Genomic DNA, 60,948 nt, shown 5'->3' with positions numbered 1-60,948 from the left:
ATAAGAGGACCATGGCTGCACATTATTAATGAACACAACGACTTCGGTGAGCTACTCCAGCTATATATTTTCCCTGTATCTTGTTTCAGACTGAACTCGATGTTTCTGTGCTAAGCGGTGCAGATAATGGATGGAATGGAGTGTCTATTTTTAAATTCAACTCAATTCCAAGTGTTTATTGTCATATGCACAGTCAAGTTGCACACGAAAAAGAAAATAGAAACTAAGGAATGGTTGGCATTTTTTGAATCCCAAGACTTTAACCTTCTGAATGATGGAACGATGCATTTGAGTGACATGGTACGTATTTGCGTCTTTGCAAGCTTTGGGAATGTTAAGGGGGTAAGAAGTTGGACTGAACCATCTGACTCTTTTGTCCACGTTCCCATTGTAGCGCCTTATAATCCGGTGCGTCTTATGTATGTCAAATATAGGACCAAAAACTATTTTTTCAGGGTGCGCCCTATAACCCGGTGCGCCTTGTAGTGCGGAAAATACGATAGTTGTATTGGACCTTCAGACTGAAGATCTTTGCTGTTCTTCAAGCTTTGCTTTACCTTTCGCTTTCTTCGTCTCCGGAGCGCATGTTGGTTTGAATCCGATATGGCTTTCTTTCAGGAAGTTCCCGTCGCTCGACAGGAAGTCGGGAACTTTTGTTCACCGGGTGTTGCAGTGACCCTGATTTCGCTGATTTTCTTTTCTCTTCAGTCGGTTGGCGTGACATTGACAAAGTCACGCAAGTGAGAAAAGTCACGGAGCTACGTCGTCCATAACAATATGAATTTAAAAAACAACAACAACAACGTAGTACTCCAAATTTGCAAGGTTAGAAGAAACAGTGTATGACGGTACCGTATTTTCCGCACTATAAGGCGCACCTAAAAGCTTTTATATTTTTCAAAAGCTGACCATGCGCCTTATAATACAGTGCGCCTTATATATGGATCTATATTAAATCGCAACTTACGCAACAGCCGCCGACTCGATTTTCCCCCGAACGCGGAGTAGTCCGCGGTGTATGCTGGGATTTATATACCGGCGTTTCATTGGCTAACCAATGTGTCAATCATCATTTGACTCGATCGCTATTGGCTAAAGTTATTCGGAGCCTCGGATTGGCTAGAGGGCCGAAACAAACCCTGCAATTGGCCAAAAAAGATGTGTCAATCATCAGTCAAATCGATCGTTATTGGCTGTAGTTATTCGGAGCCTCGGATTGGCTAGCGTGCCGAAACAAACCCTGCAATTGGCCGAAAAAGATGTGTCAATCATCCGTTAAATGGATCGCTATTGGCTGAAGTTATTCGGAACCTCGGATTGGCCAGAGGGCCAAAACAGACCCTGCAATTGGCCGAAAAAGATGTGTCAATCATCAGTCAAATCGATCGCTATTGGCTGAAGTTATTCGGAACCTCGGATTGGCCAGAGGGCCAAAACAGACCCTGCAATTGGCCGAAAAAGATGTGTCAATCATCAGTCAAATCGATCGCTATTGGCTGAAGTTATTCGGAGACTCGGATTGGCTAGAGGGCCGAAACAAACCCTGCAATTGGCCGAAAAAGATGTGACTTCATTGTTTTCATGACTTTCAGCTCTCCTAGAAGAACCCATCTCCTAAATTCCATTGACAGCCCATTTAGGCAGCAGTGTCTTGTGGTGGGAGCAGTGAGATGTATTTTCCTTCAGCGCAGTAGTAAATATGTGCTGGTCTTCGTCATCGCTTTCTGGCTCTTGAACGGTCACGTGATCGGAAAAACACATGACTTAGACAAATTGGAGTAGAGCTGAGAACAGCGTCTGTTGTTCGGGGAAGGTGCCAGAAGTGTTCTGCAGCCAATATTTTATTTATTTGACTATAAGGGATTTTTTTACAATCAAATACAAATGACATTTTAATACAAAAGATATTCACTGGCTGAGCTGTGGGGCGAGGTCATTGTAGCCTAGACAAGAATGATGTTTACAGAAAAACAGCAAGAACGGGGACAGGGGCTGACGCCTGTGACGCGGGACAGGAGACATTGTTTGGCTGATAAGCTTTCTTGTTGTGAGTTTTGTAGACGTGGCAGTGTCTTTCGGCGAGGAGGTGGTGAAGCTGGCACCGACCGGCCCCATGGGGGGGCCTGCGTGACGCACCGGTCAGACGAGGTGGGGGCCACGGGGGGTGGCCGATGCCCCGAAGTGTGAAAAGACGGAAGAGAGACGGGAGGTAGGAGATCCTGAGAGGGAGGCTCGACGAAGACGAATTCAACTAATTCGAGAACAATTTGGCTAAATTCGGTGGAATTCACTTAGTCAAATACTTTAAGAAAATAAATCTGCCCCCGTGTGAAAATGCCGGCTATCTACGTTCATTTTCCCATTAAGAAATGAGCATGCATTGTTAGGAGAATGAAGTTTGTGTTTGGTTAATGGAGTCAGATAACTAAATCGAACAATTTGGTAAACCCTTTGTAATCAAGTTTTTTTCCCTAGCAGCACCCATTGAATAATTGACAAATACATGGTTTCAAGTCACAATTAATAATGAGACTCAAGTACAACTTAACTGCAGGAAAAATCCCCCTCCCTCCTCCCAAGTCCTCACTAATAACGTATGAACATTCGGGTTTGCTTCATGGTCAGTCCCATAAGTGAAATGGTCCAGCTTTGGCTGGCTTGGGTTTTTAAACCTGCAAGCCCGGGTGGGGTCGGGCTGGATTTCTTTAGGCCCGGTTCTACCTGTCACGGTTGCCACGGCGTCCAATTGGCCCCGCCCATGGACACCAGCTAAAACGCGTTGACAGATTGCTCCCTGACTACTTAAACGCTGTCTTGTGAGTCGCCTTTTGTCGGAGCGTCTGTAAAAGCTCTGTAAATTCCCGTTTTTACCTGTGTCTTTGCTCTTGTTTTGCCAAGCCCTGTGAATCTCTGTTTTTGCCCGTGTTTTGCTCCTGTTTTGCCCTCGCCCCGATCTGTTTGATTTTGACCACTTCCTCGTTCCGATCGATCTACTTCCGCGACCGACGATCCCCGGATCGAGTGTGCGCTCGTTCCTCTTCTCCCCAATAAACTGTGAGTAACGTTACGCGAGTGGGTTCTGCTTCCTGTTTCCTGTCCTGGTCCTGACACTACCTCTACGTGTCAAACTCGAAATAAGACACAGGAGGCTGATTTTTCGTGTTTAACCATTTACTGGATGCCAGACGGATTGAATACACAGTCGTGGAGCCTTTTTCAGCATAACCCTGAAAAAAAATCCACTTTTTCTAAGATATTCTGCCTTAGCTGCTCACCCACATAGCATAGACGTTTGAGCCGATCTGACAATAAATTCTCTTACCTGATTCAATCTGGATATATTGTACAAGAGTGCTTTTAGACCTGAATTTTCCAAGCGAGGAAGGTCACAGCAAACTAGCGGGTCCGCTCAAGTCTTGAAGGATTTTATCCATTTGACTGTAAAGGATTTTATACGATTGAATACAAGTTACATTTATTGAGTTTTTCACCGAGGAGGCTTAAGTTCAATGAGCAGTGAAAGTTCAGTTGATCTCAGACTGTTAAGAATCGTGGTTCGAAAATTGACCTCAGATTTCAGTATTTTTACCTGTCCTAATATAAGGACAATTGCTCCTCCACTACACTAGGGGGCAGTGGCCTTCTCACTCTAGAGAGGGTTTCTTCTTCCTAAGGGTGGCATGACAAAAAAATAATTGAGAAACACTGGTTTATATGGTGAAGGATTTTATACATTTTACTATAAAGGATTTTATACGATTAAATACAAGTTACATTTATCGAGTGCAATGAAGATTTTCACCGAGTAGGCTTAAGTTCAATGAGCAGTGAAAGTTCAGGGAGGAAGGCAGGCGTTGTTTTGATAAACGCTCTGTTGTTTTGGTCAATTCCAGACATCGAGGCACTTTTCTCTGAGATGGTGGAGCCCAGGGGGCTTCATTGGCACGCCCATGGGAGGAGTCGGCACACCGTCTTGCGGAAAGTCGTGGGTCGAGAGAAAAAAGCGAGAGGAAAAGGCTCCCCAGAGACTTCGGCCATTTTTGATGGAGTACACTTAGTTAAATTGTTAAAGAAATTATATGAAATTATATCGGCAGTAGCTCAGGAGGTAGAGCGCTCGTCTTGGGATCAAGAGATCGCAGTTCGAATCCCGGCTCCTCCGTGTTACATGTCGAAGTGTCCTTGGGTAAGACACTGAACCCCTAATACCCCCAATAAGCAGGTTAGCGCCTTACAGGGCTGCACGGCCGCTATTGGGAAATGTGGAGCACATTGTAAAGCACTTTGGGAGGTCATTGACTTGAAAAGCGCTTTCATTTCATTTCATTTCAAATCTGCCCCTGTGAGAAATGTCGGCTACTGTTGTCCATCTTTTCCATCAAGAAAGGAGCCCGCATTGTTGGGTGAACGTAGGTTGTGTTTGGTTAATGGACTCAGATAACTCATTCGAACGATTTGGGAAACGATACATTTTAATATTTAAAACCCACCAGAAGAAGTCACCATTTAGCCGTTAGCATCACTTTTTAGCATGTATCCATTAGCATAACTAATCAACATGTATTCATTAGCATAATTTGTAAATATAAAGTCGTTAGCATGTAGCCATTAGCAAATTTTTTTTGCATGAAGCGGTTACCATTTAGCCGTTAGCATTACTTTTTAGCATGTATCCATTAGCATTACTCATTAACATACGTTCATGAGCATAATTTGTAAATGTAAAGTCGTTAGCATGTACCCATTAGCATATTTTTTTAGCATGAAGCAGTTACCATTTAGCCGTTAGCATCACTTTTTAGCATGTATCCATTAGCATAACTCATTAACATATATTCATTTGCATAATTTGTAAATATAAACTCGTTAGCATGTATCCATTAGCATAATTGTTAATAAAGTAGCAGTTAGCATGTAGTTGTTAGCATAATTTGTTAGCATGAAGCAGTTGGCGTGTAGCAGTTACTATGAAGCTATAACAATTAGACATTATGATAGTTTTTCAGTATGTAGCTGTTAGCATAAATTGTCAATATTTAACTGTTACCAAGTCGCCCTTAGTAGCCAAAATTTGTAAGCAAGAAGCAATTAGCATTGACCAATCAGTGTTTACAGCTAGCATGAGTAAGCATAGCATCATTCAATCCCAGTTATCGTGCGCCATGGTGTACGACCATGGATTGACGCCTGGAAAGTGAGGTTAAACATTTTCAACTCTTTCACAATGTCTAAAAATTGATACATTTGAAGTCGCCCTTAGTAGCCATAATTTGTAAGCAAGAAGCAGTTAGCATTGACCAATCAGTGTTTACAGCTAGCATGAGTAAGCATAGCATCATTCAATCCCAGTTATCGTGCGCCATGGTGTACGACCATGGATTGACGTCTGGAAAGTGAGGTTAAACATTTTCAACTCTTTCACAATGTCTAAAAATGGATACATTTTAATATGAATTCCTGACAGTCTTCTATCAAACATTTAAGATTCCTAATCTAACAATCCGGCTATTCGAGTCGCCTTAAGGGTCACTCCACTATTAAGCTTTCGATTTAAAGTCGCACACTAAATACACCGCAAATAACCACGGCGTCAATGCCCCGAGCAGTCCTCATTTGGTCTGGTCCCGACCAGGTTGTCCCCCTACACGAGCCTGGTCCACTGCATCCAGCAGGTTCTTGGAGTCCAGGGCCAGGGTATGCGCCGCAGCTAGCATCTGCCGTTGACACTCTCCCTTCAGAGTTGTCACCGAGTTCTGCTGGGCCAGTCTCATTTTCTTGATCAACTCGGCTAAATCCTTGTTCAGCAATTTCTTGGTGCCGAGGATCTGGGCGGGGTCCGAAACCCAAAAAATGAATCATCTGAAACATGCGCTCATGGCAAAAATTATAGCCCAGGGAGAAAGGAACAATACCTCGCTTGTAAGCGAGCTCTCCAAGGATTGCATGACTTCATCGAGGTTTCGAACGAGGCTTCGTAAAGTCCCGCCGACGGCCTGTAAAATAAGAACCCGGGGAGGGGCCGGTAAAACGGCTCAACTCTCGTTCGAAAATAGCCCGGGGCGCTTACTTGGACGGCGTGCGGGTACTCGGAGGGATCCATCTTGTCGACATCGTTCTTCAGCTGTACGACCTGTCGGACGACGGCCATGACGGAGGAGTAGACCTGGTCGTCCGATCGGTCTAATTCGGCTGTCGGACTAGACTAAAAACAAAAACTGTTAAGTTTCGAATGCCTGGATACTCGTCACAATTAAGGACACTTGATCTTTTCACCGTTACCGTTACTGACGGCCAAAATTGGTGCGTTACTTTTGTAAGGGAATTTATAGTTTGATTATAGTTTGTATGTGCCTTTGTTTGATTTTATCCTAAAAGGTACCACAGCCAAGCCGAAGATTATATCCAGGTGTCTTTTGTTACAGTAGATAGATAGATAGATAGATAGATAGATAGATAGATAGATAGATAGATAGATAGATAGATACCATGGATACTATAGATGGATAGATAGATATATACCATGGATACTATAGATGGATAGATAGATAGATAGATAGATAGATAGATAGATAGATAGATAGATAGATAGATAGATAGATAGATAGATAGATAGATAGATAGATAGATAGATAGATAGATAGATAGATAGATACCATAGATACTATAGATGGATAGATAGATACCATAGATAGATAGATAGATAGATGTCTAGATAGATAGATAGATGTCTAGATAGATGTCTAGATAGATGTCTAGATAGATGTCTAGATAGATAGATAGATAGATAGATAGATAGATAGATAGATAGATAGATAGATAGATAGATGTCTAGATAGATAGATGTCTAGATAGATAGATAGATAGATAGATAGATAGATAGATAGATAGATAGATAGATAGATAGATAGATAGATAGATAGATAGATAGATAGATAGATAGATAGATAGATACATGTCCAGATAGATAGATGTCTAGATAGATGTCTAGATAGATGTCTAGATAGAGGTCTAGATAGAAAGATAGATGTCTAGATAAATAGATAGATGTCTAGATAGATAGATAGATGTCTAGATAGATGTCTAGATAGATGTCTAGATAGATAGATAGATAGATAGATAGATAGATAGATAGATAGATAGATAGATAGAGATGTCTAGATAGATAGATAGATAGATAGATAGATAGATAGATAGATAGATAGATAGATAGATAGATAGATAGATAGATAGATAGATAGATAGATAGATAGATACCATAGATACTATAGATGGATAGATAGATACCATAGATAGATAGATAGATAGATGTCTAGATAGATGTCTAGATAGATGTCTAGATAGATAGATAGATAGATAGATAGATAGATAGATAGATAGATAGATAGATAGATAGATAGATAGATAGATAGATAGATAGATAGATAGAGATGTCTAGATAGATAGATGTCTAGATAGATAGATGTCTAGATAGATAGATAGATAGATAGATAGATAGATAGATAGATAGATAGATAGATAGATAGATAGATAGATAGATAGATAGATAGATAGATAGATAGATAGATAGATAGATAGATACATGTCCAGATAGATAGATGTCTAGATAGATGTCTAGATAGATGTCTAGATAGAGGTCTAGATAGAAAGATAGATGTCTAGATAAATAGATAGATGTCTAGATAGATAGATAGATAGATAGATAGATAGATAGATAGATAGATGTCTAGATAGATAGATGTCTAGATAGATAGATAGATACATGTCCAGATAGACAGATGTCTAGATAGATGTCTAGATAGATGTTTGGATAGATCTATCTATCTATGTATCTATCCGGAATGCATGGGGCCCATTCATTTCAATGGGGTAGCCATGGTAACCGGGGAGTTTCCAGAGGTGGCTTGAGGGGGCCCGACCCACATTAAATTGAACCATAGGTAAATAGTCAATTCCAAAGAGTGGATGCTAGCGAGTGAATGCTAACAGCTATGTACGCTGCTAGCAAAGTGTCAGTGATGAGTTGGGCTGGCATAGCCAGCACAAGTATTTGCTGGGATTGAATGATGCTATGCTTACTCATGCTAGCTGTAAACACTGATTGGTCAATGCTAACCGCTTCTTGCTTACAAATTATGGCTACCAAGGGCTACTTGCTAACAGTTAAATATTGACAATTTATGCTAACAGCTACATACTGAAAAACTATCATAATGTTTAATTGTTATAGCTTCATACTAACTGCAACACGCCAACTGCTTCATGCTAACAAATTATGCTAACAACTACATGCTAACTGCTACTTTCTTAAAAAAATATGCTAATGGATACATGCTAACGACTTTATATTTACAAATTATGCAAATGAATATATGTTAATGAGTTATAATAATGGATACATGCTAAAAAGTGATGCTAACGGCTAAATGGTAACTGCTTCATGCTAAAAAAATATGCTAATGGATACATGCTAACGACTTTATATTTACAAATTATGCTTATGAATGTATGTTAATGAGTTATGCTAATGGGTGCATGCTAAAAAGTAATGCTAACGGCTAAGTGGTAACTGCTTCATGCTAAAAAATATATGCTAATGGCTACATGCTAACGACTTTATATTTACAAATTATGCAAATGAATACATGTTAATGAGTTATGCTAATGACTACATGATAAAAAGTGATGCTAACGGCTAAATGGTAACTGCTTCATGCTAAAAAAATATGCTAATGGATACATGCTAACAACTTTATATTTACAAATTATGCTTATGAATGTATGTTAATGAGTTATGTTAATGGATACATGCTAAAAAGTAATGCTAACGGCTAAATGGTAACTGCTTCATGCTAAAAAAATATGATAATGGTTACATGCTAACGACTTTATATTTACAAATTATGCAAATGAATACATGTTAATGAGTTATGCTAATGACTACATGATAAAAAGTGATGCTAACGGCAAAATGGTAACTGCTTCATGCTAAAAAAATATGCTAATGGATACATGCTAACGACTTTAAATTTACAAATTATGCTAATGGTTACAAGCTAAAAAGTGATGCTAACGACCAAATGCTAACTGCTTCATGCTAAAAAATTATGCTAATGGATACATGCTAACAACTTTATATTTACAAATTATGCAAATGAATACATGTTAATGAGTTATGCTAATGACTACATGATAAAAAGTGATGCTAATGGCAAAATGGTAACTGCTTCATACTAAAAAAATATGCTAATGGATACATGCTAACGACTTTAAATTTACAAATTATGCTAATGGTTACAAGCTAAAAAGTGATTGCTTCATGCTAAAAAATATGCTAATGGCTACATACTAACGACTTTATATTTACAAATTATGCTAATGAATGCATGTTAATGAGTTATACTAATAGTTACATGCTAAAAAGTGATGCTAACGGCAAAATGGTAACCGATTCATGCTAAAGAAATATGCTACTGGATACATGCTAACGACTTTATATTTAAAAATGATGCTAATGAATACATGTTAATGAGTTATGCTAATGGATACATGCTAAAAAGTGATGCTAACGGCCAAATGCTAACTGCTTCATGCTAAAAAAATATGCTAATGGATACATGCTAACGACTTTATATTTACAAATTATGCTAATGAATCCATGTTAATGAGTTATGCTAATGGATACATGCTAAAAAGTGATGCTAACGGCTAAATGCCAACTGCTTCATGCTAAAAAAATCATGCTAATGCTAACATGTTAACGACTCAGCAAATTGAATGGGCTCAACGCATTCCGGATGTGCCAATACAAATAGAATCACCCATATCTTTTGAATGGGCCCATTCAAAATGTTATTAAAGTGTAGTAACAGTGTTATTACAATGTTATTACCATGAATGTGATTTTTTTTGCGAGCCTAAGTTAACACTAGGCATATCCTTGTCGCTAACGATTATGGGCCCCCTAAAGAACCAAGTTAAAAATTACAAATACATCTCTCTGAGTTAATAACTTTATGCTAACTCACAATGCAAACAACTCAACGCTATTGGTTCTCTACCATCATCTGCCAGATCCATCCCAACTCTCACAATTACCGCGGGAATCGTCTACTTGTACTGTACAGTTGTTTTTGGTTGAAATATGTTGTTGCTCCCTTGAATTATTTGAGCAGTGTGGTAGAAAAAAAGCCAGAAAGAAATAGAAATGCCAGGGTTTTACCAGTGTGATGTGCGGAGGTGCCGGAGAACTTGGTGGAGAACCTTAAACATGGCTTTCTATTAGCTCCACACTCAAACCCATCCAGAAGGTACCATCAACATCAACTTACCGTCCACTGTATTGGTCCTTGGAAGCTGCACAATAGAACAAAGGTCAGGTCAGGATGTTAACTTAGTTAAACGAGACTCATCAGCAGTGTTCCCTCTAAGCTGCACATTCTCAGCGCACAAAAAATCGAGCCAGCGCACAAAAATCAGGGTTCGAAATTACTCATTAAGAAGCGACTTAAGTCAAAGTTACAGTGCATGAAGGTCAAAATACACGGGTTCCCCCGACGTTGTGTCCTAAATGCGGTATTTTAAAGTCGAGTCGAAGTAGAACGAAGTGGAGTAAAGTTAGTAGAGTTTGTCGAGAACCGGCTTCTTCGGCTCAGCTCACTAAAAAGGAACCGGCTCTTTCGGGTCCTAAACGGCTCTTCCGGTTGTTTTTGATTCTTTCATCCCTATACGACCAAATATTATGTAAAACTATTCACAAAATGACTTAAAGGAAGGGGGGAATAGAACAAAAAAGAAAAAAAATACCAAAATGAAAAAGTAGTAGAAGCTGAGAAAAAAAGAAACAAAAGGAAGAGAAAAAAAAGGAAACGTTTAGAAAAAAGCCAGTTAAAAAAAGAAAAATGTAGGAAAAAAAGTAAATAGAGAACAAAAAAAAAAAGTAACAGCTCGGAAAAAATAAAGGAATTTAAAAAAAAAGGAGAAAAAAAACACTGAAAAAAGAAGAAAAAGTTTGTGTTTCATTCAAATAATTTCCAACGATATCAAGTCAATCTTGTTGCCAACATTGTACTTCCACTCAAAAATGTCATTAAATACAGTTGTGTATCGTGCAACCGACTCAATGATCCCCCAAAAATGTTAATATCATACGACAAAATATATCAGGAAAAAAAAAGAAATGGATATCTTATGAAAGAATTGTAAAAACAAATGACGTTTGTGAGCCTGCAGCCTTTGCAATCGTACATGAGTCAATTCATTCAAAAGAGAAAAATCATTTTGCATTGCCGGAAACTCAGCAAAATGTCAAGTTTTGGACATGTTTGATCATGACTTAGTTTCCGCACTTGGGATTGCCGTTGCTCACTGTCGTTTCAAGCGCTGCTCGCCCACTTTGTGTGAACGCTCAGACCCGTAAGGAAAATTCCAGGGAACATTGCTCATCAGTACAAATTTGTACTAGTACTTATAGGAATACTAATGTCATATGCAAATATTTCAACAGGAGCAAATATTCCACCTTGGTGCTGGAGGCTAGTCTCACTGCAGGATCCTGTGAGGAAAAAACACACCGGGTATGCGGTTTTCGGTGTTAAAGGGCCAGTGAGGTTATGTAAGCTAACGAGCAGGGCTCTCAAAATGGCGGCCCCTGGGCCATTTGCGGACGATAGTTTGACACCTGTGCGTCAATATGAAGGTTTAACCCCCTCACGTTCGGGTAAAGGCGGCCCGAAATTCCAATCTCTCAAAGTCATTTGAACTCGGGGGCCACACGATAAAACAAACATTCTGTCGGGGGCCGGACGAGTAGATTCAAGAGAAAGAAAAATAGAGATAAAGGAATAAGAGAAAGAGGGAGGGAAAAGGAGAGAGGACAAAAGAAGAGAGAAAGGGAGAGAGCATGAGAAACAAAAGAGATAAAAAAAGAAATTGAAAGACAGAAGGAGAGAAAAGAGAAAAGAAAGCACAGAGGGTAGGAAGAGAGAAAGAGAAAAGAGAGAAAGGGATAAAAGGAAGTTAGAGCAAAAGAAGTTAAAAAGACACAGAGACAGAGAGAGACACAGAGAGACACAGAGAGAGAGACAGAGAGATGAATAAAGTATCTATCTATCTATCTATCTATCTATCAAGTCGACATATTTCAACCTGTGGCTCGTTTTTCTCTTGCGCTTCTCTGAGTGCCGGATTCAATCCCTTAGCGGGCCTGATCTGGCCCGCGGGCCGTCTGTTTGAGACCTGTGCCTTAAACCTTTACACCTTTCTATTTTGCTTTGGCTAACTTATTAGACATTTTGAAAGAGTTGTAAATGTTTGACTTCTGAAGTTAAAAAGACACAGAGACAGAGAGAGACAAAGAGAGACAGAGAGAGAGAGAGAGAGAGACAGAGAGAGAAATACAAGTACAGTGTCTTTGTTCGAGGCACCTTTCTTTGGCAACATCAAGTCGACATATTTCAACCTGCGGCCTGTTTTTCTCTTGCGCTTCTCTGAGTGCCGGATTCAATCCCTTAGCATGCCTGATCTGGCCCGCGGGCTGCCTGTTTGACACCTGTGCCTTAAACCTTTACACCTTTCTATTTTGCTTTGGCTAACTTATTAGACATTTTGAAAGAGTTGTAAATGTTTGACTTCTGAGGTTAAAAAGACAAAGAGACAGAGAGAGACACAGAGAGAGAGAGAGAGAGAGAGAGAGACAGAGAGAGAAATACAAGTACAGTGTCTTTGTTCGAGTTACCTTTCTTGGGCAACATCAAGTCGACATATTTCAACCTGCAGCTTGTTTTTCTCTTGCGCTTCTCTGATTGCCGGATTCAATCCCTTAGAGGGCCTGATCTGGCCCGCGGGCCGCCGGTTGGACACCTGTGCCTTAAACCTTTACACATTCTATTTTGCTTTGGCCAACTTATTAGACATTTTGAAAGAGTTGTAAATGTTTGACTTCTGAAGTTAAAAAGACACAGAGACAGAGAGAGACAAAGAGAGAGAGAGAGAGAGAGAGAGAGAGAGAGAGAGAGAGAGAGAGAGAGAGAGAGAGAGAGAGAGAGAGAGAGAGAGAGAGACAGAGAGAGAAATACAAGTACAGTGTCTTTGTTCGAGTTACCTTTCTTTGGCAACATCAAGTCGGCATATTTCAACCTGCAGCTTGTTTTTCTCTTGCGCTTCTCTGATTGCCGGATTCAATCCCTTAGAGGGCCTGATCTGGCCCGCGGGCCGCCGGTTGGACACCTGTGCCTTAAACCTTTACACATTCTATTTTGCTTTGGCCAACTTATTAGACATTTTGAAAGAGTTGTAAATGTTTGACTTCTGAAGTTAAAAAGACACAGAGACAGAGAGAGACAAAGAGAGACAGAGAGAGACAGAGAGAGAGAGACAGAGAGAGAAATACAAGTACAGTGTCTTTGTTCGAGCTACCTTTCTTTGGCAACATCAAGTCGACATATTTCAACCTGCGGCTTGTTTTTCTCTTGTGCTTCTCTGAGTGCCGGAGTCAATCCCTTAGCGGGCTTGATCTGGCCCGCGGGCCGCCTGTTTGACACCTGTGCTTTAAACCTTTACACCTTTGTATTTTACTTTGGCTAACTTATTAGACATTTTGAAAGAGTTGTAAATGTTTGACTTCTCTTCAATCTATAATTGCACACATTTGTGTGTTATAATTGTGGGCATAAATAAATCACGAGTGGTTTACTTTGGGGTCTAATTTGAATACGCAGTGTATTGTTCCTTTCCAATTTCATTGGCTAAGCAATGTGTCAATCACCATTTGATTGGGTTACTACATGCAAAAGAGGTTCAAAGTTAAAGGGACGATGTCTGATTTATCAGGCCTTTTACAACCTATTGCGGGCTTTGGACCGTGAAAAACAGCCTGCTATTGGCTAAGAATGGTGTCAGTCAAAAGGTCAGAGGCGAACAGCCACATTGGAAATCATCTGACGAGTCGGTTTAGTTGTAAACTGAAATTATGTGGCGAAACAGACGAATTGCAACAAACAATGTCTGACGATGCAGACATGCTTTTAGGCGGATTTTTTTTCTGGGCATGATGGTTTGTTTTTTATGATGGGCATGATAAGCTATCTTGGCTTTATGCCTTCGGAGTCTCCCGTTTCAGACTGATGGTTGTGTTTCTCTGATGAGGTCTCTGCTCCCATTGGAAGCAGGAGACAGAGAGACAGACAGATTGACAGAGACGGAGGGATCCAGACCAAAAGAAACTGAGAGACAGAGAAAGAGACAGACACATAGAGAGCAGGAGTCTGAGAACGATGGAGAGAGACAGTGGGAAATATAGAGACAAAGCAAGACGGACAAAGGGAGAGAAATATACAGAGAAAGACACAGAGGGAGAGACTGGAGGAAGAGAGGAGACAGAGAAGGACAGGGAGAGACAGAGAGACAATGCATGACAGACAAAGGGAAAGAGAGAAACAGAGAAAGAGAGGCACAAAGACACAAAGACTCAAAGAGAGAGTGGGAGAGAGAGAGGGAGAAGGAAAGATTGAGAGGGAGAGAATGAGAGAGACAAAGACAGACAGAGAGAGGGGGATATACACAGAGAGACAGACGGATTGACTGAGACTGAGGGGTCGAAACCAGAAGAAACTGCGAGACAGAGAAAGAGACAGACACATAGAAAGCAAAAGACTGAGAATGACAGAGAGAGAGACAGGCAGAGAGAGTGGGAGATATAGAGACAAAGCAAGACAGACAAAGGGAGAGAAATATACAGCGAAAAACACAGAGAGAGAGAGACTGGATAAAGAGGGAAAGAGACAGAGAGACAGACAAAGGGAAAGAGAGAAACAGGGAAACACACAAAGACACAAAGAAAGAGTGGGAGAGAGAGAAAAGAGAGAGAGAGAGAGAGAGAGAGAGCAAGAGAGAAAGAGAGATCCTGAATAAGAAATAAAGAGAAAGGATAGAAAGTAAAGGAGAAAGCAAGCAAGAGAAAGAAGGGAAGATCCAGAGCAAAGGGAGATAAAGAGGGAAAGAGACAGAGAAGGACAGAGAGAGACAGAAAGACAATGCATGACAGACAAAGGAAAAGAGAGAAACAGAGAGAGAGAGACACACACACAGACACAAAAAGAGAGAGAGAGAGAGAGAGAGAGAGAGAGAGAGAATGAGAGAGAGTGAGAAACAAAGATAGAAAGAGAGAGAGAGAGAGAGAGAGAGAGAGAGAGAGAGAGAGAGAGAGAGAGAGAGAGAGAGAGAGAGAGAGAGAGAGAGAGAGAGAGAGAGAGAGAGAGAGAGAGAGAGAGGGAGACAGAGACAGAAACAGAGACAGAGAGAGAGACAGAGAGAGAGAGAAAGCAATCCAGACAAAGGGAGACAAAAATACAAAGAAACACTGAGAAAGAGAGAGAAACAGAGAAAGAAAGACACAAAGACACAAAGACACAAAGAGAGAGAGTGAGAGAGAGAGAGAGAGAGAGAAACAGGACGAGAGAGACAGAAAGACGGAGAGACAGAAAGCAAGAGGAAGGGAGATACAGTGAGACAGACACGAGGAAAAAGAAAAAGACAAATACAGGGAGGCAAGGGAGAGAGAGACACAGATAGAAAGCGAAAGACAGGGAAAGAAACAGGGAGAGACAGCAGACGGAAACGAGAAACATACATGAGGAGACAGACAAAGACAGAGAGACTGACATAGTCTGAGAGAGAAGGTCGGAGTCCCCCACTGCCGCCAGTTTGAGAGCCCTCTAGTGGAATGAAGCGTCCGGCTTACCAGTTGTTGCTCCTCCTTCTCTAGCCACTCTCCGTCCATCAGCATTTGCCTTTTTTGTCTCTGGAGCGTTTCGTCCACTTGCACCGCATCCCAACACGCTCCCTGAACACACCCGCCAACAAACAAACGCAGTGGATTTTCCCGTGACCCGACCCGAACGCACCAGTGCTTCTCAAATGGTGGGGTGGGGGCACTAGGGGGAACTTTTCTTATGTGTAACTTTCCCGGGATAAAGTGCAATTGCACCTCCTCTACACTAGGGCGCAGCGGCGTGAATTTAGTGTGGAGACCAAATGGAACGGACTGAAGGATTTTATACATTTCACTATAAAGGATGTTATACATTTGAAAACAAGTTACATGTATTGAGTTGAGCCAGACATCAAGACACTCGTCTATGAGATTGTGGAAGCCACCGTTGGGCTTTCTTGGCACGCCCATGGGAGGAGCTGGCACACCATTATGTGGGGAGAAGATGGCCAATAGGGGAAAGCTAAAGGACTTCAAAAAAAGGCTTCTCAGAGACTTCAACGTCTATCTATCTATCTCTCTAGACATCTATCTATCTATCCATCTATTGCACTAGAGTGTCTATTAAGTGTAGTCGCGTAGTATCGCAGACCCTCAAGTGACCCCGTGAAAAAATATTTAACGCAGATGTGGGGACAGGCGAAGAGAGACGGGGTCAGGAGATAAACAAAAAACAAAAACGGTTCTTTGGTTTGTTTTTTGTTCCCTCGTCTCTACGTGACCAAATACTGTGTTGCGTTATGCGCGGTATGACTGGAAATAAAGACCAAAAAAGTCATGATAACAGATTTGAATCACCTGTGCCCGCCCTTTTGGCTCCCTGTCCCTATTTAAACCCACTCCTGTGTGTCCCCTTTGGTCAGTCCGTCTGCGAGCCTCAGTTAACACTAGGCAAGCCTTTTTCGACCCTAACTTATGTCCCGTTTTTGCTTACGTCTGTCTCCCGCTACGACCTGTTTTTGCTCCTGACCACGTCTGCTCACCCGTCCCGACTTACGACCTCTTTTTGTCCCCCGACTATGTCTACTCTCCCGTTCTGGCTTAGGTCTTGCTTTCGACCCTAACCACGCCTTGCTCTCCCAGTCCCGGCTAAAGACCTCTTTTTGTCCCCGACCACGTCTTCTCTCCTATTTTGGCTTACGACGCACTTCCGACCCTGACCACCTTGTTGCTCTCCTGTCCCGGCTACCGAACTGTTTTTTCCGTCCCTGACACCGCCATCGCATCTACGGGAGATCCACTTCCGCGTTCGGAGCACAATTCGAGTACGAGAGTTTTATTTCCTCCAATAAAACTTGTGAGAAACGTAACGCAATTGGGTCCTGTCAAAAAATACAAAAATATAAAAAAGAAACAAAAGGAAAAAGGGAGATAAAATAAGAACTGTACATTTCATATAAACACACTAACGCTGAAAAACACAGGAAATGGAATTACAATATTTATGACTCTGTACAAAAGACGGAAAAAAGGCGTCTCGGAGGCTTTTGATTGGTGGGGAGTGTTGTGGAATGTGGATAATAACTAATGATAAGTATGTAGGCATCTGGTGAAGGTCGCGGGATGACCTGGTTGCCGGGGCGGACGACCTTCACGAGATATCTAAACTTTATTTGAGAAAACTATAAAAGCCAATGTTGAACATCTGACACTTTAAATGTGTTCCGAATACAATAAAGGGCGTTCCCTTTTTGTCATATCTCCTCTCTGCGTATATTTTGGGACGGCGCCCAACGACGATCTCTCCAAAAGGAGCCGGCTCCCTTCTGTTCACTTCTGAGAGCCGGCTCCTTGAACCGTTTCGTCCGCCAACGACACGTGACAGGGTGCCTTCAAAACCGTATCCGTCATGTCGATCTAACTATATGCTAGTAGCTATTTTGAACGGTGACGTGATACGAAAAGACGTGACCTAAACAACTCGGGGGAGAGTGGAGAACTCGACGCTGTGTTACGTAAAGCAGTGTCTGAAATAAGGTCTTGCATCGTTTACGTCGGGCGTACGACTTTCAAAACGTCTCCGCCCGGGTGGCTGACAACTTCTTCTTCTTCAAAAAAAAAAAAAGCAAAAGGTTTTTTTTTCAAATCAAACGTTTGCTTTATTCCGATTTGTAAATCTTCGTTCGGTTTGGAAATTTCGGAATTTCGGTTCCTTTCCCAATTTGCATACTCTGCAGCCAATCAGAAGCCAGCATCGAATAACTCCGAACTTTCCCGAGCGTTATAAGGTCGTGCATTTGCATAAAGACGCACCAAGAACACAAGAAAGATGGAAAAGTGGTTAGGAATCAGGCCAAAACCTCAGCCCCAGAAGAAAGATTCAAAAGAAGCAAAACAAAATTGATGACGCTCCAAAACGTAAACGTACATCAAAAGCATGGTGGAAAGAAGAGTTCTTGTGGCTTGCAGCGGACGACGCAACACAAACACAAGAAAAATGGAGAAGTGGTTAGGAATCAAGGCAAAGAAGAAAGATTCAAAAGAAGCAAAACAAAATTGATGACGCTACAAAACGTAAACATACATTAAAAGCACGGTGGAAAGAGGAGTTCACGTGACTTGTAGCAGACCACGCAACGCAAACATTGCGTGAATAAAGAGTAGTAAATACAGGTACATACTGATGGTTGGGAACCAAGCCAAAAACCTCAGCCCCAGAAGAAAGATTCAAAAGAAGCAAAACAAAATTGATGACGCTACAAATCGTAAACGTACATTAAAAGCATCACGGAAAGAGGAGTTCACGTGACTTGTAGCAGACGACGCAACGCAAACATTGCGTGAATAAAGAGTAGTCAATAGAGGTACATACTGATGGTTAGGAACCAATCCAAAACCTCAGCCCCAGAAGAAAGATTCAAAAGAAGCAAAACAAAATTGATGACGCTGCAAAACGTAAACATACATTAAAAGCATCACGGAAAGAGGAGTTCACGTGACTTGTAGCAGACGACGCAACGCAAACATTGCGTGAATAAAGAGTAGTCAATAGAGGTACATACTGATGGTTAGGAACCAAGCCAAAACCTCAGCCCCAGAAGAAAGATTCAAAAGAAGCAAAACAAAATTGATGACGCTACAAAAGGTAAACGTACATTAAAACATGGTGGAAAGAGGAGTTCATGTGACTTGTAGCAGACGACGCAACGCAAACATTGCATGAATGAAGAGAGAGAGGATTTCTTCTTCCGAGGGGGAGCGTGACACAAAACGATTGAGAAGCACCGGCATGCGCAATATACCCCAGCAACGCTCACCTGCAAGACGCGGGGACAGGTGCTCCCTCCTCTGGAAGGCTGAAGATATATCACAAGAAATGACGTGCTCAAAACATTCCAAGACTTGCAAAAGTATTCACCCCCTTCTCGATTTCCCAGTTTTTCTATCACTCACAAAATTTTCCGATCATCGAAGACATTTCAACGTCGCACAGATGACACAAGGAAATACCAAACTATTATAAGCCTGTCGGTATTTAAACTCTGTCTTGTCAGTCCCCTTTTGTCGGTGTGTCTGCGAATCTCTGTTTTTACACGGCAAGCCCTTTTTCGCCTGTCCTGTTTTTTGCTCCTGTTTGTCTCCCGCTACGACCTGTTTTGATCTCGACCACGTCTGTTCTCCCGTCCCGAATAACGGTCCGTCTTTGATCTCGACCACATCTCCCCTCACTGGCTTTCGACTTGTTTCCGATCCCGACCACGTTTTTGCTCTTCCATTCCGGATACTGACCCGTTTTTTCCCGTTCCCGACACCGCCATCGCCCACGTCCGCGTTCAGAGCGACCTGCTTCCCGCGTCCAGCAATCTCCGGATCGTGGGCGCAACCCACTCCCTTTCTTCTCATAAAACTTTCTAAAATGTACACTTTCTTCTTGTATTTTGTACTTTCTTTGTTGTTGCACTCAAATTCAATATGTTCAATTGTCATGATTATGGATTTGAATCAGCTGTGCCAACCGCCGCGGGTTCTGATTGGCTCCCTGTCAGTATTTGAACCCAGTCCTGTCAATCCCCTGTTGTCAGTCCGTCTGCGAACTAGGCAAGCCTTTTTTTGACCGTGACTCACGCTTGTCCCGTTTTTGCTCCCGTCTGTCTCCAGCTACGACCTGTTTTGATCCTGACCCTGTCTGCTCTCCCATCCCGGCTTACGACCTTTTTTGTCCCCGACTATGTCTACTGTCTTGTTCCGGATTACAACTCGTTTCCGTCCCCAACCACGCTTTGCTCTCCCAGTCCCGGCTACCGACCAATTTTTCCGTCCCTGACACTGCCATCGCTTGCTATGATAGATCTACTTCTGTCTTTGGATCACAATCTGAATACGAGAGCGACTTGCTTCCTGCACCTAGCAAACACGGGATCGTGGGCGCAGCCCTTCCTCTTTCCTCCAATAAAACTTGAGAAACGTAACGCAATTGGGTCCTGTTTCCATTCTGGTCCTGACAAAAGATCCATTATTTGGCCAAATGATAATGCATTTTTCTATTCCCTCGGGTTGTCTCTGTGTGGTATTCAAATGTCTTTGATGAGTGCTAAACAGGCACAAAACACAGAAATCATACAAATCTATTCGTGACACTACCTTTGGGGGAGGTTCTGTGTCTTCATAGTCCATTTGCGAGCCTTGAGGGTTGCAGGGTCCTGTACTTGTTTCTTCTGTTCTGAGAATATCCCTTTAAGCAAAACACATGACTGTCAATACAGAGTCATTCTTTATGATTCAAATCGAGTAAGGAGGGTCCAAATCCGGTCTTTGATGGCCTGGATGGGGGAGCAAAAACAGAAACAGGTACAGAGAAGAGGTCGGCAACAGGAATCAGGCAGGAAACAGGGCAAAACAGGTCGATGGCCGGGACGGAGGAGCAAAAGCAGAAACGGGTCCAGAAAAGAGGTCGGCAACAGGTATCAGGCAGGAAAAGGGGAAAAACAGGTCGATGGCCGGGACGGAGGAGCAAACGCAGAAACGGGTCCAGAAACAGGTCGGCAACAGGTATCAGGCAGGAAACAGGGCAAAACAGGTCGATGGCCGGGACGGAGGAGCAAAAGCAGAAACGGGTCCAGAAAAGAGGTCGGCAACAGGTATCAGGCAAGAAACAGGGCAAAACAGGTCGATGGCCGGGACGGAGGAGCAAAAGCAGGATCGGGTCCAGAAACAGGTCGGCAACAGGGATCAGGCAGGAAAAGGGGAAAAACAGGTTGATGGCCGGGACGGAGGAGCAAAAGCAGAAACGGGTCCAGAAACAGGTCGGCAACAGGTATCAGGCAGGAAACAGGGCAAAATGGGTCGATGGCCAGAAAGGAGGAGCAAGGGTAGTAACGAGTCCAGAAAAGAGGTCAGTAACAGGTATCAGGCAGGAAACAGGGCAAAACAGGTCGATGGCCGGGACGGAAGAGCAGGGCAGAAACGGGTCCAGAAACGAGTCGGCAACAGGTATCAGGCAGGAGAAAACAGGGCAGGGATTGTCAGAAGGTACAGAGCTTGCCTAGCTGAAAGCGTAGGTTCGCAGGATAGTCTGACGCTGGTAACAAGGAGCCGGGGGGGGGGGGGTTTCAAAAGTGGCAGTGATAATAACAACAATAGCAATAATACAGTTATGATATAATAATAGTAACAATAACAACTAGGTTAAACATAGTGGTAGACGCACTATTCCCAATCTCTCGTATTACTCTTACCTCATTTTCTTCATCTCTGTATACCGCCATGTTTTTTTTTGTTTTTTTTTAATTTGAACAAGTGAATCGTTGGACATTGTTTGATCACGTTTTGTCAATTATTCCAAAGTTTGACTCCGCACACAGACACACACATACTTTTCCTGGTGGTTCTCACCTTTGGGATTATGAATTGACGACAACCCCGTAAGTTATAATTTCCCTCTTTCCGAATGAATCATTTATGGATGTCATGATTGCTGATTCAGGGCACCTGTGACTGCCCAATTGACGCCAACCTCACTGAGCTGATTGGTTCAGAGACTCTATTTAAACACTCGGCTTCCAGGAGGAAGCCGTCAGACCGTTTGCGAACCTATGCTTCCCAGCTAGGCAAGCTCATACCTTCCGACATTTTCCTGCTCTGTTTTCTCCTGCCTGATACCCGTTGCCAACCTGTTTCTGGACCCGTTTCTGGCCTGATCTGCCATCCCGACAACCGACCTGTTTGCCCTGTTTCCTGCCTGGTAACCGTTGCCGACCTGTTTTCTGAACTCGATACCGAACTGCTCTCCCTCCTTATCAGTAAAACTGAGTAATGGAACGCTACTGGATCTTGTCTCCGTTTCTGGCTTGTGACAATGGATATTTTCTGGCACAGGAAGCGGAGTACCTGAGTGAGCAAAGCAGTTGGAAAAAACTGGGACGGATGTGAGGCTCATAGGTCCAGCAGCTGCTCAGTAGAGAGTAGACATCGGGCGGGCACAGCAGGGGCTTGGGAAGTCGGACTCCGGACTCGAGCTGGGCGATCACCTCTCCGTTTTCCAGCCAGAAGAATGGAGCTTGGCCCATGGAGAAGATCTCCCACGCGCAAACGCCTGTTGGGTTGCACACAAACACAAAAAACAAAAACCTGGTTTCTGGTTGCGTTCCCAGAGCGCAGAGCAGATGATTAAGCAGTTGGGTTGAAACTAATATCAATAACCACCACAGAAGAATAGGACCACCACTTTTAACCATGATGATTTCATGCTGTGCGAACTGGCAAGGTTCTAAGTACAATCTGGCATATTATCGTATCCCTTTTGATGAAGACAGGAGATGGCGGGGTATACCCGAATCAATCAGAAGGACTGACAGCCCTCAAAGTACTCCAGGATTTGCTTTTTGTCCAGACACCCCAGTCCAACTAACAGGACGCACGCTTCACCGGCACGAGACAGAGACTCCGGTAAAAACGGGTGGGGGACTATGCGCTGCAATAACAGCCAAATCATTGACACACACTGCTAACTCGTTAGAGAGTTTATGGCAGTATCGTGTAAACCCTTCGTTCTACCGAGAGAGCAAACTGTGGTCATTGTGATTGATGTTTACGTTCCACCGGATGCTAACGTTAGCATAGTGCTAAATCTCCTGCCCACTGCTATCAATAAACAGCAGCTCGCACACCCCGTCAGAGCTTTTATCGTCGCCGGCGACTTTAATCAGGCATGCTTAAGGACTGTACTTCCCAAATCCATTCAATACGTGGACTGAACAATTAGGGAAAAAACACTGGACCCCGTGAACAGTAATGTCAAACATCTAGTTGGATCCAGCCATCTCTGTCTGTCCCTCATCCCCTCATACACCCCCTTACGCAGGAAAACAAAGCCTGCAAGCTCTTCTTTGTTCCTTTATCTTCTTTGTTTTCTTTATCCTCACTGTAAAACATGGAACTGGAGTGCCACGTCCAATTTCGTTGTCACAATATATTCAACCCATGTTGTAACAATGACAATAAAGGTATATTCTATTCTATTCTATTCTGTTCTGTTTCGTGCTTCAGTTATTGCTGATTCACTCCTTCGCGTACTTTGAATAGAATTGATTTTGTCTTTATTATTATCGATATCAACATATTGCGTTCTGCGTTCGGACAAAAGGGATTGATTAGGGAGGGTGCTCTGTTCGGTGGGATTGTGTCATGATTGCCCCGCTGGCGCCAACAGCCACGGGACCTGATAAGCTGTTGGACTCTTTTTAAACTCTCATCTCCCAAAAAGAACTCGTCGGACCGTCTGCGAACCTATGCTCTCAGCTAGGCAAGCTTTTGTACTCTCCGACACTATCCTGCCCTGTTTCCTGCCTGATACCTGTTGCTGACCTTTTTCTGGACCCGATTCTGCTTTTGCTCATCTGTCCTGGCCATCGACCTGTTTTGCCCCGTTTCCTGCCTGATCCCTGTTGCCAACCTCTTTTCTAGACCTGTTTCTGCGTTTGCTCCTCTGTCCTGGCCATCGAACTGTTTTGCCCTGTTTCCTGCCTGATACCTGTTGCCAACGTCCTTTCTGGACCTGTTTCTGCTTTTGCTCCTCTGTCCTGGCCATTGACCTGTTCTGCCCCGTTTCCTGCCTGATACCTGTTGCCGACCGCTTTTCTGGACCCGTTTCTGCTTTTGCTCCTCCGTCCCGGCCATCGACCTGTATTTCCCTGTTTCCTGCCTGATACCTGTTGCCGACCTCTTTTCTGGACTCGTTTCTACCTTTGCTCTTCTATCCCGGCTATCGGAGTGTTTTGCCCTGTTTCCTGCCTGATACCTGTTGCTGACCTCCTTTCTGGACCTGTTTCTGCTTTTGCTGCTCTGTCCCGGCCATCGACCTGTTTTGCCGTTTCCTGCCTGATACCTGTTGCCGACCTCATTTATGGACCCCTTTCCGTCATTGCTCCTCCGTCCCGGCCATCGAACTGTTTTGCCCTGTTTCCTGCTTGAACCTATGCTCTCAGCTAGGCAAGCTTTTGTACTCTCCGACACTATCCTGCCCTGTTTCCTGCCTGATACCTGTTGCCGACCTCTTTTCCGGACCCGGTACTGTTTTCCTCCCCCGTCCTGGCCATCGACCTGTTTTTCTCACTGTCAACGACGACCCTCGCTCGACACAGAGTGCCACATCCTCGTTCCTGCTTTCTGCTACCCGTGACCTGGACCCGTCTCTGTTTTTGCTCCTCTTTCCTGGCCATCGACCCGTTTTGCCCCGTTTCCTGCCTGATTCCTGTTGCCGACCTCTTTTCTGGACTCGTTACTGCCTTTACTCCTCTGTCCTGGCCATCGACCCGTTTTGCCCCGTTTCCTGCCTGATACCTGTTGCCGACCTCATTTCTGGACCCCTTTCTGTCATTGCTCCTCCGTCCCGGCCATCGACCTGTTTTGCCCTGTTTCCTGCTTGATACCTGTTGCCGACCTCTTTTCTGGACTCGTTACTGCCTTTGCTCGTCTGTCCTGGCCATCGAACTGTTTTGCCCCGTTTCCTGCCTGATCCCTGTTGCCGACCTCTTTTCTAGACTCGTTTCTGCGTTTGCTCTTGTATCCCTGCCATCGACCTGTTTTCTCGCTGCCAACGACGACCCTCGCTCGACACAGAGTGCCACTTTCGCGTTCCTGCTATCTGCTACCCGACCGACGATCATCCGATCGTAGATGCAAGCGCTGTTCTCTTTCTCGATAAAAACCGAGTCAAACGAACGCAATTGAGTCCCGTCTCCGTTCCTGGTCCGTGACAGCATAACGTGATCTTGCAGGTTTTTTGAAACATTCATTTCTGGACACAACTAAAAAATGAGGGAGTCTCTCACCGAACATCCAGACATCGCTGGCGAGGGTGAAACGACGGAAATTGATGGATTCCGGCGCCATCCATTTGATTGGCAATCGTGATACGGTAGCTGTAAAATCAAAGAGAGACATTTCAGTCAATGGCACAAATAAAATGGCAGCTCCTGGGAAATTTTGCCTACCTTTGTAATACTCCTGGTCATCTATGTAACGTGAAAGACCAAAGTCACCGAGTTTGACGCATTCTGGAGACTCCACAAGGACGTTCCTCACTGCTATATCCCTGAGTGTGAGATATTGCACGACGCAGTTAAAGGGATTACAAAATACGTGTAGACTTCCTCCCAACAATCCTGAAGATATGTTCCAAAATGTTCCACGTGTCCTGGATGAAGACCCTTATTCTTGAAGTTTGACCTCATATCTCCTAGAGCTGTGACGTCACCAGATGATAGCAAGGACTCAAAACAATGGCGATTTCCGTTGATTATCGTAAGGATTTTATACATTTGACTATAAAGGATTTTACACGATTGAATAGAAGTTACCTTTATTGAGTTTAATGCTATAGTTATTTACTGACTGTGCCTTTATTGCACTTTCTGGACAAATTTTCAACATGTTACCTAGTGTTTACTATGTTTTTGTACTGTAATGCTAAATGTAATTCACCCTGGTCATCCTGAAAGGGGGATACCACTTGTGAGGTCCCTTCTCAAGGTTTCTCTTTTTCCTCACGCTGAGGTTTTTGAGTTGTTCCTTGCCCGCATGTTGGTTTAAGATCAGGTCATTGTGTCATTGTAATCCTGTGCAGTCCTTTGAGACATTTTTGTGATTAAGGGCGTCATTAATAAATTTGACTTGACTTGACTTGACATGAGCAGTGAAAGTTCAGGGCAGGCATAAGTGGTGGAAGAAGTTGTTTACAGGAACGGGACGTACTGCTGATAACACAATCAGCACACCCAGACGCTGTTGACGGAGAAAGGCCCGGTGTGGTTTTGAGGAAGCCAGACATCAAGACGCTCGTGGATGAGATGGTGAAACCCAGGGGGCCATCTTGGCACGCCCATGGGAGGAGCCGGCACACCATCTTGGGGGGAGACGTGGGCCAATAAGAGAAAGCTAAAGGACTTCAGAGGAGGCCTTCACACAGACTCCAACGTCACTTCAGCCATCTTCGATGGAGTACACTTAGTTCTTTTAGGGAAAATAAATCTACCCCCGTGTGAAAATGTCGGCTTTCCTGTTCATTTTTCCCTCAAGAAACGAGCACGCACAAATTGTTGGGTGAATGTGGGCTGTGTTTGGTTAATGGAGTCAGATAACTCATTCGATCAATTTGGTAAACGTTACTTTTTGTTAATTAATTCCCAGCAATACTGTAGTAACAGCCAATGCATTGCGGTCGTTTCAGCTTGGAGTCATTGGAACTTTCCTTACCGGTCGCTGGCGGGCTTGTGACTGTTTTGTCCGAGTCGCGTTCATAATAAAAGTTTACCTGCCGTCGTGAACAGCGTGCGTTCCTTTTTTGCCTTCGCCTCCTTTTAGGTATGCGATTGTGACTTTTGTGTTTTTCGCCGCATGTCTTGCAATTAATATAGTACAGATAGCTCCCTCCACTTTTGTTTGCTCCAGGTTAGGCCTGTTAGCAGCCGGCTCGCCCGCCGCGCTTGTTGCTTTTTTCCCGGCTCGGATCGTGTTTGTTGCAATGGCTGTTTTTCCTCGGATGTTGAGTGTTTTTAGTCAGCCAGACTCACCATTTTAAGTCCCTGCTACCGATTTTTTAGCAGCCTGCCGTGTCCTGGCCAGTTTAGCCCCTATTAGGGTTGTGGATTAATGAAATCGGAGCGACAAAATGAGGACACATTTGTTTAGACAGGAAATTCCAGGCTTGTTTTTCCCGAGTTTATAATGTCAGCTCCGGAACAGCTTGCAAGCTGACAGGAATTTGGCTGGGTCTGGCCGACTCCAACAATTTTCCTGGAAATCGGTGTCACTTTGGAGAATCGAAAGAGGACGAAAACATTCTGAGAAAACCATTTAATTCTTGGAAGCATTCACTTTGAGAAAAACAAGCGCGTCATTGCCAGGGTTGGGTAGGGTTACTTTAACTGGATTACTTAACTAAATATCAATATCTGTCGCATTTTATGTTGGTTTTGCCGGAGATCAAAGAGATTAAAGCCAGGAGAGAAAGCTTACCACGTGTTGTGAGTCATCATTTTATTCCTATTTAGTTTCTTTGGTCTTTTATGAGCATATTTGGTATTGGAGTCATCCAAAAGTCATTGAAAGTAATCAAGTTAAAGTAACCCTACCCAACCCTGGTCATCGCACTAAGCAACATGTGATATTTCTGACGTGATGTGTCTGCTCCAGTGGGTATAATAAAGCTGATTGTCTCTTAGACGAATGAGAACTCTGAGGAATATCAATAAACAGCTTCTCCCTCTCCGATCAGAATTTCCCCGTACTTTTTTGCATATTTCTGGGGCGAGGCGGATACACGGTCTACTCCGAAATGAGCTCTCTGTGTGGCATTTTCCCCAGTTGGCCCCATTTTGGCTGCTCGCCATCTGACACAACGTCGAGACATTCTCCACAAAAACTAGCAAAACTAGCAATATGGTGACTGGCTTGCTAGGGTGCTTCCCGTGACGTCACAGCTCAAGAAGTCAAAGGCGAGACGGGCCGTCTTCAAATGCAAAAATGATCGGATTATACTAACAAAGTATATATAGATAACATGTAAAAAGGCACGTCCTATTTTCTCACATTTTGTATCTCTTTCAAGATAGCACGTAGCAGAAGAGGAAAGTGTCATTTGTATTCGTACCTGTGCACCATGTTGAGTCCCTCCAGGTAAGACAAGGCTTTGCAGATTTGTAGACAGTAGATGATTAATGTCGCTGTGGTCAAGATATATTTCTGCTCTTTGAGATATTTCCCCAGCTGCCATCAGACAAACAGCATATAAAAGAGTCACTTGTTTGTTTTCAATTTCGACTGGCAAGTTCAGAGCATAGAATGCATAAAATGCATAAAAAGCAAAGCGAGCGGCAGCCTTTCTAGCAGCTCCCTGTTATTTCGCACTTTTTGTGATTTATTGTTTTAAGTGTCTGCTTCTATCTTCGTTCCCTTTGACAACTCTAATTTGGAGTACTATCTATCTTATGGTTACGGGTTTTAATGCACAAAAATGCGTTGATTTGAGGAATCAACTTCTTGCCCTGAAGAATAATGGTGCCGGCGTGATGAGGTGGCCCTATCGTGGATGCAGAGCTGGAGCTAAGGCTGTGACCTCTCTACCAAATAAGACCGACGAACTGGAAAAGCATCAAAGCCTACAGGGAGTGCAGTTTGCTGTGTTTTACGGAAACGTAGCTCACGTCGAGCATCCCGGACCCTAACGTGGAGATACTCGGAGCTACCCGGCTTCAGTGCTGCTAGGGCAGACAGAGACACAAAAGCCTGTGGGAAGCGGAGAATAGGAGGACTCGAGGTAGTGTAACTCTGAGCACAAAGATTTCAATCTGCCGCAGGGACGTTGCACTTTTGGCCTAGTGTGTGACGTCATCCACTCCGCTGTTGCTAAACTACAACACAGCACCCCGAGGCCATTCTGTTCATCTGGTAATAAACAACACTAAACAACAACTGCTGGAAGTGTGAATTTCCCTACAGGGAGGAATAAAGACTATCTATCTGACTCTCTCTCTCTCTCTCTCTCTCTCTCTCTCTCTCTCTCTCTCTCTCTCTCTCTCTCTCTCTCTCTCTCTCTCTCTCTCTCTCTCTCTCTCTCTCTCTCTCTCTCCATCTATCTATCTATATATCCATTGATTGATCTTTCCATGACCGACTTAGGTGTCTAACTTGTTTGGGTGTTTGGACATTTGGGTTGTCCATGGTCCAAAAATGTTTATGTTTTTTTTTTGCGTTTGTCTTGCTGTCGGTCACCCCTCTCGAGGGATATGACCAGGGTAGATAGATAGATAAACATAAACGCTGAGTAAGCCATTTGTTCGGACGTTTCGGGACATATGGTTTAGACAGGAAAACCAAGATTGGTTTGGAATCCCGCATGCAGACCTCTCCGTGTTGGCAGAGTTCCATGACAATCCAGACCGGATCCACAATAATGAGTCCGATCAGGCGCACGATGTGAGGGTGGTCCAGATTTTTCATCAAGTCTGCAATTCATTCCACAAAGAAGTTGTTTATGGAGGAAATCCCATTCAGGGGAGAAAGTGCGGAGAAACCCACCGGCTTCTCGGAGGAACTTGTCCTTCACTCCCGGTGAGAGGTCCTTGCAGGTTTTGATGGCGACTCGGATGCTCTCGCCCGTCTTTGCACAAGAACCCAATCGCAGTTAATTCAGGTTAATCTGACCAAGTATGTAAGAATGTTTGTCTGTATGACTAAGACTCACAAGAGCTCATCAACATCTCACAATTTAGAATAGAATCTACCTTTATTGTCGTTGTTACAAAATGGGTTGAAAATATTCTGACAACGAAATTGGACGTGGCACTCCAGTTTCACGTTTAACAGTGAGGATAAGAAAGAACAAAGAAGATAAGGTTATAATTTACACAATATAAAGGAACAAAGAAGATAAAGGTTTTGAGTTTTTCCTTGCCCTCATGTCGGTTTTAGATCAGGGGATGGTGTCATAATAGTCTGTGGTCTGTGCAGCTCTTTGTGACTCTTTGTGATGAACATGACTTGACTTGACTTGAAGTTTTTGAGTTTTCCCTTGCCCTCATGTAGGTTTTAGGTCAGGGGATAGTATCATAATGGTCTGTAGTTTGCGATAGTCTGTGGTCTGTGCAGCCCTTTGAGACTCTTTGTGATTAAGGGCCAAACAAATAAACAGGACTTGACATGTTGAGGTTTTGAGTTTTTCCTTGCCCCCGTGTAGGTTTTAGATCAGGGGATGGTGTCATAATAGTCCGTGGTTTGCAATCATCTGTAGTCTGTGCAGCCCTTTGAGACTCTTTGTGATTAAGGGTGTCACAAATAAACGGGGCTTGACTTGAGGTTTTTCGTTTTTCCTTGCCTGCATGTCGGTTTTAGATCAGGGGATGGTGTCATAATAGTCTGTGGTCTGTGCAGCTCTTTGAGACTTTGTGATAAACATGACTTGACTTGAATTGAAGTTTTTGAGTTTTCCCTTGCCCCCATGTAGGTTTTAGATCAGGGGATGGTTTGATAATTGTCTGTGGTCTGTGCAGCTCTTTGAGACTCTTTGTGATAAACATGACTTGACTTGACTTGAAGTTTTTGAGTTTTTCCTTGCCCTCATGTAGGTTTTAGGTCAGGGGATGGTATCATAATGGTCTGTAGTTTGCAATAGTCTGTGGTCTGTGCAGCCCTTTGAGACTCTTTGTGATTAAGGGCCAAACAAATAAACAGGACTTGACATGTTGAGTTTTTGAGTTTTTCCTTGCCCCCATGTAGGTTTTAGATCAGGGGATGGTGTCATAATAGTCCGTGGTTTGCAATCATCTGTAGTCTGTGCAGCCCTTTGAGACTCTTTGTGATTAAGGGTGTCACAAATAAACGGGGCTTGACTTGAGGTTTTGAGTTTTTCCTCTCCCGCATGTCGGTTTTAGATCAGGGGATGGTGTCATAATAGTCTGTGGTCTGTGCAGCTCTTTGAGACTCTTTGTGATAAACATGACTTGACTTGAAGTTTTTGAGTTTTCCCTTGCCCTCATGTCGGTTTTAGGTCAGGGGATGGTGTCATAATAGTCCATAATTTGCAATAGTCTTTGATCTGTGCAGTTCTTTGAGACTTTTTGGCGTCACAAATAAACATGAGTTGAGGTTTTGAGTTTTTCCTCTCCCGCATATCGGTTTAGATCAGGGGATGGTATCATAATGGTCTGTAGTTTGCAATAGTCTGTGGTCTGTGCAGCCCTTTGAGACTCTTTGTGATTAAGGGACAAACAAATAAACGGGGCTTGACTTGAGGTTTTGAGTTTTTCCTCTCCCGCAGGTCGGTTTTAGATCAGGGGATGGTGTCATAGTAGTCTGTGGTCTGTGCAGCTCTTTGAGACTCTTTGTGATAAACATGACTTGACTTGAAGTTTTTGAGTTTTCCCTTGCCCTCATGTCGGTTTTAGGTCAGGGGATGGTATCATAATGGTCTGTAGTTTGCAATAGTCTGTGGTCTGTGCAGCCCTTTGAGACTCTGTGATTAAAGGCGTCACAATTAAACAGGACTTGACTTGAGGTTTTGAGTTTTTCCTTGCTCTCATGTCGGTTTTAGATCAGGGGATGGTTAAATAATAGTCTGTGGTCCATGCAGCCCTTTGAGACTCCTTATGATTAAGGGTGTCACAAATAAACAGGACTTGACTTGAGGTTTGTGAGTCTTAGACATACAACGTGTAGATGTAGTGATGTCATTTCAACCAAGATAAACTTACAGGAGTGTTGTAGACGCCATCATGAACCTCTCCAAAAAAACCTTCACCCAGGATTCCACCGACAGTAATATCGGGTCGAGAGAGCCGGTGTTTCACTGGAAGTACACGCAACGATCAAGCCACACTTTTGCGATGAGGTCTTAGGGTTGTGAGACCCTGACTCACCACAAGGATCTCTAGTGCCCTCGGGAATCTCCGCATAAATATCGGATCCTGTGGACGGAAACGAGAAACACTAAAAATGTGTTTGTGTGTTCAGTCTTAATTCAAGTTGAGTTTGAATCTTCCAACCTCCTTTGGGTTCAGCTGATGTAACGCTAGAAGAGATGGGACAGTTTTTCGTCAGGCATTTGAAGACCACCACAACTTCTAAACAAGTACCGTATTTTCCGCACTATAAGGCGCACCTAAAAGTCTTGATTTTTTTCAAAAGCTGACCATGCGCCTTATAATACAGTGCGCCTTATAAATGGCTCAATATTAAATCGCAAGGTCTCGCAACTTACGCAACAGCCGCCGACTCGATTTTCCCCCGAACGTGGAGTCGTCCGCGGTGTATGCTGGGATTTATATACCGGCGTTTCATTGGCTAACCAATGTGTCAATCATCATTTGAATCGATCGCTATTGGCTAAAGTTATTCGGAGCCTCGGATAGGCTAGAGGGCCGAAACAAACCCTGCAATTGGCCGAAAAAGATGTGTCAATCATCAGTCAAATCGATCGCTATTGGCTGAAGTTATTCGGAGCCTCGGATTGGCTAGAGGGCCAAAATAAACCCTGCAATTGGCCGAAAAAGATGACTGTGAATAGCAAGCTTGCTAAAGTACGCCATAAAGAAACATGTTTCATTCGTCTGTATTTGTAAATATTTGACTCTCCTGGATTGACTACACTCACGGTTGTAAGAAGACCATGGTTGCGTATCATTATTGAACGTGAGAACTTAGGTGAGCTATGCGGCTTTCTATTTTCCCGGTATCTTGTTTTAGAACCATCTTGATGTTGCTGTGATGAGTCGAGTGAATTAAACTCAATTCCAAGTGTTTATTGTCATATGCGCAGTAAAGTTGCGAGCGAAAAAGAAAAAAGAAACTAAGGAATGGTTGGCATTTCTTGAATCCCAAGACTTAAACCTTCCGAATGATATTTTGAGTGACATGGCACGGACACCGCATCCGCAAGTGTCTACGACACGTGTTTGCTTCTTTGCAAGCTTTCGGAATGTTAAGAGGGTGAGAAGTTGGACTGAACTATCGGACTGTTTTGTCCACGTTCCCATTGTAGCGCCTTATAATCCGGTGCGCCTTATGTATGGAAGATATAGGACCAAAAACTATTTTTGGGGGGTGCGCCCTATAACCCGGTGCGCCCCGTAGTGCGGAAAATACGGTACTCACGGTTTTGGGATGTCTGGCAGCGCTGTTCCTGCTGAAAGAATACCTGATCAATCATTTCTCCATTTTTTTCCATTATCTCAGGTCATGGCGGTACCCGTACCTTTACGAGACTTGCTAATGAGCGATCCCTGGGGAGGGGAGCGTTCCATTTGGCAGAAGCCATCGATGAGGTTGGCCATGTTTTCCGCAACGGCCAAGGACTCCGTGCTCACTGAGAGAGGCTACGGGGTAGATCGGAAAATGGAGAGCCGGTTAGGTTTAAGTCCCCAACATTTATAATAAAACGCTCTGAAATAAAAAAGACAACAGAGCATCGGTTATTTGAGTTATCTTGCAAGGAAAGCGACCGGAGATTGTAGAGCCACCAATCTCCCAAATCACTCTGAAGGATCTCCGCTCTCTTTTATTAGGGTTGGCCCTGTCCTACAGAAGTCTCAACTTCTCTAAAGGGAGGGGTTCTATCCAACTGGTTGAGACCGCATTCTAACTGTTGCTACTGAGTTAATTAATCTTCTTTCGCACGCCTTGCTTTCCGCCCGATGATCACAGCTGGTTTCTGTTTGATAGATAGATGGATAGATAGATACTTTATTCATCCCCGTAGGGAAATTCACACTTCCAGCAGTCTACCCTGTTGTTTATTAACAGATGAACATGATGCCCTAGGGGTGCTTGTTGCGGAGCGGATGACGTCACGCCAGTCCAAAAGTTCGACATCCCTGCGGCAGATGGAAATCTTTTCTTTGTGAAAATCCAGGGATACACCACCTCGTGTTAGCAAGTCCGCCTCCTCTCCGATTCTCCCCGGCTTTCGTGTCTCTGTTTAGCGGCGTTGAAGCCGGATTGCTCCGGGTAGCTCCGGGTGGCTACACGTTAGCGTCCGGAATGCTAAACGTGAGTCACGTTTCCGCAAAACACAGCAACTGCGCTCCCTGTGCGCTTCGATGTTTTCCACCAGCACTCGATGATCTTATTTGGTCGTGAGTTCGCATTTACCATGATTACGGATAGTACCGAAGACTTATAACGCCGCTAGCCGCTTCGCTAGCTCCGGCTTTTCCTCCACGATAGGCCCCTTCATCACGCCGGCACGAGAAATCTTCAGGGCAAGGAGTTGAAATTCCTTGAATACACGCATTTCTTGTGCGTTAAAACCCATGTCCATAGGATAGAAGTAATCCATAGTGTAGTTGTCAAAACGGGAAGAAAAAACACCGAAGATAGGAGCAGACAATAAAACAACAGGGCAGACACCTCCTTTCTTCTTTCAAGGCTTTCGGTGAAAAACAACTTGAGTTATTGCATGCTTAAAAGGAAAATTATGACACAGATTATTCCAGGGCAACTTGCACCCATTGCTATGTGAGATAAAGGGACAGACAGTACAAAAAACAACTCATGGCCTTGAAGAACAGCTTACGGGCTGAAAACTCTTCAAAAAGGGCTGAGAGCACTTATAACATATTAATGTCAACTGTAGGATAAATATATGTATATCATTCCAACAGAGCCTCGCTAAGTCACAAAGCTGGAGACGAAGTACAGAGACTTGAAGAACCGAGTCGGTTTCTTAACCCCTTAAGGTTCCTGTCAAGTCGGCCTTAAATCCCAATTTGAGACGTAGCCAAAGTAAACTGGATGCTCTTCTTGGAGAATATTAAAGGATTTTATACATTTGACTCATAATGCAATGAAGATTTTCACTGAGTTGGTTTTAGTTCAATGTACAAGGTCAGAGGAGGCTGTTCCAAATACAGAATATTTGGTGAAGGGAATTTTGATAACAGGACTCTGACGGAGGACGGCTGGCGTTGTTTTGGGAAGCCAGACATCAAGGTGCTGTGTTGTGAGAACGATGGGCGCAAACAATTCCTTGGCATGCCCATGGGAGGAGCCGGCACACCATCTTGCGGGGAGACGTGGGCCAATAAGAGAAGGCTAAAGGACTTCAGGAGAAGGCTTCCCACAGACGCCAACGTCACTTCGGCCGTCTTTGATGGAGTACACTTAGTTCTTCTGTAAGGGAAAATAAATTGCCCCCGTGTGGGAATATCGGTCTCTTGCCCATATTTTCCCGAAAAGAAAAGAGCACGCATTGTTGGGTGAACGTAGGTTGTGTTTGGTTAATGGAGTCCGATAACAAATTCAGACAATTTGGTAAAGGCTACATTTTAATAATTAATTCCTCATTACGTGCTACTAACATTGAGGCATCTAAGTTGGATCACACTAAAATTGAAGCTTTTTCATTCTGGAGAAGAGAAAAACTAGGACAATAGCACGAAGCCTTACCTGATCCCAGGTTCAATTGGATGAAAATCTGAAAAACTCAACATTGTATTTTACACATTTTTCTAACGCTATCTCAAAGCCTTTCCAAAGGTTTACAGCCATAAAACCTCTCCAACCATTTCCTTTGACCCGTTTTTAGACATTGTTAAAGAGTTGAAAATGTTTGACTTCTCTTTCCAGTAGTCAATCTGCGATTGTGCACACATGCACGTGATCATCTCGGATAAGAATGAAGTCAAGTCACATTTATTTATGAATCCCGGGTTGCAAAGTTTATTTTCGTCTCTCATTCGAAGACAGCCTGTAAAATTTTATAAAATCACGTCCGGAGATTAATTGGCTAACTGATCAACATTGGAATCAGTCACTATTGGCTCAAGATTTTTGAAGCCGTAGTAGGTCATGTCTTTTCGTTCTTTTTCGATACAGGCCCTCTAGGCTTTCGCAGGCTGTGGACCGCGAAAAAAGCTTGTGATTGGCCAAGAGTGGTGTCAATCACAAGGTCAGAAGCTAACTGCCATTTTGGAAAGGATCTGAAATTGTTTGTTTATTTTGAAAGGAGGCAACACGGCGGCGCAGTGGTTAGCGCGTATGCGGCACAATTCTAAAGTCTTGGGAACCTCCTGTGTGGGTTCAAATCCAGCTACCGGACTTCCTGTGCGGAGTTTGTATGTTCTCCCCGTGCTTGCGTGGGTTTCCTCCGGGCACTCCGGTTCCCTCCCACGTTCCAAAAACATGCATTTCAGGTGAATTGGCCGGTCCAAATTGTCCCTAGGTGTGAATGAGCCAGCGAGTTGTCTGTCCGTGTGTGCCCTGCAATTGGCTGGCAACCAGTTCAGGGGGTACCCTGCCCACTGCCCGATGATTGCTGGGATGGGCTCCAGCACCCCCGCGACCCTACTGAGGATAAGCCGTACAGCTAATGAGATGGGATTATTTTGAAAGGGGAGTTAAGAAGCAAAACAAACTGATTACAAGGATGGTCAAATGATGCAGAGATGCTTTTAGGCAGATTTTTTTATATATCTAAAGGTATTTTGTATTTTGTGGGTTAGATTCCCTGGATGGTCCTGGATGTAATGGGAGTCCTATAATCAGCTGACTCTTAGGAGCCATTTTTAGGTGAGTTAACATTTTCGGGTATCTTGTTTCGAATTGCTGGTTGCTGGTTTCTCTAAAATCATATTTTGAATCGCAAGAGTTTGTACTTTTCAATGAAACGTGAGAGAGAAACTTCACTCTTGCTCAGAACGGCGTCAAATACATTTTACCTGCTCGGTTCCGTCTACGTATACGTTGACTAAAGCTCGGCCGTTACTCTCGGCAGAGAAGGAGATGTCGCGCACTTGAGAGAAGGTGGCCATCAAGACGAGCTGGCGGAGAAGAAAAGACATTTGGACTTCAGCAAAATCCTACTTTTGGGTGGAAATGTTCTGGAGGTGGGCTTACGGCTGAGTTGTCACTCTGCTGGCTGATACCTTCAGGTCCAATGACCAGGTCTATCGTCACACGCCATCCGTGCTGTTGATGACAAAAAAAAAACATATTTTTCTCAAGTAGGCACGTTTTTGAGATGAAGTGTTTAAGGAATATGTTAGGAGTAACAAGATTGGATAGATTGAGAAATGAAACTGTGAGAGACAGAACTGGGGTAGTAGTGGAATAAGAGAGTACTCGGTGGGTTTGGATGATCGTCGGTCACAGGTAGCAGATAGCAGGAACGCGGAAGTTGCACTTCCATGTCGAGCGAGGGTCAGCGTTGACGGAGAGAAAACGGGTCGATGGCCGGGACGTGGGAGCAAAACAGAAACGGGTCCAGGAGGGAGGTCGGTAACAGGTATCAGGTCAGAAACAGGGGGAAATCGGTCGAGGGCCGGGATGGAGGAGCAAGGGCAGTAACGAGTCCAGAAAAGAGGTTAGCAACAGGTATTAGGCAGGAAACAGGGCAAAACGGGTCGGTGGCCGGGATGGAAGAGCAGAGCAGAAACGGGTCCAGAAACAGGTCGGCAACAGATATCAGGCAAGAAACAGGGCGAAACCGGTCGAGGGCCGGGATGGAGGAGCAAGGGCAGTAAAAAGTCCAGAAAAGAGGTCAGCAACAGGTATCAGGCAGGAAACAGGGCAAAACAGAACGATGGCCGGGACGGAGGAGCAAGGACAAAAACGGATCCAGAAACAAGGTTGGCAACAGGTATCATGCAGGAAACAGGGCGAAACCGGTTGAGGGCCGGGATGGAGGAGCAAGGGCAGTAACGAGTCCAGAAAAAGAGGTCAGCAACAGGTATCAGGCAGTAAACAGGGCAAAACAGGTCGATGGCCGGGACGGAGGAGCAAAGACGGAAACGGGTCCAGAAACAAGGTCGGCAACAGGTATCAGGCGGGAAACAGGGTGAAACCGGTCGAGGGCCGGGATGGAGGAGCAAGGGCAGTAACAAGTCCAGAAAAGAGGTCAGCAACAGGTATCAGGCAGGAAACAGGGCAAAACGGGTCGATGGCCGGGACGGAAGAGCAGAGCAAAACGGGTCCAGAAACAGGTCTTAAACAAGGTGAAACTGGTCGAGGGCTGGGATGAAGGAGCAAGGGCAGTAAAAAGTCCAGAAAAGAGGGTCAGCAACAGGTATCAGGCAGTAAACAGGGCAAAACAGGTCGATGGCCGGGACGGAGGAGCAAAGACGGAAACGGGTCCAGAAACAAGGTCGGCAACAGGTATCAGGCGGGAAACAGGGTGAAACCGGTCGAGGGCCGGGATGGAGGAGCAAGGGCAGTAACAAGTCCAGAAAAGAGGTCAGCAACAGGTATCAGGCAGGAAACAGGGCAAAACGGGTCGATGGCCGGGACGGAAGAGCAGAGCAAAACGGGTCCAGAAACAGGTCTTAAACAGGGTGAAACTGGTCGAGGGCTGGGATGAAGGAGCAAGGGCAGTAAAAAGTCCAGAAAAGAGGGTCAGCAACAGGTATCAGGCAGGAAACAGGGCAAAACGGGTCGATGGCCGGGATGGAAGAGCAGAGCAGAAACGGGTCCAGAAACAGGTCGGCAACAGGTATCAGGCAGGAAACAGGGCGAAACCGGTCGAGGGCCGGGATGGAGGAGCAAGGGCAGTAACAAGTCCAGAAAAGAGGGTCAGCAACAGGTATCAGGCAGGAAACAGGGCAAAACGGGTCGATGGCCGGGATGGAAGAGCAGAGCAGAAACGGGTCCAGAAACAGGTCGGCAACAGATATCAGGCAAGAAACAGGGCGAAACCGGTCGAGGGCCGGGACGGAGGAGCAAGGGCAGTAAAAAGTCCAGAAAAAGAGGTCAGCAACAGGTATCAGGCAGTAAACAGGGCAAAACAGGTCGATGGCCGGGACGGAGGAGCAAAGACGGAAACGGGTCCAGAAACAAGGTCGGCAACAGGTATCAGGCGGGAAACAGGGTGAAACCGGTCGAGGGCCGGGATGGAGGAGCAAGGGCAGTAACAAGTCCAGAAAAGAGGTCAGCAACAGGTATCAGGCAGGAAACAGGGCAAAACGGGTCGATGGCCGGGACGGAAGAGCAGAGCAAAACGGGTCCAGAAACAGGTCTTAAACAGGGTGAAACTGGTCGAGGGCTGGGATGAAGGAGCAAGGGCAGTAAAAAGTCCAGAAAAGAGGGTCAGCAACAGGTATCAGGCAGGAAACAGGGCAAAACGGGTCGATGGCCGGGATGGAAGAGCAGAGCAGAAACGGGTCCAGAAACAGGTCGGCAACAGGTATCAGGCAGGAAACAGGGCGAAACCGGTCGAGGGCCGGGATGGAGGAGCAAGGGCAGTAACAAGTCCAGAAAAGAGGGTCAGCAACAGGTATCAGGCAGGAAACAGGGCAAAACGGGTCGATGGCCGGGATGGAAGAGCAGAGCAGAAACGGGTCCAGAAACAGGTCGGCAACAGATATCAGGCAAGAAACAGGGCGAAACCGGTCGAGGGCCGGGACGGAGGAGCAAGGGCAGTAAAAAGTCCAGAAAAGAGGTCAGCAACAGGTATCAGGCAGGAAACAGGGCAAAACAGAACGATGGCCGGGACGGAGGAGCAAGGACAAAAACGGATCCAGAAACAAGGTTGGCAACAGGTATCATGCAGGAAACAGGGCGAAACCGGTTGAGGGCCGGGATGGAGGAGCAAGGGCAGTAACGAGTCCAGAAAAAGAGGTCAGCAACAGGTATCAGGCAGTAAACAGGGCAAAACAGGTCGATGGCCGGGACGGAGGAGCAAAGACGGAAACGGGTCCAGAAACAAGGTCGGCAACAGGTATCAGGCGGGAAACAGGGTGAAACCGGTCGAGGGCCGGGATGGAGGAGCAAGGGCAGTAACAAGTCCAGAAAAGAGGTCAGCAACAGGTATCAGGCAGGAAACAGGGCAAAACGGGTCGATGGCCGGGACGGAAGAGCAGAGCAAAACGGGTCCAGAAACAGGTCTTAAACAGGGTGAAACTGGTCGAGGGCTGGGATGAAGGAGCAAGGGCAGTAAAAAGTCCAGAAAAGAGGGTCAGCAACAGGTATCAGGCAGGAAACAGGGCAAAACGGGTCGATGGCCGGGATGGAAGAGCAGAGCAGAAACGGGTCCAGAAACAGGTCGGCAACAGGTATCAGGCAGGAAACAGGGCGAAACCGGTCGAGGGCCGGGATGGAGGAGCAAGGGCAGTAACAAGTCCAGAAAAGAGGGTCAGCAACAGGTATCAGGCAGGAAACAGGGCAAAACGGGTCGATGGCCGGGATGGAAGAGCAGAGCAGAAACGGGTCCAGAAACAGGTCGGCAACAGGTATCAGGCAGAAAACAGGGCGAAACCGGTCGAGGGCCGGGATGGAGGAGCAAGGGCAGTAACAAGTCCAGAAAAGAGGTCATCAACAGGTATCAGGCAGGAAACAGGGCAAAACAGGTCGATGGCCGGGATGGAAGAGCAGAGCAAAAACAGGTCCAGAAACAGGTCGGCAACAGGTATCAGGCAGGAAACAGGGCGAAAACGGGTCGATGGCCGGGACAGAAGAGCAGAGCAGAAACGCGTCCAGAAACAGTTTGGCAACAGGTATCAGGCAGGAAACGGGGCAAAACAGGTCGATGGTGAATCAGTAATCACTCTCATTTCCAACATATTGGAAGCTATGCTTAGCGCAGCAGCTAATTACCCTCATGATCATTCTTTCACCTCTCCAATCTTATCAAAACACTATCCATTTTCCCATTTAATTTCCTCCGCTCATTTTTAATGGTCTTAAATTTAAAACCGATTGAAAACCAAATGGGCAGCACGGCGGCGCAGTGGTTAGCACGTGTACGGCACAGTTCTGAGGTCATGAGATTGAACCTCCTGTGTGGAGTTTGCATGTTCTCCCTGTGCTTGCGTGGGTTTCTTCCGGGCACTCCGGTTTCCTCCCACATTCTAAAAACATGCTTGTCCCTAGGTGTGAATGAGCGAGTGACTTCTCGGTCTCTGCCTGGCAAGCAGTTGAGGGTGTCCCCTGCCCACTGCCCGAAGATAGATGGGATGGGCTCCAACACCCCCGTGACCCTACTGAGGATAAGCGGTGCAGATAATGAATGGATGGATGGAGTTCAATTTTTTTCTAGCGCGTGTCGAGCACAGTTCTGAGATCATGAGATCGAACCTCCTGTGTGGAGTTTGCATGTTCTCCCCATGCTTGTGTGAGTTTCTTCCGGGCACTCCGGTGTCCTCCCACATTACAAAAACATGCGTGTCAGGTTGATTGGCCTAACCAAATTGTCCCTAGGTGTGAATGAGCGAGTGACTTGTTGGTCTCTGCCTGGCAAGCCGTTGAGGGTGTCCCCTGCCCACTGCCCGAAGATAGATGGGAGGGGCTCCAACACCCCCGTGACCCTACTGAGGATAAGCGGTGCAGATAATGGATGGATGGATGGATGAAAACCAAACTCAAAAGAGAAAGTTTGAGGACTATACTTCCAGTCATCCATAATCCAACTGGGAACAGATGGTGTACATGCAAAAAAGGTTCAGTGTGGTTTGAGGGCGCCATCTTTTGGGGAAATGTGGGCGTTGCAGCAAAACGGGAAAAAGGATGAGTGACTGTTCTTTTGATTATTATGAAGTGATGACATCATTGTCACTATCTTTGGGACCCCCACCCCTTTAGTCGGATCTCTAACCTAGGAGATTGAATGAAAAGAAAGGGTTCAGGGGGTCTTCGGAATCGGTTGAAATCTCTTATCTGAGATTTGGATCTTCTCCCTGCTCTCCTTGCAAGTTCAAAATCTCTTTATTTTAAGTGTCTACAAAGCATTAAACAACGACTTTTTACGATATTTTTATCATTTTTGTTTGGCGGGGGTACTCAAAAACGTGTCATGAACCGGAACAGGATCAGGACCCAAACGCGTGACGTTCTCACACAAGCTTTTTATTTTATGGGAAATGGGGAGTCAGGCACGTTAGGCAGCAGTCTGGCGTGGAATGACGGGAAGCCAGAGGCCGACGAGATCGATCCCAATTGCCCGAGTTGATATCGGACCGATGGGGTCAGAACCGGACAGGACGGGACAGACAGAATTGATATTGAAACAGGATATTGAAATGAAACAGGAAAAAACTGGAGAGAATAATAAACAGGACGAAAATAGACGGGAACGAAACTGGAAACTGATACTAAGCAGGACAAAATAAACGGGAACAATACCGGACAGGAAATACCAACAGGCAACAGGACTGAGTCAGAACCCACGTCTTGCGGGGCAGAGGTTTGCAGACGGACTGACAAGCCGTGACAGAAAGGGGTGGGTTTAAATAGTGACAGGGAGCCAATCAGAGTCTGAGGCAGTTGGCGCCAATACTGGACAGGAAGGGGCAGACAGGATCGATAACGAATCGGGATAACGAAAATAAACAGGAACAACGAGACGGGAACGAAAACTGGAGATAATAATAAACAGGACAAACATAGACGGTATCAAAACTGGAATCCAATATTAAACAACGGGAGAGACAGGTTTGATATCAAGACAGGATATTAAATTAAACGGGACAAACTGGACGGGAACGAAACCAGAAATCAATATTGAACAACGGGACGGACAGGATTGATATCAAAACAGGATATCAAAATAAACAGGACAAACTAGATGAAAGGAAACTGGAAACCGATATTAAACAACAGGACCGACAGGATTGATATCAAAACACGATATCGAAAATAAACAGGACAAACTAGACATGAACGAAACTGGAAACCAAAATTAAACACCGGACAGACAGGATTGATATCAAAACAGGATGTCGAAATTAAACGGGACAAACTGGACGGGATCGAAACCGGAAATCAATATTGACCAACGGGACGGACAGGATTGATATCAAAACAGGATATCCAAAATAAACAGGACAAACTAGACGGAAAGGAAACCAGAAACCGATATTAAACAACAGGACAGACAGGGTTGATATCAAAACAGGATATCGAAAATAAACAGGACCAACTAGACAAAACGAAACTGGACACCGATATTAAACAACGGGACGGACACGATTGATATTAAAACAGGGTATCGGAATTAAACGGGACAAACTAGACGGGAACGAAACTGGAAGCCAATAATAAACAGGACAAAGTAAACAGGAACAATACCGGACAGGAAATACCAACAGGAAAACAGGACCGAGTCAAAACCCACGTCTTGCGGGCAAGTGGTTCATTGACGGACTGACACAGGAAAAATGAGAGCACTGAGCTTAAAAAGACAAAAAGCCAATCTGTCAATGAGCTGCAGCCGGCGCCACACGGGTGGGCCCAATTGGGCGCCACGGCAACCGTGACATAACGAGCTTAACCAAAGATCGATTGGACAATCCTTATCTACTGCGGAAGAAGCGGCGGCACCAGTTGCTGTAAAAAACAGACGTGGACATAGAAGTACATAAAATTCTCACCACTAGCTGGCAGGCAAATCGCTCCTGCGTGTAGTCGTAACACTGAGCCAGAGTGCAGAAGAACCGGATCACGCACTGCTCCTGGTTCAGAGTTCCGTAGCCTCGGAAGGTCTGGTGGATCATGCGCCGCAGCTGCTTCCTCTGAAGAAAATGTCCATTGAAAAAGCTAGAGATGGAAACGGATGTAAAGTGCGAGAGATGGATCTCTACCTTCATGCTCTCGAGGAGCTCTTTTGGAAAGAACAGGTCCAGTCCCACGTCCTTCCTAATCGAAAGAAGTCAAATCGTGATGGAGAGGAACTCTGTCGCTATCAATATATTCCATCCATCCATTGTCTGCACCGCTTATCCTCAGTAGGGTCGCGGGGGTGCTGGAGCGCATTCTCGAGCAGTGGGCAGGGGACACCCTCAACCGGTTGCCAGCCGGTCGCAGGGCACACAGAGACAGAAAACTCACTCGCTAAAAAAGAGACACGAAAGCGGAGAGGAGGCGGACTCGCTATCTACGTGAACACAAGGCGGTGTAACCCTGGGCACAAAGCTTTCCATCTGCTGCAGGGACGTGGAACTTTTGGCCTAGCGTGTGACGCCATCCACTCCGCTGTTGCCCAGAGGCCATCCTGTTAATATGTTAATAAACAACAAAGGATACTGATGGAAGGGGATGAATAAAGTATCTATATATCTATCTATCTATCTATCTATCTATCTATCTATCTATCTATCTATCTATCTATCTATCTATCTATCTATCTATCTATCTATCTATCTATCTATCTCCTTTTGTATGGTGGCAATGGAACCAAATAGAGCGTCCAAATTTGTGAGAGACATCTATAGAGGATATACAGTATATAGGGATATATATATTTATAGAGGTATATAGAGGATATAATAATACACAAGCTTTACTTGAATTACAAAACGCCACCTTAGCTTGTATTTGTCATATGCTATTGAAAGTGTGTTGTGGAAGTCGGAGCTTATCGACATAATGAGGACACATTTGTTTAGACAGGAAATTACAGGCTTGTTTCTCCCGAGTTTGAATGTCAGCGAGTGTTATTAATAATAACATTCGGCTTGGTTTGGAACAAGCTGTCAGGAACTTGGCTGGGTCACGGTGACTTGATGAGAAACATGGGGAGATTGCAAAAACACATGTCAATTCTTGGAAGCATGAGCAAAACAAGAGCGTGATCGGGAGGGGACGCACTGAGCAACATGTGATATTTCCGACGTGATGTTTTAGCTCCGGAGGGTATAAGAAAGCTGATTGTCTCTTAGACGAACGAGAACGCTGTTTTGAATGCTGATGAATATCAGTAAACAACTTCTCTGATCCAAATTTCTCAGTACTTTTGAGCATATTTCTGGGGCGAAGCAGGTACATGGTCTGCTCCGAAAGGCGCAGTGATATACTGTACAAGTAAAATGGCCGCAGTAACTTACAAACTTCTCTCACTGACGACTGACTAGCCCAAAAGCAGTGATTAAACATGGGTCGGCCTGATGAATAAGATCTGGCGTTGTGAAATACCGCGGTGTTGGCTGAGCCAGGTAGGGGCGGGAAAAAAACACTGTCGATTCTGGGAAAGAAAGTTTGAGAAAAACACCGGGTCATCCTGACCGATGCTGTTGAACACAGGGTATAAAAAAGCTGATCGTCTCCCAAACAAATGAGAACGCTGTATCAACTCTGATGAACGAAATAAACGGCTTCTCCCTCTCTGCCATATTTATCTGCATATATTTTGGGGCGACGCCCAACGACGTCCTCTCCAAAAGCAGCGTCATCAAAATAAAACCCTTAATGTAGAAGAAATCACTTTGTTTCGGTTCCCATCGGTCCTACGCACGTTGAGTTGGTGAAGCCACTTGTGTGCTACAAAAAGGGGCGGGGCTGTCGTCTGCCTCGCCTTCCGATTGGCTGAGAACTTCGCTATTGGATCTATTAACGATGTATTGTATGCTATTTGGGCAGCACGGCGGGGCAGTGGTTAGCGCGTGTGCGGCACAGTTCTGACGTCATGAGATCGAACATTCCTGTGTGGAGTTTGCATGTTCTCCCAGGGCTTGCGTCCTCTGGTTTCCTCCCACATCCCAAAGTCAGGTTATTTGGCTGGTCCAAATTGTCCCTGAGCGAATGAGGTGTCTGTCCCTGTGTGCCCTGCGACTGGCTGCCAACCAGTTCAGGGTGTCCCCTGCCCACTGCCCGAAGACGGCTGGGAAGGGCTCCAGCACCCCCGCGACCCTACTGAGGATAAGCGGTGCAGATGATGGATGGATTGATGGATGTTATTCGTAGCTCTGTAATTGTTATTTTGAAACAGTCATGAACTTTCAGTCGGTCATCTGGAGCTGAGTGGAACCCTCTGAGGGCTTTAATGAACTTTGCCGCTCTGTTTCCTGTTAAGCGCTAAAAAGCCAGGGATTTCAATACAGATTGAAGAGAAATCTCCAAGTCGACTCACTCTAAAAGCTCAAAGTTGGACTTTTTCTCCAGTCCGTTTGGGTTCAGGTCTTTGTAGAATCTCCTGAAACGACGATAGAAACGAGCTTCAGCTTTGGAGATCGACAAATACTCATGGTGAGACCATCTTACCTCATCTCCAGGCATCCAAGCTGGAGAGCCATCCCGTCGCTGACTTTGGAAGCAAATTTTTGCATATAGTCACTGCGGACCTGCGAACACGTCGGCTTTCAAATTCCCGAGTAAAAACTCTCGTTTTATTCTCTTTTTGTGTAAATTTAACGCTTTCAAGCATGAATAGTATTCAGTCGAAATGAGTAAAGAACAGTAGATGCAGACAGATAAAGCCAAATATTAGCGGATGCTAGCTGTAAACACCGTCAGCTAACGAGTCATAATAACAGCTAAGTCCTAACAAATTATGCTAACGAATACATGTTAACAAGTAATGCTTAAAGCTACATGATAACTGCTTCATGCTAACGAATTACGCTAATAACAGCTAAATGCCAAAGGCTACATGCTAACGAATAATACTAACGACTACATGCTAACGAGTCATACTAACGAGGAAGTGATAAATGCTTCATGCTAACAGATTGTGCTGATTGGTCAATGCTAACTGCTTCTTGTTTACAAATTATGCTAACGGCTACTTGCTAACAGTTAAATATATATATAATTTTTGCGAACAGCCACATGCTGGAAAATTATGGTAAAGTCTAATTGTTATAGCTTCCTGCTAACTGCTACATGCTAACTGTTTCATGCTAACAAATTATGCCAACGGCTGCATGCTAACTGTTACTTTCTTACAAATTATGCTAATTGATACTTGCTAACAGTTAAAAATTAACAAATTATGCTAACAGCTACATCCTGACAAATTATGCTAACGGCTACATGTTAACGCTTCATGCTAACAGCTAAATGCCAACTGCTTCATGCAAACAAATTATGCCAACGGCTGGATGCTAATTGCTACTTTCTTACAATGGATACTTGCTAACAGTTAAGAAATTAACAAGCTAAATGCTAACTGCTTCATGCTATCAAATTGTGCTAATGTACACATTCTAACAACTTCGTGTTTACAAATTATGCTATTGGCTACATGTTTAATAGTTATGCTAATGGCTACATGCTAAAAAGTGATCCTAACGGCTAAATGCTAACTGCTTCATGCTATCAAATTATGCTAGTGGCTACATTCTAACAATTTCATGTTTATAAATTATACTATTGGCTGCATGTTTATGAGTTATGCTAACGGCTACGTGCTAAAAAGTGATGCTAACGGCCAAAGGCTAACTGCTTCATGCTAACAAATTATGCTAATGGCAACGGCTACATGTTTACAAATTATGTTAACGGCTACATGCAAACAGGTTATGCTAACTGCTACATGGTAAAAAGTGAGGCTAACAGCCAAATGCTAACTCTTTCATGCTAAAAAAATATACTAATAGCAACATGCTAACGGCTACATGTTTACAAATTATGCTAATGGCTATGTGCTAATGAGCTATTATAATGGCTAGATGCTAACAAGTGATGCTAGTGTCTAAATGCTAATACCTAAATGTGAAAAAAAATATGTTAATGGCTAAATTTTTACATGATAACGATTTTGGGCCCATCTGAAATGAACTTGCTAGCACCGGAGGGGTGTGGAGGGGGGAAGTCCCCCCCACAGAACCAAGTTCTGAGCTAATAACTTTCTTCTAACTCAAAATGCAAACAACTCAACGCTTATGGTTCTCTACCATCATCTTCCAGATCCATCACAACTCTCACGATCGCCTCGGGAATTGTCTGGTTCAATGATTAATGCTGTTTTTTGAGTACTGTGATAAAAATCCACAAACAAACACGACTGACCTGCTGGTACATGTAAAGCATTGTGGTTCTGTCCTCTCGGAATTTTTCCAAGAAATCGGATGGAATGTATCGAATCCTTAAATCGTACCTGGAAAAGTCAAATGCACTTTTAATTGTTGTCATTTCAAACCAAAGAAGGTTGTATGGACCTCCATTCAGCTTCCAGGTGTTGCTGTTCATGACGCTGGGTGAGTTCAGTCACGGTCAGGTCCGGGTGCAACCAATGTATCTCCGAGGACTTGAGATGTTTGAGGAGAAGGCCGTAACATCGGTGGTTTTGGATGTCTGGACCCACATGGCCACCTGACAGGACGCTGTCGATGACGTCCTATGGCAGAAGATGCCGTTGTTCTCGTTGGAAATTGGACTAAGAAGCTAAAGGTTTGTCCTGACTTCCGGGTTTTGTGCATGTTTATCACTCACAACGGTTTCAGATCATCAAACTCATTTCCATATCACACAAAATCAACCCAAGGAAATACAAAATGCACATTTTGTGTGTTGATTCCATTTATTTAGGCACAAAGAATCAAAACCTAACTGGGCCTATTTGAAACTGAAGTTGCCCTTGAACCCAATAGCGAGTTAGGCCACCTTTTAGCGGTAACAGAAATCAAACTTTAGCAATAATGCGTAATGAGTCTTTCACAACACTGTGGATGTCACGAACCAGGACAGGAAACAGGAAGCAGAACCCACTCGCGTAACGTTACTCACGGTAGATCGGTCGGAACGAGGAAGTGGTCAAAATCAAACAGATCAGGGCGAGAACAGATCAGGAGCAAAACACAGGCAAAAACGGAGATTCAAAGGGCTTGGCGAAACAAGAGCAAAAACACAGGCAAAAACGTATCACAACTGAGTCTAGCAGGAGTTTGGCAGACGCTCCGACAAAAGGCGACTCACAGGACAGCGTAGTTACAGGTGGCAATCTGTCAATGCGTTTCAGCTGGTGTCCATGGGCGGGGCCAATTGGGCGCCCTGGCAACCGTGACAGAAGCTGGTGTTACACGGTGGGGGCCAATTGGGCGCCCTGGCAACCGTGACCGAAGCTGGCACCACCGGCGGGGACCAATTGGGCGCCATGGCAACCGTGACATTAGGAAAAAAGGGATTGAAATCTATTCGTCCGTTAACGGTCATAAAGCCATTTCCAAGGCTGTAGGCCTAACCACTGTCTGAGCCATTAGCCATAAATGGAAAAAACTGTGACAAAACTTTGCAGAAGTGGTTAACCAAGAGTGCAACAACCGCTCATCCAGGAGGTTAAAAAATAACCTCCAAGGAACTGCAGTCCCCACTGGCCCAAGTTAAGTGTTTGTGACTCCACTCTTGGAAAGACACTGGCCAAAAATAGCTTCTAGGGGAGAGTTCCCAGCCCTAAACCACTGCGGTCACAAAAGAACACAAAGAGTCGTTTCACATTTGTCAAAAAGCATCTTGATGATCTTCAAGTGATTTTGAGAAACATTCTGTGGGCTGATTAGTCAAAATTGAGGTTTTCGGAAGGTGTGCAGCCCATTATATCCGGCGTAAAAATGGCACAGCATTTGCTAAAAACAACATGATGCCAACCGTAAAGCATGGTGTTGGCAATGTGATGGTCCGGGGCTGCTTTGCTGCCTCAGGGCACGGACAACTTACGGTGAATCATGAATTACCAGAAGACTCATTGCCAATTATCATAAATGTTTAATGTCTGTTCTGGCCCAAAAGGGGGCAATGACTTTACATAGGGCCAAATAGGTTTTTGTCACGGTTGCCATGGCGCCCAATTGGCCCCCACTGTGTAACACCAGCTTCTGTCACGGTTGCCAGGGCGCCCAATTGGCCCCGCCCTTGGACACCAGCTGAGACTCGTTGACAGATTGTTCCCTGTCACTACCTAAGCGCTGTCCTGTAAGCTGCCTGGGGTCGGACTGTCTGTGAAACGTCTGCGTTTTTTCCTGTGTTTTTGCTCCCGTTTTGTTCTCGTCACGATCTGTTTGATTTTGACCACTTCCTCGTTCCGATCAATCTACTACCCACGACCAACGATCCCCGGATCGAAGTGTGCGCTCTCTGCTCTTCTCCCCAATAAAGTGTGAGTAACGTTACGCGAGTGGGTTCTGCTTCCTGTCCTGGTCCTGACAGTTTTTATGTTTTTTTTGCCTTACTAAATGGAAGCAACATTCGAAAAGTCCATTTTGTATTTCCTTGGGTGGTCTCTGTGTGATATTCAAATTGCTTTTATGATCTGAAACCTTTGCGGGTGATAACTATGCAAAAAAAAAAAACAGAAACGAGGAAGGGGGCAAATACTTTTTCACAGCACTGTGTTAAACGAGTGATTGCCCAAGAATTCTGGGTTGTGTAACGACTTTCAAAATAGGACTTCGAATAAGTTGCCAAATTCTTATGTCAGCGACACACCAAAATTACCGTATTTTCTCGAGTATAAGGCTTCGATAAAAGTATCCGATTTTCTTGAAACTGTGTGTGATGCAAAGTAGTGGACAAGGCTGCTAAAGGGTGGGCATGTATCTAAGCTTCATGCTCAATTCCGATTTTGGGGCGAAACTGGATGTTTCCTTCACATTTCCAACTACCGTATTTTCCGCACTATAAGGCGCACCTAAAAGTCTTCATTTTTTTCAAAAGCTGACCATGCGCCTTATAATACAGTGCGCCTTTTATATGGCTCAATATTAAGTCGCAAAGTCTCGATTTTCCCCCGAACGTGGAGTAGTCCGCGGTGTATGCTGGGATTTATTTACCGGTGTTTCATTGGCTAACCAATGTGTCAATCATCATTTGAATCGATCACTATTGGCTAAAGTTATTTGGAGCCTCGGATAGGCTAGAGGGCCGAAACAAACCCTGCAATTGGCCGAAAAAGATGTGTCAATCATCCGTTACATCGATCGCTATTGGCTAAAGTTATTCGGAGCCTCGGATTGGCTAGAGCGCCAAAACAAAGCCTGCAATTGGCCGAAAAAGACGTGTCAATCATCATTTGAATCGATCACTATTGGCTAAAGTTATTCGGAGGTCAAGGGGGCGGATCATTTTTATCATTTACAGGCTGGTATAGGCTGAAGCGGCAAAACAAAGCCTGGAATTGGCCGAAAAAGATGAATGTGAATAGCATTTTGGGTTGACGGCATACAGAAAGCATTTTTTTACTATTTTGTATTTGTAAATATTTTATTCTCCTGGATTTACTACACTTACGGATATAAGAGGACCATGGCTGCACATTATTATTGAACACAACGACTTGGGTGAGCTACTCTGGCTATATATTTTCCCTGTATCTTGTTTCAGACTGAACTTGATGTTTCTGTGATAAGCGGTACAGATCATGGATGGAATGGAGTGTCTATTTTTAAATTAAACTCAATTCCAAGTGTTTATTGTCATATGCACAGTAAAGTTGCGAGCGAAAAAGAAAATAGAAACTAAGGAATGGTTGGCATTTCTTGAATCCCAAGACTTTAACCTTCCGAATGATATTTGGAACGATGCATTTGAGTGACATCGTACAGACACCGTTTTCGTATATGTCTGAGACACGTATTTGCGTCTTTGCAAGGTTTGGGAATGTTAAGGGGGTAAGAAGTTGGACTGAACCATCTGACTGTTTTGTCCACGTTCCCATTGTAGCGCCTTATCATCCGGTGCACCTTATCTATGGAAGATATAGGACCAAAAACCATTTTTTCGGGGTGCGCCCTATAACCCGGTGCGCCTTATAGTGCAGAAAATACAGTAAATGCGACTTGTATGTCATCTCCTGTGACTTCTATACTTCTCCTGTGACACGTGACGTCATATTCCTTTTAGCGGAAGTAATCATGGATGGTAACGCCGTAGCGTATTGAAGGATTTTAGACATTTGACTATAAAGGATTTTATACGATTAAATACAAGTTACATTTATTGAGTTTAATGCTGTAGTTGTTTAGTGACTGTGCCTTTATTCAATGAGCAGTGAAAGTTCAGAGAATATTGTTTACAGGAATGGCGGGAACGGGACATAAGGCTGATAAGATGATCAGCACATCCGACGACGCAGAAAGGCCCTGACGACGGAGGACGGCAGGCATTGTTTTTGAGAAACGCTCGGTGCTGTTTTGAGATTTCCAGACATGGCGGCGAGGTGGTGTCGCTCACGTTGGGCTTCATTGGCACGCCCATGGGAGGAGCCGGCATGTATGGTGAATGTAGGTTGTGTTTGGTTAATGGAGTCAGATGACTCATTCGAACAATTTGGTAAATGCTACATTTTGAGATCAATTCCCAAGACTTCGCCTTTGATCCCGGATATACGGTATCAAAGACTCCACGATCCAGAAGATAATCGAGTACTATCGGTTGAAAGGATGCTGAAAAACCTTGACTGTGGTTCCTCGGTCGCAGCGGACCAGCTTGAAGTTCTTGCCCAGGTTGAAACCGTTGCTGAGGAAACATACTTTGACGATCTTCACCGGGACGGTTTTGGTAGCGGTTGCCGCGGGGTCCTTGGCTTGTCCGATCGGAGACATGTCCGGGACGGGGTGCCGGTGTCTCCTGAAATTCCACAAACATACAGTGCCTTGCAAAAGTATTGTCCCCAACAAATACAAGGCTTCAAACTTACAAGAAAAAAAAACCTTATATTTTCCCAATGATCAACACGATGTGGGACATTTTATATCATACAAACAAATAGAAAAATGGAAAAATAGGCGTCATAGAGTACATGTGAGTAGGCAGGGCAGACAGAATCTGTGATTATGACAGCAATCGTTAGATCAACATGTCAGGGAATTAGAAAACCAAATCGATCCTTTTCTCCATTGACTCCACCGGACTAAAAACCCGAACAAGACGAGTCCCGGCCGGGGTCTTTTGCCTCCCCGGTAAAATTTCTCGATTTTTCGGATGATTTGAAATCTCGTTGATCTGTGAGCTTCCCCAGACCAAGAATTCAAGAAGGATCTGATTCAACATAAGAGCAAATACCGGTCTACTGTGATACGGAGAGCCAAGAAGAAATCGGCAGGTTCTAGAGCAGGGGTCAGCAACCTTTTCGGTGTGGAGCATAAGGCTACTTGAAAATAAGTGCAACAGAAATAACAGCTGATGATTTTCCATGCTTTACTATGTATGCAGTGAGCAATGTGATAACTTGCTTCCGTGGTGGTGTTTTTGTCATGATTACTGATGCGAGGCTCCTGAGTTTGCCCCTTTGGCGGCAACGGCCTCGGACACTGATTGGCTGTTGATCTCTTTTTAAACCCCCGCCTAGCTGTCAACAATTGTCAGTCCGTCTGCGAACCTCAACCCCGCGCTAGGCAAGCACTTTCGACCCTGACTATCCTGTCATGATTCCTGTTTGGCCCTGACCGCTTTTCTGAACTCGTTTCTGCTCCTCCGTCCCAGCCATCGACCTGTTCCTCCCCCGCTCTCGACACCGCCTTCGCTCGCCACGGAAGTGCCACTTACGCGTTCCGAGCAATCTGCTACCCATGACCGATAGTCACCGGACCGTGGGCGCAAGCCTTTTCCTCCTTCTAAATTAAAAATGAGAAAAACGGACGCAAGTGGGTCCTGTCTCCGTTTCTGGTCTCTGACAGTTTTTAGCAGTGACAAAGATTTTCAGGGTCTGTGTTTTTTGTCCGTACCTGGACAGAGCACGTTTAATGTCTATGCCATGTCAGACTCATCCTTGAAATCATGTTCATATTTCGTCTCGTCATGACATTTAACGATTGATGCGCGATGTACAACGCTCTCGAGGTATAATGCACAAACAGCACTGTCATTTTTTGCACAAGCCCCCAGTTGTCAGTCAAAGAACAAACATTTTCGCTGATGTCATTATTGCTGATTCGGGGCACCTGTGACTGCGTCAACAGCCCTGGTCGCTGATTGGCTCCCTGACTCATTTTAAACCCCCGTCTTCCATGAGGAAGACGTCAGACCGTCTGCGAAGCTATGCTTTCAGCTAGGCAAGCTCTGTACTATCCGACATTCTCCTGCCCTGTTTTCTCCTGCCTGATACCTGTTGCTGATCTGTTTCTGGACCCGTTTCTGCTTTTACTCAGCCATCGACCTGTTTTGCCCTGTTTCCTGCCTAATACCTGTTGCCGACCTGTTTCTGGACCCGTTTCTGCTTTTACTCCTCCATCCCAGCCATCGACATGTTTTGCCCTGTTTCCTGCCTGATACCTGTTGCCGACCTGTTTCTGGACCCGTTTCTGCTATTGCTCGCCGGTGTTTCTGTGGCTGGGTCAAAACACGAATTTCTCCTCTTTTGCGATTTACAACCACTTTTTTTAACCTGATCACGTCTGCTCTCCCGTCCAGGCTGACGACCCGTTTCCGACCCCGACCACATTTTGCTCTCCCAGTCCCGTATCACAATCACTTTTTTGATCCTGATCACGTCTGCTCTCCCGTCCTGGCTTACGACTGGTTCTCGACCCCGACCACGTCTTGCTCTCCCAGTCCCGTATTACAATCACTTGTCCTGGCTTACGATTTGTTCTCGACCCCGACCACGTCTTGCTCTCCCAGTCCCGTATTACAATCACTTTTTTGATCCTGATCACGTCTGCTTTCTCGTCCCGGCTTACGACTCGTTCTCGACCCTGGCCACGTCTTGCTCTCCCAGTCCCGTATTACAATCACTTTTTTGATCCTGATCACGTCTGCTTTCTCGTCCCGGCTTACGACTGGTTCTCGACCCCGACCACGTCTTGCTCTCCCAGTCCCGTATTACAATCACTTGTCCTGGCTTACGACTTGTTCTCGACCCCGACCACGTCTTGCTCTCCCAGTCCCGTATTACAATCACTTTTTTAAACCTGATCACGTCTGCTCTCCCGTCCTGGCTTAGGACTGGTTCTTGACCCCGACCACGTCTTGCTCTCCCAGTCCCGTACTACAATCACTTTTTTGATCCTGATCACGTCTGCTCTCCCGTCCAGGCTTACGACTCGTTCCCGACCCCGACCACGTCTTGCTCTCCCAGTCCCGTATTACAATCACTTTTTTGATCCTGATCACATCTGCTCTCCCGTCCTGGCTTACGACTCGTTCTGGACCCCGACCACGTCTTGCTCTCCCAGTCCCGTATTGCAATAACTTTTTTGAACCTGATCACGTCTGCTCTCCCATCCTGGCTTACGACTTGTTCTCGACCCCGACCACGTCTTGCTCTCCGAGTCCCGTATTACAATCACCTTTTTGATCCTGATCACGTCTGCTCTCCTGTCCTGGCTTAGGACTGGTTCTTGACCCCGACCACGTCTTGCTCTCCCAGTCTCGTATTACAATCACTTGTCCTGGCTTATGACTGGTTCTCGACCCCAACCACGTCTTGCTCTCCCAGTCCCGTACTACAATCACTTTTTTGATCCTGATCACGTCTGCTCTCCCGTCCAGGCTTACGACTCGTTCCCGACCCCGACCACGTCTTGCTCTCCCAGTCCCGTATTACAATCACTTTTTTGATCCTGATCACATCTGCTCTCCCGTCCTGGCTTACGACTCGTTCTGGACCCCGACCACGTCTTGCTCTCCCAGTCCCGTATTGCAATAACTTTTTTGAACCTGATCACGTCTGCTCTCCCATCCTGGCTTACGACTTGTTCTCGACCCCGACCACGTCTTGCTCTCCGAGTCCCGTATTACAATCACCTTTTTGATCCTGATCACGTCTGCTCTCCTGTCCTGGCTTAGGACTGGTTCTTGACCCCGACCACGTCTTGCTCTCCGAGTCCCGTATTACAATCACTTGTCCTGGCTTATGACTGGTTCTCGACCCCAACCACGTCTTGCTCTCCCAGTCCCGTACTACAATCACTTTTTTGATCCTGATCACGTCTGCTCTCCCGTCCTGGCTTACAACTCGTTCTGGACCCCGACCACGTCTTGCTCTCCGAGTCCCGTATTACAATCACCTTTTTGATCCTGATCACGTCTGCTCTCCTGTCCTGGCTTACGACTCGTTCTGGACCCCGACCATGTCTTGCTCTCCCATTCCCGTATTACAATCACTTTTTTGATCCCGATCACGTCTGCTCTCCCGTCCTGGCTTACGACTCGCTCTTGACCCCGACCACTTTTTGCTCTCCCTGTCCCAGCTACTGACAAGTTTTCCGCCCCCGACACCGCCATCGCTCGCTACAGAAGATCCACTTCCGCCTTCACAATCCGAGTACGAGAGCGACTTGCTTCCCACGCCCATCGAACACCTTCATCTCACTCTTGTGGTAAAGGTCACGCGAGTGGGTTCTGTTTCCGTTCTGGTCCTGACAGTTGTGAGTTTTGTCCAACACACATAAACGCCTGCAAGAATGTTACGACCAGAACCAAAAATCCTACTTCATCGTCCCGCTCGAGCAAATAAACGCGCCATTTTTCCTCGTACTCACCTTTTTTTGTCCGAGTCCCGTTAGCAAGACACGACGGTAGCAAACGGAAATCGTCCCTTTCTCAAGTCAGTTATGGTAGAAAGCTTATTTTTTTTGCACCCTCGCCGCAAAACATTCAAAGAAGAGGAAGCGATGCTCACCGACCAGGAAGTGGACAGACAGAAACACTGACACCACTGACTTTGAAACCTGGCGTGGGCGTCGCCGCCCTGTTTTTGGGGTTGTTCAAGCCTCACCCGACACAACCGATGACAAAGTCGGTGAGCAACGCTTGAAACAACAGTGAGCAACGGCAAACCCATGTGTGGCAACTAAGTCATGATCAAACATGTTCAAAACTTGACATCACGTTACATTTTGCTGAGTTTAAGGCAATGCAAAATAATTTTTCTCTTTTGAATGAATTGACCTATCTACGATGGCCTACAAACGTCATTAGTTGTGATTGCTTCAGCAAGGCACAACTACATCTTCCGCCGAAATTTAACGGGTATCTCCTCCCAGAGCTTTTGGAGTAACCCAACGACTCATGTACCAAAAATTCCGGCCCGACCGGGACTCTTGTGGGTTATTTTTTGACAGCGATACGAGTCACCGGGGGCCCCGAAAAAAGTCCCCATCCGCTATAATGTATTTTGAGAGTCTCCCATCCGGAATACATGGGCCCATTCAATCTAATGGGGAGCCATGGTAAACAAGGCTTTTCCCAAGGGTAGTCATAGGAACCAGGGACTGTCCAGGGTGGCTTGAGGGGGGCCAACCCCACATTAATTTTAACATGGGTAATTGGTGAATTCCAAAGAGTGGATGCTAGCGATAGTATGCTAACAGCTATGCTAACGTTTTCATGCTAAAATATTTTGGTAAAGGCTATCCATCCATCCATCCATTATCTGCACCGCTTATCCTCAGTAGGGTCGCGGGGGTGCTGGAGCCCATCCTAGCCATCCTCGGGCAGTGGGCAAAGGACACCCTGAACTGGTTGCCAGCCAATCGCAGGGCACACAGGGACAGACAATTCGCTCGTTCATTCCCACCTAGGGACAATTTGGTCAGGCCAATCAACTTGACATGCATGTTTTTGGAATGTGGGAGGAAACCGGAGTGCCCGGAGGAAACCCACGCAAGCACGGGGAGAACAGGCAAACTCCACACAGGAGGTTCGATCTCATGACCTCAGAACTGTGCCGCACACGCGCTAACCACTGTGCCGCCGTGCTGCGGTAAAAGCTATATTTTGACGAATTCATGTTTACAATTTATGCTAATGGCCTCATGTTGATGAGTTATGCTAATGGATACATGCTAAAAAGTGATGCTAACAGCTGAATGCTAACTGTTTCATGCTAAAAAAATTGGTAATGGCTATATTTTAATGACTTCATATTTACAAATTATTCTAATGGCCTTGTGTTAATGAGTTATGCTAACAGATACATGCTAAAAAGTGATGCTAATGGCTAAATGCTAACTGCTTCATGCTAAAAAAAATTGGTAATGGCTATATTTTGACGAATTCATATTTACAATTTATGCTAATGGCCTCATGTTGATGAGTTATGCTAATGGATACATGCTGAAAAGTGATGCTAACAGCTGAATGCTAACTGTTTCATGCTAAAAAAAATTGGTAATGGCTATATTTTAACGACTTCATATTTACAAATTATTCTAATGGCCTTGTGTTAATGAGTTATGCTAACAGTTACATGCTAAAAAGTGATGCTAATGGATAAATGCTAACTGCTTCATGCTAAAAAAATATGCTAATGGCCACATGCTAACGAATTAGCAAAATGAATGGGCTCAATGGATTCCAGATGGTCCAACTCCTATCGAACGGCCCATTCTATTTGAACATGTATATTTTAAAAGTTTTTAAAGTGTAATAACAGTGTTATTACTATGTTTTTACTATTAATTTGAATTTTGGACCTCCACAAGGCATATCTTTGTTGTTAACGATTATGGGCCCATCCGAAATGAACTTGGAGGGGGGGGGGGGGGATTTGAGTCCCCCCACAGAACCAAGTAAAATAATGACAGAAAAGTCTCTCTGGGTTAAAAAATGTATGCTAACTCATAATGCTAACAACCGGGGTTATATATACATGACGGGATCATCTTCCAGATCAATCACAATTCTTACAATTGACGCGGGAATTTAATAGTTCTTTTTTACAATTCTTTCACAAGATATCCATTTCTTTTTTTTTCCTGATATATTTTGTCGCATAATATTCACATTTTTGGGGGCTTATTGAGTCGGTTGCACGATACACAACTGTACTTAATTACATTTTTGAGTGGAAGTATAATGTTGGCAACAAGATTGACTTGATATCATTGGAAATGATTTGAATGCAACACAAACTTTTTCTACTTTTTTTTCCTCCTTTTTTTAAAATTCCTTTAAAAAAAGTCTCATTGTGTTTATTTTTTCCGAGCTGTTACTTTTTTCTTTTTCTTCTCCAATTACTTTTTTCCTACATTTCTTTCTTTTCTTTTTTTCTGTCTTTTTTCTAAAATGTTTCCTTCTTTTTTCTCTTCCTTTTGTTTCTTTTTTTCCCAGATTTTCACTACTTTTTCATTTCGGTATTCTTTTCTTTTTTGGTCTATTCCCCCTTCCTTTAAGTCATTTTGTGAACAATTTTACATAATATTTGGTCATGTCAGGATTAAAGAAGCAAAAAGAACCCGAAGAGCCGCTTACGACCCAAAAGAGCCGGTTCCTTTTAGTGAGCCGAGCCGAAGAAGCCGGTTCTCGACAAACTCTACTAACTTTACTCAACTTCGTTCTACTTCGACTCGACTTCATTTAGAACACAACGTCGGGGGAACCCATGTATTTTGACCTTCATGCACTGTAACTTTGACTTAAGTCGCTTCTTAATTAGTCATTTTGAGCCCTGATTTTTGTGCGCTGGCTCGATTTTCTTTTAAGCTGAGAATGTTTAGAGGGAACACTGAACACAACCCAAGAACCCTTAAGAATGATAGCATTTTTAAAAAAATGACAGAAATATGATCAGGAATGCCGGGTCAAAAATTAAAACAAAGCAGGGTCAGAAAGACTCCACTGCCTTGAAATGGTTCAGTTCATTCGATTCCTAGCACCGCTTTTCTTTCGCTCGGCTCGCGTCGCTAATAAGTTGGATGCTGTCAGGACCAGCACGCAGGGTAGACCCAATCGCGTAACGTTTTCTCACAATTTTATTGAAAGGAAGAGGAAGCTCACTGGAAGTGGGAAGCGAGTCGCTCTCGTACTCGGATTGTGATCCCAACACGGTAGTGGATCTTCCGCAGGGACAAAAAAAAACTGGTCGGTAGCCAGGACTGGAGAGCAAGACGTGGTCGGGGTCGGAAGCGAGTCGTAAGCCAGAATGGGAGAGTAGACATAGTCAGGGGACAAAAAGAGGTCGTAAGCCGGGACAGGTTGTTGCCGGAGACAGACGGGAGCAAAAACGGGACAGGCGGGAGTCAGGGTCGCAAATAGGCTTGCCTAATATACACCGAGGTTTGCAGACGAACTGACAACAGGGGACAGACAGGACTGGGTTTAAGTCGGGGCAGGGAGCCAATCAGAACCCGCGGCAGTTGGTGTCAAATGAGAATAACAGGGGAGAAATTGATTCAAAAATATTTACAGGATTGATATCAAAACAGGGTATCGAAATTAAAAGGAACAAATTAGACAGGAACAAAACTGGAAACTGATATTAAACAACTGGACAGAAAGAATTGATAACAAAACAGGATATCGAAATTAAATGGGACGAACTAGACGGGAACGAAACTGGAAACCTATATTAAACAAGGGGACATACAGGATTGATATCAAAACCGGCTATCGAAATTAAAGGGGACAAACTAGACGGGAACAAAACTGGAAACCAATACCAAACAACGGGACAGACAGGATGTAGAAAATAAACAGGACAAACTAGACGGGAACGAAACTGGACACGATATTAAACAACAGGACCGACAGGATTGATATCAAAACAGGATATCAAAAATAAACTGGACAAACTAGACAGGAACGAAACTGGAAACCAATATTAAACAACGGGACGGAGAGCGGTAATAACAAAACAGGCTATCGAAATTAAACGGGACAAACTAGACGGGAACGAAACTGGACACGATATTAAACAACAGGACGGCCTGTAAACAACAGGACAAACAGGATTTATATCAAAACAGGCTATCGAAATGAAAAAGGACCAACTAGACAGGAACGAAACAGGACACCAATATTAAACAACGGGACCATCAGGACTGATATCAAAACAGGCTATCGAAAATTAAACGGGACCAACTAGACGGGAAAGAAAACTGGAAACCAATATTAAACAACAACACTGACAGGTTTGGTATCGAAACAGAATATCGAAATTAAACGGGACAAACTAGACGGGAACAAAACTGGGAACCGATATTAAACAGGACAAAATAAACGTGAACGATACCGGACGGGAGATACCAACAGGAAACAGGACCGAGTCAAAACCCACGTCCAATGTGAATTGAAACATGACACGATATCCATAAAGCTTTCCCAGAACCGGAACCGGAAATTGAAAACATTTAACTTTCTATTTCCCCTGGCAGGTTTTATTCGGCTTTTTTTTTTTTTTTAAACATTTTCATTTATTCGTATTTTGATTTGTTGTACAGTTTAAATGTACTGTTTGGTGAGCTGTTTGTGTGGAAATGTTTTTACGTTTGTTTTATAAAGTATTTATTGAAAAAATACGAATCATAATAAGGGGACACACAGCGCATGCGCAATAACAATGTGGCACTGTGGGTAATGTAGTTCTTGTGTGATGACGGACATAGTGGGGTTGGATAGTCACTTTAAGCCAGGGGTCTCAACCTGAATTGAGTTGGGGGCCGCTGAAGCTAGGGTCCCGGGTGCAGTCGAGCCAAAAGGGGCTTTTCCACAAAAAAAAACAGCGCTGATAATATTCGCCTGCTCTTATGAGGAGAGTATTTGATCTTTGTCCACTAGATGTCAGTGTAATGTTTAGTACAGCAAAAATGAGCCCAAGGGGAATCTACGGAGACTGAAAGGGGGCAAAAAGTATTTACCCAGGAGCCATTTACAAAGAAGAAAAATAAGAAAGGAAA

At 44.6% G+C, this 60,948-nt stretch overlaps 1 protein-coding gene across 1 annotated transcript; it reads right to left on the bottom strand.

Annotated features, from left to right (window-relative positions):
• Nucleotides 1-4,454: 4,454 nt before the first annotated feature.
• LOC148368273 (protein-tyrosine kinase 2-beta-like) lies at nucleotides 4,455-55,948 on the bottom strand. Its single transcript, XM_088329680.1, has 30 exons — nucleotides 55,813-55,948; nucleotides 51,784-51,958; nucleotides 47,557-47,735; nucleotides 47,408-47,495; nucleotides 45,659-45,738; nucleotides 45,528-45,590; nucleotides 43,264-43,318; nucleotides 43,054-43,194; nucleotides 36,593-36,664; nucleotides 36,415-36,516; nucleotides 32,952-33,072; nucleotides 32,852-32,879; nucleotides 31,744-31,769; nucleotides 31,618-31,665; nucleotides 31,453-31,547; nucleotides 29,282-29,363; nucleotides 29,108-29,208; nucleotides 27,855-27,970; nucleotides 25,198-25,298; nucleotides 25,036-25,125; nucleotides 22,094-22,298; nucleotides 20,348-20,438; nucleotides 19,024-19,054; nucleotides 15,737-16,185; nucleotides 11,519-11,551; nucleotides 10,329-10,353; nucleotides 10,220-10,260; nucleotides 6,068-6,202; nucleotides 5,913-5,993; nucleotides 4,455-5,825 (listed from the first exon to the last, which is right to left on the bottom strand). The coding sequence occupies exons 2-30, from the start codon at nucleotides 51,931-51,933 to the stop codon at nucleotides 5,610-5,612; spliced, it is 3,045 nt and encodes a 1,014-aa protein (XP_088185806.1). The 5' UTR covers nucleotides 51,934-51,958; nucleotides 55,813-55,948; the 3' UTR covers nucleotides 4,455-5,609.
• Nucleotides 55,949-60,948: the final 5,000 nt, after the last annotated feature.

The sequence above is a fragment of the Urocampus carinirostris genome, chromosome 3, assembly GCF_059441175.1.
Source record: "Urocampus carinirostris isolate Australia breed hairy pipefish chromosome 3, RoL_Ucar_1.0, whole genome shotgun sequence".
Lineage (NCBI taxonomy): Eukaryota > Metazoa > Chordata > Actinopteri > Syngnathiformes > Syngnathidae > Urocampus > Urocampus carinirostris.
Note: the sequence above shows the minus strand (reverse complement) of the source record. Positions and strands in the feature narration are given on the sequence as shown.

What these genes read in the sequence shown, in the direction of transcription:
- LOC148368273 (XM_088329680.1), bottom strand. Translation starts at nt 51,933, where the DNA reads ATGTCTCCGATCGGACAAGCCAAGGACCCCGCGGCAACCGCTACCAAA. An exon ending in CAAGTTCCTCCGAGAAGCCG is followed by an intron (nt 29,209 to 29,281) that starts GTGGGTTTCTCC and finishes AATGAATTGCAG; the next exon opens with ACTTGATGAAAAATCTGGAC. An exon ending in GGACTCAACATGGTGCACAG is followed by an intron (nt 25,299 to 27,854) that starts GTACGAATACAA and finishes TCTCACACTCAG; the next exon opens with GGATATAGCAGTGAGGAACG.